General features: G+C 48.7%; 1 pseudogene across 1 annotated transcript; it reads left to right on the forward strand.

The window, feature by feature from the left end:
• The first annotated feature begins 13379 nt into the window (after window positions 1-13379).
• Window positions 13380-34753, forward strand: LOC307181989 (eukaryotic translation initiation factor 4E transporter-like; annotated as a pseudogene). Its single transcript has 5 exons — window positions 13380-13496; window positions 15173-15263; window positions 31702-31804; window positions 31915-32113; window positions 32600-34753. The product of its transcript is annotated as a eukaryotic translation initiation factor 4E transporter-like (transcript).
• The last annotated feature ends 37336 nt before the right edge of the window (window positions 34754-72089 follow it).

Consider the following 72089-nt stretch of genomic DNA (forward strand, 5'->3'; position numbering starts at 1 on the left):
ATCTATACAAGAGTGTACACTTCTGGAAATTAATCACAGAGTGGATAAAGGTAACTCATACACTCGCCTGTTCTGTTCTTTGTTTATTCAACATATATTTCATTGAACATCTACATGTGCCAGGATCTGGGTTCACACAGGGGATACATTGTTGAACAAGCCAGAAACAATTTCTGTCTTCAGGAAACTTATAGTCTAGGATCTAAGAAGACAGACATCAAACAAGTACAGATTTGATTATTTAATGGAAGGGCTCATGTCCCATATGGGGGCAGGAGACAAAGGCAGAAGAGGCTTCTCAGTGGAGATACAAAGATAAGAGTTATCTGGATAGATTGTGAAGAGAGAGAGAGGAAAAAAAATGAGGCAGAAGAACCGGTATGTGCAGAGGCCTGGAGAGGAGACGGGGCCTGGCCCATATGAGGAGCTGTGTGGAGAGCTGGGTGGCTGCAGGGTGGTGACCAAGAGGGATGAGGCCCAGGATGTAGTCAAAAAGGGGCCACTGCCACACAGGGCCACTGCCACACAGGCCACTGCCCAGTCAGGCCCAACATCTCTGGCAATGACATAATCAGTAAACCTGCCACAAAACCCAGACCTCAGAGGCCCCTCACTGTCTCCACACAGACGGGGACTCCAGACACACCAATGAGAGTCACATTTTTCAAAAATCCCAGCAACTAGATCCTGTTCCTGTGACCTGCCATGTAGTAACACACAAGAAACATTCTTAAGAGACTGATAACGTCTAAATTATAAAGGGCAAAGTCACAAGCCCAAGGCTTTCTTAGGACATTATTTTCCCTGCTGGTGTTGGAATATCCCTCTGAGATTTTAATGTCATAGCTGGATCAGGGGGGCGGGGCTCCATCTCTCTGTGCCTCTCACTGGATGATTTATGACCCCACAGGGTAGCAGGATAGAACAGACACCTGTTCACATCTCCCAACACTGAGCACAGACTTCCAGGAAAGCCCAGCCAGTTCTGGGAGAGTTCATTGACAATTCACGCTGATTTTGAAATGCCAGCTTTCCCAAATTGGGTTCAGGGGAACGCAAGTTCCGGGTGGTAGTAACTGATTTCAAGAATGAAGACTTATCATTAGTCTGAGGAATGTTATACACAAAACACATTAGTGCACAAAATGCTAGGAGAGTCCTACAGTGATGGAAAATCCCACAGTTGCAAAGAAAGTTTCAAAGCAGCAGCTAAGATCTACTCTCACAGTCCTTTCATAAAAGAAAGAAAAGTTCAACCGAAAGAATGGCAGTATTTCATCATAAAAAACAAGCCTTTCCAAAACGAATAAATGGCAACAACCTTATACCGACAGACTACTTTGACCTGATTTTTCTCATTTCGCTGAGAGCCTGTGACAATTTCATCCCAGGCTGCCCTGCCATCAGGTTCAGGTCTGTGCACGGGCTCAGTCAGGACTGCAGGGACCCTCAGCCACTGTTCCCTCCAGAACCCAAGTGGCCAGCGTGAGGCTTTTACTCCATGGGCTTAATATCACCCCCTCCACACAGGTCCTGCCCAGACCTGCCCTTCCCTCATCTGTGCCGGGCTTGGGATTCTGGCCCTTCCAGCCCCAGGCCTAGGATCCATGTGGCAAAGGCAGAGCTGAAAGAGCATCAACCACGGGTCAGGAGAGCGGGTCCTGGTCCCTGTTCTATCAGTGACCCTGGGCAGGTCACATCACCACTCAGCCTCAGTTTCCCCAACTGTACCTGGAAGGGTTGGACTGAATCATCTCCTAGCTCCTCCCTACTTTGCTGGCCCAGCAATCGATGACTCTGTGCAGGGAGACCTTGCTCAGATCTTCATGGGAAAATGGCACACGTTCTGGAAAGACAGTCTCTCCACAGGAGGTGAGAAGGGAGAACAGGCGTTGGCCTGCTTATGAACTGAGAACACCAGGACCAGAATCAGAAACACACAGCCTCGTACTGGTCAGCGCTGGCCTGGCTGTGGGGGGCGCTGGTTCCCAGTGTGAGCAGAGCAGGCTGAAACCTGGAGCCAAACACAGGTGCCCTCCTTGGAGATGCGGGTTTTAGGATTAACTAAGCCAGCGAGAAGGAGAGAAGCCCCTCCTGCATGACAGAGCCTTGGGGGAGATGGACCAGCCAGGAGGGGGCTGACCCCTAATGACTGGAGAGAGGACGTGGGAATAGGGAGCAGGGAAGGGGGACTGTCACCACCACCACCACCGCCATCATCATAATCATCATCAGAGTAACAGCTAAGAAATATCGTGAGCCTACTATGTGCCCACCTCCTTCTCAGTGCTCTGTAAGCAGCAAGCCCAGGGCCCAGCGCACAGTGGGCCTCCATGAGGCTGGGTGGATTAATCCATGATTGCCAGTGATGTCTATTTTTGCTCTTGCTGAAACAGCATCTCCTCACATTTCTGCAGTTCACAGCCCAGCTCTTGGCAAACTTCTAAGATGAGATTAAAAGAAAAAGTGGACAGGGCGCCCGCATTCCCCAAGGCAGAAGTATCATTCAGCAAGGCCCCCACTGCTGTGAGCGCAAGGCCCTCCCTTCAGGCCACTGGGGCCAGTTGGCATCTTTATGCCCTGAACCCAGCTATAAGGCAGGAGTCTCTGAAAGGTCTAGAATGAATCCTGCCTGTGCGTTCCTGCCGTTCTCAGGCACTTCTCAGGCCCCAACAGTGACAACAGCTCTGTTTCCATCAAGGTCCAGCTGTTTTAATGGAGACTTTAAATACCCCTCTGCTGCTAATAAATTTATGTCCTGCAGAGACGTGTGTGGCTGGAAACAGACATTTTAGAGAGGTTCAAGGCCCGGTGGCTTTTGGAAAATGAGCACAAAATGCCCTCCCCTTCCCTCCATCCCTTGAGACATCAGTTTCCAGTGACTCAGCAGATGTCACCACAGAGCACCGGGCCGTGTGCAGGCCTCTGGGCGCAGAGAGAAAGCTTGGTCATGTTCTGTGCTTGAGGAGGTCATGGTCAGATGGGAGAGGCTGACCGCCAGCAACACACACCGTCCCACCTACGGAGTGCCAGACTAGAGGGCACAGCAATGGCTGTCACTCCAAGAGCACCTCCTGTCTCCACTTCTTCACGTTAATGCCTAGTATGTGCTGGAGACCAGGCGATTCATAGGTGTTGTCGCCAACCCTCAGAACAACCCTCCCCTGCTACAAGGTTCGTTAATCATTCCCACTTTAGAGATGAGGACACAGGCTCAGAGAGGTTGAGGAACTCACTCAGAGTCACACAGCCAGGGAGGCAGTGTGAGTCAGTGTGTGCTCTGTGGAGAGCCAGCATCACTGCAGCTCTGCTCACCCATGCCCTCTCAGAAGAAGGCCAGGTCTGCTGGGATGGAGCAAAGGCAGGTGAGGTCACCTGACCCAGAGGGTCAGGATCCGGAAGGGGTGCTAGATTGCAGGTGCACTGTCTCCTGATTGAGGAGGTCGCCAAGGTGACCCACATTAGCCCAGGTGAGTTTGTCATCCTAGCCCAGCAGCCAAGCAAGACGCAGGATTTAGTTTCATCCTGTAAATTGAGACTGTTTGCACCTGCTGAGAACCCACCTCCCACTCCCCCTAACCCCCCACCAATGTTCTTCTCATTTTCCTTTGCAAATCATGCTCCTCACCCACCATCCACACGGTCTAGGTGCTTTGGCCAGCACCGAGCCCACCATGGCTCTAAGGGTGAATGCGTGACTCAACACTGGCCAATCCGTGCCTTCAATTCCCCTGGACTTAGTGATTGGCTCAGAGATGGGCACATGACCCAGGTTAATCCAATCAGAGTTTGCCCTTGGACTTTGACTGAAACTAGCATAAATAAGGCTTTCCTTTCCTTTAAGCTTTCTGAGCTTGTCAGATGTAGGGCTAAAGTTGCTGTTGGCTGTCATAAGAAGCCTGTCTAAAAATGAACAAATGAACAAAAATGAACACAGTTGAACACATCTCTGAAAGATGGAGTGAAAGAGGGATGGTCAAGGCAGAGAGAACATGAGCCCCCCGTTTGTCTCCCTGCTGTACACCCAGTGCCAGAACGCTGCCTGCACAGACTGGGTGTGACAGCTGGAGCCCCAAGATCAAGGCAAACCTGAAGCCAGCAGCCCCCCGGATGTTCTAGCTTCAGGAGCCAATGCATTTCTTTTTCTGTCTCAACCAGTTTGTGATATATTTTTATCACCCACAACCCAATGAGACTTAATCCTCTTCTGTAGTCACCACTAGGAAACACAGTGCCTGGTGCATAATAGATGCTAAGTAAATATTTGTAAATGAAAGAAAAAATGAATAAACCTGGCCATCTCTCCTCCTCTGCTTCCCTCAGCCTCACCCCGCTCTCCCCACCCCCAGCTGTAGATTGCCTAACTGGGACCATCCCTCCAAGGACTGAAAAGGAGTTTTGATGAACAGTCAGCTGCTTTCCCCACTGCAGCAGTGTCTGCGCATTGGGCCCTTACGGAGGTGATGTGAGGTAATGTGACCTGCCCAGGGAGTCACAGAAAGTTAGGAAGGGTGACCTCTAGAGCCAGGGCTTTCTGCCTCCCAGGCTAGTTCTCCAGACACTGCATCCTGGGGTCTCAGGGGGAGGGCGACAAGGTACTGTCTGGCATCTCCCAGAGGAGCAGGGACATAGGAACCCTTCGTTCCTTCATGGCTGCCTAACCATGTGTCACCCCAGGATGCCCAGAAGCTTGGCACCCTGCAGAGAACACCGAGGGCAGGTCAGGGAAGGGAGCTGAGTGCCAGAATGTCATCCCTCACATTCCCACTAGACGCTGAGCTTTAACAGAAACTATACCTTAATTTCCATCACCGTAGAATGCATGCGTGCTGGACACATGAATGAATGAATGAAAAATACATCATTTCACATAAAGGAGACGGAGTCCCAGGGAAGTCAAGTAATTTGTCCAAGGTCACAGAGCTTGAATGGCAGAGCATGTCCAAACCCCAGCCTTCTGCCACTGAGGCCCATGCATGTCCTTCCTCCACCCCACCCGGCCCTGCAGAGCATGGGAGAGGAGTTAAGAAAGGAAGACACCATCATAGGCTAGAGGTATCCAGGAGGGCTTCCTCGAAGAGGGGTATCCCTAGCTGGGCCCTGAAGGATAAACTGGAGAAGAACATTCAGGGAGGGAAGAGCAGCCCGCAGTTTGCTGCTTCTAGATCTCTAGGCCTCTGGGTCTGCAATTCTCCATGAGAAGGTTCAAGGTCTTCCCTGAGAAGGTACCTGGAAACCTCTCTCCAGCGCAGGTGGAGCTGCATCCCAGGCAACTTCTGGGAGGTGGCCCCCAGGTAGGGGGTTGTGGGCAGGGCAGAGTCGGAGCTCCCGGGAGCACTGTGTTCACTCAGTTTCTGTCCCAGGTTCTCCTGAATGGGAGCGAGGATGGCAGTGTCCTTGTCTGTCTGCTCTGAGAGGACAGTGGCCTCACAAGCACTCTGATGACGTTATATGCCATCAGCCAAGCAGCTCCACCAGACACACTCCCTGCAAAATGTCTCATCAGTCCAAGAGCTGCACTGCCGACAGGCTTTATGATTTCCCTTGCAAATTCCTCATTGAGCACATCCTGCAAAGGTAAGAATCCCTTCCATTTTGTCCACAATTGGGAAAATTAGTCCACTCCCCTCCCCATTCTGCCTCTGAAGCCCATTTCCCTATAATGAGCCTGCAGAAGTAAAACAACATTACACAGGCATAAAAACATACAACAGTTCAGCTGCCACAGGGTATTCTTGGGACTATTTTGGGAGCCAGATGCCTGTGTTGGTGGGAGATTCATCCATTCTCTGCACAGGTGAGATTTCCAGACATAGGCCTGGGAGCTGAGTCAATGATTCTTTTAAATCTCAAATCCATTTTTTCCTCTTGTCTACACTCTCTGGTTGGCATGAGGCATTTGAGGATAACAGAACACCTCCTTAAATATATAAATACCCGAGGGACTTCCTTGGTGGTGCAGTGGTTAAGAGTCCGCCTGCCAATGCAGGGGACACGGGTTTGAGCCCTGGTCCGGGAAGATCCCACGTGCCGTGGAGCAACTAAGCCCATGCACCACAACTACTGAGCCTGTGCTCTAGAGCCCATGAGCCACAACTACTGAAGCCCACACGCCTAGAGCCCATGCTCCACAACAAGAGAAGCCACCGCAATGAGAAGCCCACGCACCACAACGAAGAGTAGCCCCCACTCGCCACAACTAGAGAAAGCCCGCTCGCAGCAACGAAGACCCAAGGTAGCCAAAAATAAATAAGTAAATAAATAAATTTATATATATATTTAAAAAGCTCCTCTTATTAAATATATATATATATATATACCCTAGACACCTCTCCTGCCTGACCCTCGTACCAGCCCAGTGACTGAGACATATTCCCCACCCATGGGGGTCTCTGAGACCTGCAGTGACAATATTCATTTATTTATTTAACACACTTGTTGAGTACCTACTGTGTGACAGCCACTGTGTTAGGAGAATCAAAGCTAAGCAAATGCATCAGGGACCCTGTCCCGCAGAGCTCACAATCTAGAAAGGGAGACAAAGACTAATCTAGAATTGCACAAAAAATGTGTAAAATTACAGGTGCTCTAAAGGAGAGGCTCACAGTGCTATGAATAGAGAAGTTCAAGATTTTCCCAGAGTAGATGAGCTTCCATCTGTGATCTGAAGAATAAACCAATTATCAGGTGAGCTTGGGGCTGAGAAAGAGTGTTCAGACCAGGCAACAGCATGTGCAAAGGCCCAGTAGCTGGAGGGCTCTTGGCAACCAGGAAGAACTCCAAGACCTGTGTGATTGGAGGGCAGGAAGTGGGTGGGATCCTGGAGAGGGGACAGGAGCAAGATTGTGGAGGGCCTCAAACGCCACTCTCAGGATTTGGGTCTTCATCCCACCAGCAGGGGACCAGTGGAGGGTTGTAAGTATAGGGCAAAGGGCAGGAAGCAGGCTTGATGTGATTAGATCTGTTTCCAAATTAGTCCTCAGGCCACAGGAAGGTGAGTGAGGAGGGAGGGAGGCATCAGGACAGTATGACTTGAAGGCGGAGTACTCACCTAGCTGGCAGGGAGGAGGATAGCCTCCAGAGGAGGAGGAGATGGGAAACGCCAGCAGCCACATCTGCAGGATGTTCCCTCAGTCATTTGACACACATTTATTAAGCACCTACTACGTGCCTAGTCCTGAGGTTGGAGAGGGGTACCAGGATGAATAAGAACAACTAAGTCACTGTCCTCAAGCATCTTACCAGGAAGAGGCAGATGTGTCCCTAAGGTTTCAGAGAAGGCCAGCTTCTGTCAGAAATGCATGGGAAGTTGTGATAATCTGCTGAATCTCTTATCAGAAGAGAAAGAAAAGACCTGCCAGGGCCATTTGGATAAAAACAAAGCAAAAAAACAAAACAAAACAAAACAAAGACCTTGGCCTCAGCTCTGAGATCAGACCCCACCTCTTCCAGGAAGTCCTCTCTAGACCTGAGTAGCTCAAGTGCTTGGTCTGGGAGATGAGTGCTGGCTGTGGGGTCAGACCAGCGGGGTCCAAATCCAGGCTGCTCCCTGTTCTAGATTCTTACTGTTCACAGTGGTCACCAGCAGTGGTGGCATCAGTGGGGAGTTGGTGAAACTTTGGGCCCCACCCCAGACCTGTAATGAGCCTGACTCTGCACTTGAACAAGTGCCCAAGGTGGTGTGTGGGCACATGTAGGTGTGGGATGACCTGGCCCTGTGCAGGGGGAGAGACAAGTGTCAGAGCCCTGCAGGAGGCCTGCCTTTCCCCAGGTGCCTATGACTCTCACAGACACATCTCCTCGTAAGGAAGAGCAAAAATCAAAAAAGACATGTGTCCTGGCTATGTGACTTAGCTCCTTCAATCCACCTCTGGGGCCACAGTCTCTCCCCTGTACAATGGGCAATAGAAATCCCCAGCCCCCTGAAGTTGTTGTGAGGATGGAGTGAAGTAATTTGCATAAAGCTGGTGTCACGTGGCCAGCAACCTGTTCTCTCTGCAAGAAGCTCTTCCAACCCAGCCTCTCTGTTCTCCCTCAGGTACTATCCAACAACCCTGTTAAGGTCACCCCATCCCCACCACCTCCCCAAATCTTTTATTTGATGCCTTATTACCCAATCTGTTGTTGTTGTTGTTATCATTTACTCCTTTTGTTTGGCTATTTCCCAAACTACACTTGAGTTCCCTGAGGGAAGGAGCCTGTGGGTCTTGTTCATGGCTGTGTCTGGTGCTCAGCACAGAGCCTGGCACCCAGAGGAGGCTCATAAGTATCTGCTGGATGAAGGGTTGGATGAGGCATAGGACTGGGTTGTATCAGTCAGTACAGGTGAGGTGCTGTAACAAATAGCCCTCAGATCCCAGTGGCTTCACTCAGGAAGAACTGATTTCTCTCCCACATGAAGTCCACATGAATGTTGCTGGTCTGAGGCTCTCCTCCAGGGAGGCACCTCCTCTGAGCAGTGATTCAGAGATCCAGGCTCCTTCCATCTGTGATGATGTCATCTCTACACGTGGCCTCTGGGATCACCAGGGAAGGGGAGTGAGTGAGGCAAGTTCACCAGGTAATTAACCAGCTCAGCACAGAGGGGTTCACATCATTTCCACCCACATATCATTGGCTAGAATGAATGTGCATCCTGCCCCACTTGGATGCATGGGGGCTGGGAAATGTCGTCTCAGGCTGGGAAGCCACTCCCAGGACCAGCCCTGCACTGTGGAAGGAGATAGTGGTCAACGGCCATCTCTGCCCCTCTGTGGTGGCAATTGATGACTCTTGTCACTTTTATCTTCTTTCTGAGACCCCTGGGCTCCATGTCCTCTTTCTAGGCCTCTGGCTGATTCGATGCCTGGGTCAGGAGGGCACAGAAGAAGGGGCAACCGCCCAGGAAAGGGCTCACAGCACCGCTCCCCACACTTGGTCGCGTGGGGAGAAGTTCTGGCTGTTTTGAGTTGATTGTGTTTGGAACGATCTGTGTCTGCTGAGCTGCTAATTCCGGTGCCATCTGCCTGTGATTCCAGCACCAAAGCCCTGGGATAAACAAGTTTTCTTCTGGAGTTCCTAAAGAAAGTTTTGGCAGGGGGTGGGGAGAGAGAGAGAAAGGAGGGAGGCCTCTGAATGTCTTGTCTCTGAAGAGGAGGTGCTGCCCAGCCGAGGGATGAGGGACATTGAAGGGACGAGGATGTCATGTACATCCTTATCCTGCTGAGGATGTTGTGTGGAGCACACGGTGGCAGAGAGGGCCGAGTGGCCTGGGGGATGGCGTTCCTATGAATTCCTACCTCCCTCCACCAGACTGGGAGCTCCTTAGGGCTGAGTCATCCCATTCCCAATGCCCAGCCCAGGGCCTAGCAGCGAACAGCTGCTGAATGAATGATCGACTAAATGAATATACAGTGATGAAGGGTACGGATGGGGAGAGGTTGAATGTGATGCAATAGGAAGCCAAGTGACTGCTGTGTTACGAGCTTTAATGAGGGGCTTCCCTGGTGGCACAGAGATTAAGAATCCGCCTGCCAGTGCAGAGGACACGGGTTTCGAGTCCTGGTCTGGGAAGATCCCACATTCCACAGAGCAAATAAGCCCGTGTGCCACAACTACTGAGCCTGCGCTCTAGAGCTCACGAGCCACAACTACTGAAGCCCATGTGCCTAGAACCCGTGCTCCACAACAAGAGAAGTCACTGCAATGAGAAGCCCTCGCACCACAATGAAGAGTAGCCCCTGTTCGCGGCAACTAAAGAAAGCCCGTGCACAGCAACAGAAGACCCAACGCAGCCAAAAATATAAATTAATTAAGTAATTAATTAATTAAATCTTTAAAACGAAAAAAGAGCTTTAATGAATTACCCTGCAGTGGGGACACTTCTAGGATGGCCTTATGATCCCTGCTTCCTGGGATGACAGGGTGGGCAGGACCCGTGAGTCATTTCTAACAACTGAATACAGCCAAGGTGATGGGATGTTACTTCTATGACCTAACTACAGAAGACTGTGGCTTCCTTCTTGCTAGTCAACTTTTCCTGTTGCCTTCTTGGCTTGCGTGCTTTGGTGAAGCAAGCTGGTATGGGAGATACCCTCATGGCAAGGAACTGACAGTAGCCTCCAGCCAACAGCCACCAGCAGCCTGGACCTGAGGCCCTCAGTCCATCAGCTTTCAGTGAACAGTCCTGCCAACAGACACATGAGCTTGGGAGCAGCTCCTTCCCCACTTGAGCCTTCAGATAACATCTCAGCCTCAGCCTAAAACTTGATTGCAACCTTGGGTGAGCTGCTGAAGCAGAGGATCTAGCTAAGACATAAACTTCATCTAAAAACCCACAAGGAACAGGAAAATCTAAAACTTGAAAGATTTACTCAAATATAAATCAGACCTTTCTCTCCATTGCCTACAATTCACTCTAAGTTCCACCGGCTCACAATGGGGAGGAGACATGCAGATAATCTAAAAGCAAATCACCTCTGACAGTGACAGTCCTGTCATTTACATGGGGGGTGTCTCGGGCAAGTGCAGTTAAATATACTGTGACTGTGTCAGGTGGGAGTGACCTAGGAAGCCGATGCTGGTAGGTTTTTCCTTTCTCCACTCCCATTTTTAAAGTGAAAGAGACATCAGAATGCCTACAAAGCTATCTCCGAAGAAGGACTTTGCACAGGTAGGCCCTGGGGTGGGTCGAAGGGGAGGTATTTGGTAGAAGGGGCTGGAAGGCCAGGAAAACAATGAAGCTTCAAGGGTGCAGTCACAAGGGTCCCCTGGGAGATCCCTTTCCCTGGTGGCCCTGGAGGGAAGGCAGCTTTGGGTCACTCCCTGCAGAGGGAGGGTAATGCAGGAGGCTTGGCCTGGGAGTTGGGACCCACAGTACTGTGGCTGGCTCACTCTGATCTGGGAGTCACCCTGACTCCTCTGACCCCCAACGTCCCCACCTGCAAATTGCAGGGTAAGCTTTGAGGATTTGTCACTCATGGAATCCAAGCCAGTAAGAACAGACACCCAGTTCCATCCCATTCCCATCTCTCCCTCTAAGCACCATGGAGAATGAGAGACCATCAGAAATCACCCCAGGCCACCCTGGCAGGAGACATGTCCCCATCTCACACCCTGCTTAGCTCGTGCTGACTCTGTAGCAACAATTGCACAGGCTGTCACTGAAATGCACCCAGTCAGCATGGCCTCCTGTGAGCTGGGCCCCAGCTCACCTGCATTCATCCTGCACACTTCCTCTGCCCGCAAGAGCTGCCCAGCGAGGTGCCCGGCCCTGAGCCTGCCACTGTGGCTGTCCTGACGATGAGTTGTAGAGCATGGAGTTAGGGGTGGGTGATCCACGCTCCATGGAATCTCATAATCAAGACCTGGAGAGCCCTTTGTGTCTCCCAGCTGGATCGATACTCTTACAAATCCTAATAGATGGGGGCTGACCCGTGTCAAGTGCCTGTTACACCTCAGGTACCATGTTATACATTTTCTAGGCACTGCCTCATCTCATCTTCACATTGTTATCTTTGTCTGTGACAAGGAAACTGAGGCCCAGGGGTGGGAAGTGCCTTGCCCAGGACGTGGCTGAGCCAGAACTTGAACAAAGAGCCTGTCCCTTAAGCACCCCTGTCACATCCCTTCCATGAGGACCCGCAGGACGGACCCAAGCTCTGCTCCTGTGCATTTCAGGGCAGGAGGCATGCCACCCAGATCATGCAGTGGGGGATCAGGGTTAGGTCAAGCACCCCAGATCCCAGGACCTCCCACCACCTTGGGCCCCCTGGGCTCACAGAGGCCCTTTGCCTGGTGAACTGGAGTGAGCCGGCTGACCATGCCCTGTGATGTTAGAAAGGTGTTCAAGGCGAGGAATATGTGTCTCCAAGAAGCCTGGCCAGGGGGTGGCCAAGGGGCTGCCTCAGGGTGCTTCTGGCCTGGTGAGATTGTCCCTTATTTACTGTTGTTTCAGCTGCCCTCCCCACCCTTTCCACAACCAGAAAGAACAGCTTTGCAAAATCAGTCAATGCTGGATGAAGGAGAACCTAGAAGGTGTTACAGGATTGATCTGGGTGGAGTCCCTGCATCCTGGGGGTAGAAAGATTGGCCTTATCCTGCAGCCTGTATACCAGGAGGGAGAGCAGGTGGGGAATGGAGCCCCCTCTCTGCACTTCACAGAAGATGAGGGAAGCCTGACCCATCAGGCAGCTTCGTGCTGTAGATAGCAGACAAAGAAGTGCTTTTAACACATCAGCCTCTCAGACACTCACTATTTATCTCAGGAAATGTAAGTGTTTTTCTTTCTGTCTTTTTTTTATTGTTATTCTTTTCTCTGCTATAAAATGCTCAGGGAGTAGCACAGAAAGAGATGAAGGGCTGATACACTGGGAAAGCTCATTTTTAGAGGATTTGATTGATCTCTATCCGCTGTGCTCTGGCTGAGCGGAGCATAGTGCGCGTTGGGTTGGGACGGGCAGGTCCAGGCTAGGCAGTGGAGGTGGACACACTCGTGGGTGCTGAGGATGGAGGCTGGGCAGCTCTGGCAAGGGGGCACCCACCGGGATGAGCTTCTTTAGGGCAGGGATTGGGAAAGTGGGAGACAAACATTTCAGGCAGGACTGCCCTTAAACTAGGTCAGGAGAGGTCCCTGTGCTTTAGAGGATCCCCCCCCTTCCTTTACCAAGCTCCATCCACAGGGTGAGGACTCTGCAGGGCCCAGGGAAGGGGGACTGTGTGCCCCTTTCACCTCACTCTGGGACCCCAGAATCCTCTGTCTAAATGACCCTGAGTCCATCTCTAGGAGCCTGCCTGCCCCTCTTGCCCAGGTCTGGGCTGCTGAGGTGACCGGCAGGGTGAACGCCACCCCCAGGGCATAAAGACACTCAGGCCAGAGGGCAGCTGAGGTGTGAGGGATGCTGGGCTGTGAGGGCAGCTTTTGCAGTGGGGGGAGCCACTAAGTCTAGAGTCAAATTAAACTCCCACCCCCAGCAGTGTCATGACATCTCTGCTCAGCGCCCCCAGGCGGGGACCACGCTGCTTGCTTCTCTCTCTTCCCGTGAGCCTAACATGGGCCTGGCTCCAAGTGGGGACCTGGTGAGGGCTTCTCAGGGCTCATCAGGGAGGAGCAATGGCTCCTCAAGTGCACCCAGCGGTGGGATGGACAGAAACCCCTGTGTCCAGGCCTTGGTCAGCTCAGAGCTCTCCAGCCTCAGCTCCGTCCCCCATCAGAGAACCTCCAGGGACCCTCAGGGAGACCCATGGATAATAACTAGTGTGCAATTGTCTCAAATAACATTAGCATTAAGCAGGGCCCCTTCGTCTCCATGGGGCACAGGGGAAGCTGCAGAAGAAACTTTCCAAGAAGGGCGGGAGGCATTGGGCAGCTCCCTGGAATGAGGGGCGGAGCATCCAGCACCATGGGGTTCTGCGAGGTGGGCCCGCCACTGCGTTTCTCAGAAGCCCTGTCTCTCCTGGGAGTTGTAGTGGCCGCCATCTGCCTGCCAGACCTGAGGAACCCGGGGTCTGTCCTCCTGGTGCGCTCCCTGCATCCAGCCGCCAGGGAAGCAGAAAGAGGCTCGGCTTCCAGGTCAGGCCCTGGCTCATCCATGCACTCAGAACCTCCAGCTCTTGCAAGTTCTTTTTCAATTGAAAATACGGAAGCAGCCGTTCACACCATTATGGGCGGTGGTGGTGTCTTAATCAGTGATGTTATTGGACCACTCACCACTGCCGGTAGTCAGAAACATCAGTGGTTCTGCCGGAAGGACTCGGTGGAATGAAGAAGCACAAAGGCTCTGCAGCAGACCAGGCCGGCTCAGCCCTACTGCACCACAGAGAACCCTAGTTTCCGAGAGTCACACTCTCCTCAACTGCAAAATGGAGCTCAGTGTCCCTGTCCACAGGATGAGGGGAGGATGAAATGTGCTGCTGTCCTCCGTGTGCCCCTAGACCCACCCTCACCCACCTCCTCTGCTCTGTGCCCGGGAGACTGACCTGCAGGGGCAGCACCGACAGGGCCCTGCTCCCTCCTGGGGACCCGTTTTCTGTTGGGTCCTGGAGGCCAGGGGCAGGAGGAGAGAGGTCAGGTGTTGGTTCCCCAGGTCCTCCCGCTGACCACGCTTGGCAGTGGCGGCATCTCTCTCCTGTGACCCCAGCTCCATCGGACAGCCCCTCTCCTGTGGCTGCAGCTGTCTCTGGGGTCTGGTAAGTGCCCCCTTCTTTGGTCCCTTCTGGACTGGGATGGCACAGCTCCCCACTGTCACTCACCCCAAGTGCATCAACATCCCCTGTTGGTTTCCTGTATCCCGCCCACACCTTGGTACTTGTCCCTCCATTAAACATTTCAATTACCCCCTCTTGTGTCTGTTCCCCGCTGAGAAACTGACCAATAGAGTTTGGGTTTTTCTTGAATTCCAATGGGAAGAGTGGGCTGGGGGCAAGAGTGGGAGCCAGGAGCTGCTCTGAGTCTTGGGCAAGAGCTGCCTTGAGCAGGAATATCAGGAAACCGAGAAATTCCTGCAATTCTCATTATCCTGCATCTCTACAAGGCACCAAATTAAGGCACTAAACCAGCAGCCATAATCCTCATCTTTTCATCTAATTGTTTCGGCACCCATACACCCCAGTAGTGTGGGGAAGGTCCTGAGGCAGTGCAGTGATGCATACTTCCTCATGAGTAGATCCAGCTGAGGTCCATGGTCATGACCTGTGTGTCCCTCCCTCTAGCCCTGGGGTCAAGAGGTGGGTGGAGTTGGGAAGCACATCCTGGTGTGAAAGCCAGGAAGTTCAGGGGTCTTTTCCCAATTGGCCAGTTTTGCGTTTAGGAGGGTTCAGCTGTGGGGCACTGGGCAAGTTGCTTAACCTCCGTGAACCTTACTCTCTTCATCTGGGAAATGGGTTAAGACCAGCATCACAGGGCTGGTGTGAGCCCTGAGTGAGGTAACCCAGGTGATGTGCCTGGCCCTCAGCAGGGGTTCCACATGGGTGAGCCCCGTCCCACTGTGTAGAGTACTAAGGATGCTCCTAGAATGCAGCCCCTGCCCCATTCTCCCTTTGACATCCTCATGTCTGCCTTCGTCCCATATCTGGACAGTCAAGGCATTGGGTGGATGGTCACCAAAGCCCTTTTCAGCTTGGACAGTATGGGGCCCTTTATTTCCTTACCGAGCAAGAGCCTTGCAGCCCGAGCCCTGAACCACTGCACACCCAGCCTCAGGAGCCTGTCGAGGGCATTCAGGAGACCCTGAAACCTCCCCTGCTGGGCCCCTACAGCTGCAGGGAGGAGAAGACAGCCCCGCTGAGTAAGGACCCGCTGTGTCCGGGTCCTGGGCTCACAGGGAGGCCCTCTTCCCGCTGAGGTCACGTGCCTGTCGGCAGGAGGGAGCAGAAACCACAGGGACAGACCCTGGGCCCCCAGGCACCCCTGGGAGCAGGGCGCTCACCCGGAGACCCGGGAATAGACACGCTGGGTGCCTGCGTGAGTGCTGGGCGCCTGTGTGAGTGCTGGGCAGCTGCGGCAGCTCTGGCCCTGCAGCCTGTCAGCACCGGGAGCAATTAGAATCCTTAAAAAGCCCTCATTATTTCTCCCAGGGCCGAGGCACCCTTTGGAAAAAGGAATGTTTCCTGCCAGATCGTCCCCTGAAAGTGCGTTTGTCACAGGCTATTGTGTAAATCCGTGTTTGCCCCATTTGAAAAGATGTGATTTATCCACTTGACTGGCCTTAACACTCCCTCTCCAACCTCAAAGTGTGGCCGTTATTAGGAGCCCAGAGAGGAGCCATGAAGCATGACAGGGCGAGGTTGGTGAAGTCACCCCCTGGGCTCTGAGCCCCTCTTCTTCGTGCTGCTCAGGAGAACCGGAGGGGAGGGGACGGGATCGCGCTGCTCAGGACCTGGGACACTTCAGGACGCGGGTCGGTCCTCAAGGAGACAACCTGGGATGCCGGATAAAGGTCCAGCGTCAGGTCCGCTCGTGCCAACTGGCTTGTTGAGGTCCTACTATGTGCCGGCCCAGATGGGGGTGAGGGTGCAGCAGCGAACAGACGCGGTCCCTGCCCCCAGGATCTGACGTCTGGAGTGGGGAGGCAGGAAGGAACAGGTAGACCATCATCCACGAGTATCCCAGGTGGGAAGAGGCTGGAAGAAGGTAAACAGGGTGACGTTATAGCATCTGGCTCTGGGGCTGGGGATGGACAGTGACAACCTTGGACTGTGGGGACAAGGAAAGCCTCTCTGAGAAGGGGACCTTTAAGCGGAGACCTGAGGGATGAAGAGGAATGGCCTCTGATGCACATTTCAGAGCAGATGAACCACCAGGTGGGGGCATCCTGGGCCAAGGCTCTGGGGTGTGACAGCCTCTATGGAAGCTCTGGTGACGAAGCAGGTAGCTCCACCTGGTAGGACCAGAGGACACTTCAGCCAGGTGACAGCAAGCTATTCGCTGGTCCATACCGAGCATTTCACGAGGTGGGGAGAGTGAGGGATTTCCAAATGAAAGACAGAGACAGAAAGACCTGGACCCGGGCAGGCACACGTTAGAACAACCAGCCTCCAGCGTAATGGTGGAGGGTTTCCTTGGGAGGCGTCGGTCTCGAGCAGAGCTATGAGGAATGGACTCTCTCTGAAGGCAAGGAAACCCATTGTTTAAGCAGAAATCAAGTCAGCGTCTTCGAAAGTGTTAGGTCCTGCGACTTCTAAGGCCTCTTCCAGCTCTAAACCGCTACAAGCAACAAGACTAGCTTGGGCTGTATTTGAATGAAAGTTCAGACTTGCTGCACTTGGCTGCATTTGGTTTGGGTTTCCCATCCTCACCCCAACCATCCAGAGGCAGGAGGTGTTCGTACCCTGAATTCTCTGCACAAATGCAGAGCTGTGTGCTGACTGGGCCCCCGAGTACTGGGTCCTGGAGGGGGAGTTTTGGGGGAAAGTCACAGAGACCAGGGCTGGTGGGGGAGACCCGAGCCTCAGTAACCAAGGCTCTCTTGCATGGGGACCTCACACAGATGGACACAGCCGAGGGCAGGGACTCCCACCCTCCTACAAACAGCTTCTCCACTCAGCTCTACGGCCCAGAAGCGCCAGCAGCACCTGGACCGCCCACTGCCCCTCACCCAGCACCCTCGGGAGCAGCCCGCAAGGCCTGCCCCCAATAACCGGCCCCGAACCAGGTCAACCTCCCTCCCCTTCTATTTTATTTTATTTTTTTCCCCCTTCTATTTTAGATCAACCCAGTCAGGCTCCCCTTGGGGAGCAGCAGACTCTCATTTCTCTCCCGGGCTCGCTAAATTGGTAAGACCCTGTGCCTGGCCCAGCAGGCAACAGAGGGAAAAGTTTCCCAGAATTTCAGGTCCTTTGATGGAGAAAGTCTGCCTAATAAATAATTGAGAGGTACCTCGGCTTCCCGAGAACTGTTCCGAGCGGTAAAGGCGCCTGTTCCAGTTCCCTCAGCAAAGCAGAACTTCTGAGCACTCCAGCAGAGGTGAGGAAAAGCCCTTACTTACAGATGAGTCAGGAAAGGCAAGAGGGCTGGGGTGGAGAGAGGCTGGAGGCACCAGAAGAGGGTAGGCGCAGGGAGGGGGCTGCTTCAGGGAAGGATGCAATTGTGCCCCATCCTGAGGGCCCTACTCAGTGCCAAGTGCCTATGGTCAGGATCCCATCTCACCCCCAAATGACCCCATGTGGTGAATCCTTTCCCTGCAGACCCATTGGACAGATGAGGAAACTGAGATGCAGGTAAGCTGAGCCCTTACCTGAAGCCTCCACTGGGGAGGCCTGGACCCCGGCCTGTCAGACTCCAGCCCGCACGCTCTTCACGTCTCTGCTCACCTGGAGGCATTCAGAGACCCATAGGATCCTGGAGTCTTCGGTCCTCTGGACCCTTAAGCTGTGCATTGAGAGATGAGTGTCCAGAAGAGCTGAGTTCGATTCCCGCTTATTCACTGCTCTGGAAAAAATGGAGATAATAATCCCAAGGTCATGGTCTTATTGAAAGGGCGGATGTGTGACATGTGGAACACAGGGTCCTGCACAAAATAGATGCTCAGTGAATTCTGAGTATCACCCACAATAACACACGTTGCTCTAAGAAACCAACCCCAGAATGTATAATGGCTCCAATGCAACAGAAGTTTTATGTAAACCCCAAACAGTATCCTTGAAGGGTGGGTGCCACAAGATGGCAGGAGACTGGGTCTGGGATACCTTCTTGGTGGAGGCAGTCTTGCCAGCCTGTGCCCTCTATTGCCTTCTTGGTTTGCACACTTTGATGAAGCAAGCTGCTGTGTTGGAGAGAACCCTATGGGCAGAAAGAGGGGGCAGTTGGTCCTCTGCCTGTATCAGACTGGCAAAAAAAGCTAGGGAGTTCATGGGATGATCTCAAAGGCCTGGAGTGGAAGTCACATATGTCACTGCTGCTCATATTCTATCGTCTGGAAGGCAGTCACGTGGTCCCACTTACCTGCAGAGGAGGCTGGGAGATGTAGCCTTGCCATGTGCCCAGGAAGAAGAAGAAACATATTTGTGGAACAGCTAGACACTCTCTACCACACCTGGCAAGGTGAAACCATGACCCAGGACACCCGGCAGGTCAACAGTGGAGCCCTCCTTAGAGCCCAGGCTCTTCCCTCTACACGTCACATGGAGTGTGGTAGAGTCACAGGACTGGCCACGGGGACCTGAGACAAGGTCCACCTGAGTAGGGAAGGGAGGCTACAGGTGGTCAACATGTTGCCTTTGCTGCCTGCAGGAATTACGGGTTGGGGGCAGAGAGCCACAGCTCCAGGGTTCTTGGCTGTGAACTTGGTCCAGATGCAGAGTTGGCCTCAGGGCCCCCTTGAGATCAGTTTCCTTATCTGTCAATAAGTCTGCAGTGAGAAGACTGGTCACATGCGGTCATCTGAGTGAGATCTTTGATGCACTCATACTTGTTTGTCCCTTTACTCTCTGGGTCCTGCTTCTCTGCTGGGAAGATCTGATATAGTCAAGCTACAATACTTTGGATAATGCTGGTTCAAAGGATACCTCCTTCCTAGGGGTGTTCAGGTACAACAGGAAGCCTGGGAGAGGGAAGACGATCATGCAGGTCATCTCAGCAACAATTCCATAATTCAAAACAATTGTGCAGAAGACGTAAAATGGCATAGGAAGACTTTTATGACATAGTAAACATAAACAGAAGATTACAGAACAGAATGCACAGAATACTCTCCTTTTTTATTTTTATTTTTTTTTTGCAGTATGCGGGCCTCTCACTGTTGTGGCCGCTCCCATTGCGGAGCACAGGCTCCGGACGCGCAGGCTCAGTGGCCATGGCTCACGGGCCCAGCCGCTCTGCGGCATGTGGGATCTTCCCAGACCGGGGCACGAACCCGTGTCCCCTGCATCGGCAGGCGGACTCTCAACCATTGCACCACCAGGGAAGCCCTCTCCTTTTTTTATTTTTAAATAGATCTTTATTGGCATATAATTGCTTCACAATACTGTGTTAGTTTCTGTTGTATAACAAAGTGAATCAGCCATATGCATACATATATCCCCATATCCCCTCCCTCTTGAGCCTCCCTCCCATCCTCCCTGTCCCACCCCTCTAGGTCATCACAAAGCACCGAGCTGATCTCCCTGTGCTATGCTCCCACTAGCTAACTATTTTACATTTGGTAGTGTATATATGTCGATGCTACTCTCACTCTGCCCCAGCTTCCCCCTCTCTCCTTTATTTATGAGAAAAATATAAACATATATAAACACATATGTTTATATAACCAATATTTGACAGAGTGTTTTTTTGGTGGTGGTTATTATGGGTGGTTTTTCTCTTTTTCTTTCTGCCTGTCTGCATTACCTGTAATGAACCTGTATAATATTTATATGAGGAAGAAAATACTCTTAAAATAAAGGTTGACATATTGTTGTCCCTAAGACTGGATGATGTCTCAAGACAAAGAGATTCTGACCTTTTGTGGCTCTAAATCTTAGACACTGATGGGTCTGAAAATGAGCTGAGATCACTGGATCACTGGATCCAGATCACTGGAAGGTCAGGACTTCTTTTGCCTTTGAGATCCTTAAGAATCGGTGGTCAATTTGAAAATGTTTTAGATTTCAGCTTTCTTAGGTTTGTGATCCAGTTATGCCTTCCTAAATAACAAAGACATCATCTTGATTGATCGGAGTACATGTGAAACATTTCAATCACACCGCATCAGTCTGCTATTGCTGTGTAACAAACAACCACAAAAATCTGAGTGACATACAATAATAAGCATGTATTCCTCACACAATTGCAAATTGCTTGGCAGTTCAAAGCTGAGATTTTGAATGCAGGTCTGCTCCATTCTCAAGTCTGTAGGGTGGTGAGTGTGGGGGAAAGGGATGCAAGGGTCAGAGTGGGCAGGGTGGAGAGGGGAGGTCTTGCAGACCATACAGCAGAGGAGGTTAAGTTTTATTCCAAGTGCAATAGGAAGGCCTTGAAGGTAGTAGATGTAGGTGCCATGGATCTGAAAATTTTACCATTTTGAGAATTCTCTTTAAGAAAAAGACATAGAATTTGGAATCAAAATTAGCTAAATAACTAGTTAATAGTTATTTAGAATGAGCAAAGAAATTATAATAAATTGTAGGTATCAAAAAGCAAGCAATTACCAGAAAACATAACAGAATTGAGGAAAATCTCACTCTATTTATTACTTAGCATCTTGACACTCCTTCCCGGCTTTCATTCTCCCCTGAATTGTTTGGGCTGCATTCTCTATATTCACATGTTCTTAAGACAATGATTTTGTAATATCATCTTCCGTGGAGAGAATAGAAAGTTTAATCAGACTTTCCTCCCACAGAGCCTGATTTTCACGGTTTTCTACAGGGGTAAGGTTGAATTTTTTTCACCTTCACAGTTCATTACAGATCATGCCATGTAAATGTTCAGGACTGTTGTCAAATTTGGGAAGCCTCCTGTCAAGTTCCTCTTATATCTGAGCAGTAAGATTTCAGGGCATAGCAAGTTTTCCTTGCAGTTTCTAATCCTAATTAATCTTGGAATTGACAATGTTCATTAATCACATTACATGGGGCCCAACTGGGGCCTTAAGAGGGGCCTGGAGAGTCAGGGTCCCTGAAGCTTAAGCTTCTCTAGCCTCTGGTAAATTTGCCTTTGTCTGGAGGCTCTTATGGGAGAGGGAGATTATCTAAGCAGAGGGGCTGCTGGGCAGAGGACAGCAGACTCTGGAGGCTGTGGGGTGGATGCAGGAAGCAGGGAGTCAGTTAGGGGGCTTAGTTCAGGCTCCAGGCAAGCAGTGGTGGGGCATAAGATTCTGGGATTTTCTGGGATGTGCTAACCTGGAGAAGGAGAAGGGAGGCCTCAGAGTGGTCCAGATCAGATCTGTTACCTGATTTCTCTCTTTCGTCCATGTCTCTGGGGGCTGATCCTAAGCAGACCTCCTCACTCAAGACTACCACCCCTCATGGAGACCTGGAGCCTCAGCCCCTACCAAATTGACTACAGATGGAGGAGCCAACAGGGACATCATTCTGACTTGTGACGTGATGAGGTGCTGAGCAGATGAGTGCAGTTTGGTCTCCTAATGAGCTCACTGGGGACTTGTGGAGGGGTGGGGAGGAGCCAGGCCACAGAGGAGGTGGGAGGAGAGACCACACTCTGTCTGTGAGGGAGGGAAGAGGCTGCTGGGGCACAGGAAACAAGGCTCTCGATGGTAATACCTAGCAGGCCGTCACTGCCCTGCCAGCTGCAGACTGATAGAAGCCAGAGGATTTGGAAATGGATTTGTTGACAGTGGAGAACCTCCACCTCTCACTCCCGAGCCAGGAAATAAAGGCATTAGGCCAATCTGTTACGTTAAGGAAGAGAAAGAGCTCAATAAGTTGCCTGAGTGGAGGGCAGGTGTCACTGCATTGAGGCTGAAGTTAGGGGACATCATTGGCCATGGGTGGCCTCTGATAGCTTTGAAGCCACTGTTATTCCCCACTTGGGTCCCTCAACCAGGGTCACGTAGTACCTAAAGCCCACCCACCTGCAAAGACCATGCAGGTTGGACCGGGCATGGGGATGAAGCCAACGCAGGACCAGAGATGGGAGGGGATTTCAGTGGGGGAGATGGCCCTGAGCGACATGAGTAATGTTTGTTTTAGTCTCAATTAGGGTGGAAATTCACTGAAAACAGTAACAAAAAGGAATGAAATATTGGAGGGAAAAACTCCATCTTCCACAATACGAGTAGAACCAAGGGCTGGGTGGTTGAGGATGCAGGGGGTGGTGCAATTCTGCAGTTTTAAACTGCGAGGAAAGACTATGCCTCATTGAGAAGGTGACTCTTATAAGTTAAATTGTGTCCCCTCCCAAATTCATATTCATGTTGAAGTCCCAATCCTCAGTAACTCAGAATGTGGCCTTTTTAAAAGATACAGTCCTTACAGAGGTAATTAAGTTAAAATAAGTTCATTAGAATGGGCCTTAATCCAGTATGACTGGTGTCCTTCTACAAAGGGAAAATTGTGAGATAGACACACACAGGGAGAATGACACATGAAAATGAAGGCAGAGATTGGGGTGATGCATCTATAAGCCAAAGAACAACGAATATTGCCAGAAAAGCACCAGAAGAGATAGGCATGGAACAAATCCTCCTTCACAGCCCTCAGAAGGAACCAACCCTGCCAACACTTTGATCTAGGACTAATCACCTCCAGAAGTGTGAGACAGCAAAGTTCTGTTGTTTACATCACTCAGTTTGTGGTACTATTATACAGCCCTAGCAAATTGATACAGTGACATTGGATGAAATACTTAAAAGAGATGAGGAAGTTGGCTAGGCAGATTCTGGAGAAGATGTTCCAGGCAAAAGGAACAACTAAGGCAATGGCAGAAAGAACAGGTGGACAGCAAGGGAGGATGACTTCAGGGGTAAGTGGGGGGTGCAGAGCAGGAAGACCTCACAGTCCACTGGACACCTTTGGATTTCACGTTGAGTGAAATGGGGAGACACAGCAGGGTCCAGACCTAACAGTTTCACAGGTCCACTCTGCCCACTGGGTAGAGAAGAGCACAGGAGGGAGGGGGAAGCAAGGGGACCAGGTGGGAAGCTACTGCAATGATGCAGGTGAGAAATGATGGTGGCGCAGGGCAGGTGGTGATGGGGATCAGACTCTGGACCCATTGTTGATGGGAGAGGAGATAACAGGGTTTGCTGGTGAGCTGGGTGTGAGGTATGAGGAGACGGAGGACTGCGAGGCTTCAGGTCCAATCAATTTCAGGATGGAGTTGTTGTTCACTGGGCAGGAAAGATGAAATCTAAGGTGTGCAGTCCTTGAAAGGCAGTGACCTGGTGATTGGAGAGAGGACAGGTGAGTTGATGGACAGGCCACAAGGGACTGAGTTCTCTAACTCAGCATTGCAGGGGTGATGATCTGAGAAGACAGCAAGCTGGCAAACCATTGACATTCTTCACCCTTGGCCCCCTTAGCTCTGACAGCCCAAGGGAAAGAGGCATGAAGGAGGGTGTGGGAGGGACATCTGGGCCACAGCTCATAGAGACTTAATGAGATTTGCCAAGAACACGCCCACCTGCTGACCCTGAAAACTGAGGAAGATCGGTCCCCCAGGGCAAAGGAAATGATGAATTTGCTCTGAAGGTGTTTGAGATGGTGAACCCAAACAGAATGTAAGGACTACCCAGCTCACTGCCCCACCCAGCCCCACACCAAATGGCCATCCCACTGAGATGAGGCATGACCAGCAAGGAGAAACACAAGACCCACACACAGGAAGTGCCTCCTGCTAACAAAAGGAAATGCACACTTGAGCAAAAGATGGAAGAACTTGCCTCCTAAGAGGAATTACCCAAGATCCAGGATCAGGATGACTCAGTACAAAACAAAACAAAAACTCAAAGAAGAGAGTGAGATTCAAAGAAGAATTATCTGTGGAAGTTATAAAATGAGAGAAGAAAAATGAGCTGGTCTACCTCTTAGGAGAGAAATGAAACAAATGAAAACATTGCAGAGATGAATGTCGCATAAAAACCAACCACAAAGACGATATATCATAACTGGAGATTCTATCAGGGAAATAGAAATCGGCTTCAGGAAATCACTCAAGTCAAAGTGGAAGAAAACAAAGTTGTAATAACGAATGCAATGAGGACAAAGGACATGAGAGACAGAACAAGGAGATCTGGTATATTCATAATGTTGCTGAAGAATAGAATACACACACATGCACACATAGTTTCCAAAGAACCCCAATATGTTATACAACATCAGGCTACATTTCCAGGGCACTTGCTTTGTGGCAGGACCGGGGCTAGGAGTTCAGAATCCCAGTTGCCTTTGTGCCAGCTACAGGTAAAGAAAGCAGATGATTTGATGAAAATAAGAGAAACAGGATAAATGCTAAAAAAAATAGGGCTTCCCTTGGTGGCGCAGTGGTTGAGAGTCCGCCTGCCGATGCAGGAGACACGGGTTCGTGCCCCAGTCCGGGAAGATCCCACATGCCGCGGAGCGGCTGGGCCCGTGAGCAATGGCTGCTGAGCCTGCGCGTCCGGAGCCTGTGCTCCGCAACGGGACAGGCCACAACAGTGAGAGGCCCGCGTACCGAAAAAAAAAAACAAAAATAGAAAATTTCCTCTGGAGTGTGGGCTATCATTTATTGAGTCACATGTCAGACACTGTGCATTATTGTATGTGTATGTGTGTATCATCAACAGGTTGGGAATGAGTTGTGTATGAGCAGCATATGATGGAGCCAGAATTCAAGAGCCAGGTGTGTCTGCTTCCCAGTTCATCCTCCTTCTCCTTGAGTGTGCTGCCTTCAGTCTCACATCAGCTGCAAGTCATCCATCATGTCTGTAAGGAAAGCACCAGCGATGGTAAATCCTAGGGGTCTTGTTATTAGGGCTTATTACAAGGGGTCTTGTCCTCCTGGGGCTGGGGAGGAGGACATGACTGATACCCGTGTGAAGAGCACAGGTGTGTAAATAATTTCCATACCCAGGCAGGTGGGGCTTGGAAGAACAGTAAGCAAACTCATCAAGCAAAATTACAATCCAGGGTCAAGTCTCTTTGCAAGATAAACAGTGGAGTATCCATCAAACCGCAGCTGGGGCCCAGGATGAGCTAAGAATTCAGGATCACAGGATAGTGGGAGAGACCAGCCGTTAGAGGGGACACGTGCCAGAGGAAACAGGGTAACAGGTCTACTGAAGAAAGAACATTTGAAGACCATTCTGTGCTGAGCAGAGGAGAAATGCAGGCTGCCTGCCTCTGCTTTTAAGATGGCCTGATGGAGTTCGCTACCCTGCTTGTTTAGCCACAAGCACAGAATATACGATGTAGGAATGATTGCGCTGGAGCTGTGAGTGGACGTGGAACTGTAGCACATAATAGTTCTTTGAGTCCAGGGCTGGGTCCCTTAGTGTTCATCCCAAACTTTCACTTGCTTTTTGGCAGTATTAAGATGCTTCTGATTCCTTATGCCTCCTTTGCCTGGTACCCAGGTTCCTCACTTGGGGTCAGTATCCCAGAATTCCACTCATTAAAAGAGGGAGCTGAGGAGAAAACCTCGAGGATCGCCTTCAGAGTAGACTCAGGGAAAGAGACAGATACCGAGTGGACAGATGGAGAGGTGTGGGCTAGATGAGTCGGGGGCACAGAAGCCAGAGAAGAGGGTTGGAAGGAGGAATCAAGTTCTAGGAGGCTAAGGGCCAAAGTGAGGGTTTGGTGGTGAGAATCGGAACTGAAAAGGCAGTTTTGGCAGCATGGTGGGCTAAGAAGCCAATTTGCAAGAGCTTCAGAAGTAGTGGAGGAGGAATAAGAACATCTTTCCAGGCAGCCCAAGCCCCAGCATTCATTCCTGCATCAACCCTACACCACCAACCCACCCCCACCTGTGTGTCTCAGACTACCTGCTCCAGCGGGATAAACACTTCCCATTGCCTTACTTGCATAACCTTCTTTGCACCTGTGTGTTGACCTTTCATTCTGGAACACCTTCCTCCCCTCTCACCACAAAACCCTGTTTTGGAATCCAGATTCTTAGTATTGGAAGAGACCTTAGAAATCACTCAGTGGTCAACTCTTTCATGCAAAATTTAAAGAAACTGAGACCAAGAGAAGAACATGACATGTAGAAGGTCACACAGCAAGAGAATGGCAGGGTATGTCAGTCATCTATCCCATAATACTGCTGCATGATAAACCAGCCCAAACTTGGTAGCTTCAAACAAAAACCATTTTCACTCATGTCTGTGGCTCGGCAGCTATGGCTCTGCCGACCTTGGTTGGGCTGGGCTAGGCTTGGCTCCAGACCATGGGTTTGGCTCAAGTTCACTCCATGAGTCTCTCATTCGTCTGCTACCAGCAGGCCAGACAGGGCATCCTCTTTTCATGAGGTCAGAAGAAGCACAGAGGGCAAGCTCAGCCACACACATTGAAAACCTTTGCCTGCATCACATCTGCTAACATCCCACTGACCAAAGCAAGGCACATGGCCAAGCCCAAAGCCAAGCGGCTGTTCCCAATGTTATACACAATGTTAAGACACAAAGAACTTATAGGCAACCATATGAACGTGCTCACTACCCAGAGAGGCAATCCACAAAAGAAGATTGAAATGGCCCATAAGCAGAGGAAAAGATGTTTTTCAACTGATCAAAGAAATGCATGTGCAAAGAGAGGTTTGTTTTCCATTCACCAGATAGGTAAAGATTAAGAAAATTGACAAACCCACTTAGCTCATTGGAAAATGGACACCCTCATGCCCCAATGAAAGCAGTGCTAATTGATTTAACCCTTTTGGAAAGGCAGTTTGGCAATATGCGTCAAAATGTAAAATGAGCTAGTCTTTTTTCCTGATCATCTCACTTCCAAGGAGTCTATTGATGGAAGCAATCACGTAAACTCACAAAAAAGAGGTGTGCTGCAGTGGTTCATTGGGGTGTAGTTTATTTCATAAGATCAAATAGCCATAAGGAAGGAATTGATTTGTTAAATTAGTGCAAATCTATAAAATGGAATATAATGCAATGATATAAAATGATGTAATTCTGCAACTATTAAAGTGGAAAGACATTCACAATACCTTGTAGAGGAAAAACAAAAAGTGGGCACAGACCCAGAAGCCCATTTATTGGTATCAAGAAATATAAACAGGATAGTGACCAAAATGTTAGCAATGGTTCTACTTCAGTAGTACAATTTGGGGAAATGTCTACTTCTTTGTATTTTTCCCTAATATTTGAAATGTTTATGATGACACACACCATTTTATAAAACACAAAACTTTAAAAGAAATGAATTCAGTTTAAGCATTTTTGCTCTGAAAAAGACATGAAGAACAGTTATGGTAATAAATCGCACTAAATTTTGAACAGAAAAAAAATCTTTATAATAATTTTCTTTTTTAGTTGGTTTTCTGGTAAGTTAACTGGAAAAATTTTTTAATGTAACTTAATTAGCCCTGCTTTGAGATTCAATAGAAGTATTAATTTTACCATGTGCTTTGAAAGTGCTTTCTTTAGTGCTCTTTACTTTGGAGGGAGGAAGGCGCTGTCTACCAATTACTTATAGGTCAGAAGCTGTCACATGACAGCTGTTTCTGACTGTTTCTGCCTGGGGACCATATTCTAAGCACAGTCACGGAAATGCAAGAACACATATTCAGAATCACAACTCCAAATGTATGCTGACTCCAGTCTGAGCTAACATTTATCAGATATTTACGATGTTCTAAGGACGTGACATCCTTGGTTTCATTCACTTTTCATGCCTACTCTTTGATGGAGGTATATTGATTTATGAGGAAACTGAGAATTGCACCATTTAAGGGACTTAACTAGGATCCTGAGGTTCGTAAGTGACTAAGTTCCAGCAGGAGTCACACCTCACCCCAAAATTCCAGTAAACGATGGAAGGTACCAAGAAATAAATCTAGGAAACTATGTGCAAGACCTTTAAGGAGAAGATTATGGTACTTTATTGAAGGACATAAAGGAAAACCTGAATAAAGCGAGAGATATAACATGCTTATAGATGGGAGGACCAATAGTCTAAAGATGTCAATTACCCTCCAAGCAAATCTATGAATGCAGTGTAATTACAATTATTAAAATTCCAAAAGAGCTTCAGGTAACACTGAGTGGCTGATTCAAAAGATCATATGGGAAATAATTTTGAATAACAAGGACAACACACCCTCCCCAACACCAAGGTTTATGATAAATCTCTCGTTTTTCAGACAGTGTGGTGTTGGTTTAGTTCAAGGTAAAGAGGCCAGTGGAGGGACGAGAAACAGATGGGATGTGTGCAGGGACTCCATATACAATAGAGAGAGCATTGCAAATAAGAGAGGAAAGATAGATGGCACAATAAGTCATGCTAGGAAAGTGACTATATGTAGGGGGAACTCCTTATGTCTTATAGGAAAGGTAACTGTGCAAAGTAAAACTTTACTATGAGAACTATGAAAAATAAAACTTAAACAGTAAGAAAAAATAATTCTCTTTAATGACCTTAAAAGGGAAAGAATTTCTTAAACAAAACATGCAAACGTCCAAACTGTAATGGAAGAGATTGATAGAATTGAATACAATAAACAATAAAATTAAAAACTTGTCTATGATAGAAGAATTAGTCAAAGTTGAAAAAGAAAAAAAAATCACAGCCTGGAAGAAGATATTTGCCATGCATATCACCAATTAAGATTATCATCCAGAATACACAAAAATTTCTTACAAATAATAAGAACATGACAAACTATCCAATAGAAAAATGTATACAGAGAAAATAGAAATGCATGACCGATAATCAAAAGATATTGATTATCTAGTGACTTCCTCACTAGAAGTCAGAGCAATGCAAATTAAAATAATAGGGATATGTCACCTCACACTCTCATGCATGGCAGGTGAAAGTGTACATTGTTGCATACACTGAGACTTGGCAATGTCCTCCAAAGTCAAAGACATTCCTACTCTAAGACTCAGCAATTCCACATCTACGAATAAACCACAGAGAAACTCAGGCACATGTGCACAAGGAGACAGGCAAGGGGGTTCCTGCACCATTGTGTGCCGTAGAGACAACATAACATTCTAAATATCCATCACTAGGAATATGGCTATATAAATTGTAGTGTAATCACAAAAGGGAATACTACAGAGCAGTTAACATTAATGAGTTCTGTTTGCAGATATCAACCTGAGGGAATCTCCTAGACATCTTGGTGAGTAGAAGATGTCTGTGGCAAGAAGACATGTGTGTGTCACTATGGAATAATGACTGTGGAGGCTGGTTCAGCCCCAGCATCAACACTTCTAGCTTTGGTCCTTGTGTAAGTTGTCTTAACCTCTTTGTTCCTTGGCATCCTTGTTGGGGATAACAATGCCAGGGTTGTGGTGAGTAGGGAACGTATTACTGCATGGAAACAACTTAGAATGGAGCTTGGTGCACAGTAAGCACTTGCCAAATATTAGCTATTTTGGAGATATACATATATGATATCTTAGAAATTGTGGTCCCCTCTGTGGATGGAGGGTAGGGAATAGGATTGCATTCAGAGTTCAACTGCACTTGAAATATTTTATTTCTTTAAAAAATAAGGATAGGGGCTTCCCTGGTGGTGCAGTGGTTGAGAGTCCACCTGCCGATGTAGGGGACACGGGTTCGTGCCCCGGTCCAGGAAGATCCCACATGCCGCGGAGCGGCTGGGCCCATGAGCCGTGGCCACTGAGCCTGTGCGTCCGGAGCCTGTGCTCCACAACGGGAGAGGCCACAACAGTGAGAGACCCGCATACCGTGAAAAAAAATAATAAAAAAATAAAAAGTAAGGCTAAACAGATAGCATGAGAAATTTCCTTTATGATGACGTAACAGTTCGGTAATGGCCACATTGGCAATGTATGGATCTGTACTTCCCATAAAACGGCAGAGAACTTCACAAACAGCACACGTACACACAAATGAATACATATAAAAACTGGTGAAATCAGAATAAGGTCTGTATCTAGTTAATAGAATCGTGCCAATGTTTTTTGGTTTTGTTTTCATTTTTTGGTTTTGATGTTATACTATAGCAAAATAAGCTCTTACAGTCAAGGGAAGCTAGGTAGAGGGTACCCAGGAAGCTCAGTGTGAAGAGTGCCTATTAGGAAGCACCCCGAGATCCACAGCTGTGGGAGGGAGGGAAGGAAGCAGGGCTGGTGGGGGAGTTGGGGTCTGATGCAGTCCGGAGGGTGGCCTCAGCTGACCACAGGGAGCATGAGAATGAAATGGCCCAGGGGAGTGGTCAGCCTGGGGCCTTAGTGTTGGTCCTCTGTCCTGCCCCCTCTAGTCCTGGGTGTGTATCTGGGAAGAGCGGGATTGCAACGCTTCTCCAGGAGAGGGAGTTCCTGGAGAGCGGGCATAGGGGCTGAGGGGACACTGCCATGCACCACCCAGACACCCCTATCCCTGAAAGAACTTGCCATCCCACTTCCTAATACAGGCCCTTCATGCTGAACTTCCTCCCAGACCATTCCCAAGGCACCTGCTGGAGGAGGGACACCAGGGTGGAGGCCCAAGGGGTTCCTGGGGGTACATGAGGAGGCCAGATGAGGCCAAACTGCCCTCCAGGCAGGATCAGAGTCCTGTGGCCTTGCAGAGCCTGTGGTGAGAAACTCAGACGCTGCCCCATGAGGGCTGCCCAGGGCCCAAGAGCAGCCGGGGAGAGAGCAGGCGGGGTGGCCATTGGGCCGAGGTCACGGCAGCACTTCCCGTGGCTCATCTCTTACTTTTAGCCCAGGTGCCTCTGTGACAAAATCAAATACCTGAAGCATTTTCACTGCCAACCCCCTGGTTCTGCACTGCAGAACTTTGTCAACAGGGGTGAATCTGGCTTTTTCCCTTCCTGTATCCCTAACTTCTTTCTCAGAAAGTGAGAAACCTGGTGCTCATTAACCTCCCATTTGAAATCAATCTTCCAATGCGGCCTTAGCTGCCCGACTTCACACTCCCCCCTGGTGTGAGCCCACCCCCTCACCCCACTGCTTCCCAGTGTGGACACTCCCTACTCACTGGGGTAATTTATTCCATGCCTGTGGTAAGCACTTAATAATTGTTCATTGGGTGAAAGAATGAATGAACGAATGAATGAATGTTAGTTATCTCCAACCCCTAGCATAGTGCCCATGGCAGTTTATAATACTTATATTATTAATAAATGAACAAATAGATATGAGAAGAACAGTAGAACCCAGGAACTCATAATTTAGCACAAGTCAGGCATGAAGTTTATCCTTCATGCATCTGCAAACAATGTTCTGCTGAACCATTTGAAAGTGTCGGCAAGATTAGGAATGGCATGTCTGTCCTATTAATATTCATAAATTCATTGCCCAGAATTGACTTCAGTGATGATATAAGACCAGGAGGCAAAGACTGATGTGGGGTCCTAGCAGTATGAGAGGAAGGTCAAGGTCAGAAGTGGGCCTCTTGGCTCTGCTGCTCAGGAGGTGCTCTCACACTGCAGGTGGACATAGTAATAACAATAAGAGGGTAATGATAAATGATGGAGATTTGTGTGTGTGTGTGTGGACAGAGCCACCCTAGGAGTTGAGTGCTATGGTCATCTCTATTTCTCAGAGGAGGAAACTGGCTTTGGGGGGTCTGGGGGACGAGAGTGAAGGCCACGCAGAGCAGCCCTCGGACCAGCACGAGGGGCAGAGAGGAACAGCGGCCAAGACACTGAAACTGTAGACCAAGGAGCCACGGACAGAAGTGTGGGTGAAACAGAAAATGGAGATACTTTCCTTGAGCTGAAGAAGCAACTGGCCTCCAAATCCCCCCATCACTATACAAAATATAAGGATTTCAGCTCTGGGATGCCTCACAGAAATCAGTGTCCTCTGTATTGATGTTTCCTTGAGAGGCGAACTCCCCACAGGAATGCTCTTTAGTGTGCTTGCCTAGGGAGGAGCTCTTGAATATTTAAGAACTCCCTCATTCCAAACAGAAGCCTCCGTGCCTCTCTGAGAAATACGACAGTGATGGTGTCTAGGACCCTGAGAAGTGGCATGCCTCCCTTTACCCAGCTTCAGGACGGAGCTCACCAGTGGAAAGTCTGAAGAAAGAGTTGGATACAGATCGGCCTTCCCTGGTGTGCAGGATCGTAGATCCTCGAGAGCATGTGAAAGAAAATGACTTAGATGTTGTTCTCAGCCCACAGAGACGAAGCTTTAGAGGACGCTGCCACGTGACCGCTGCTGTTAGCTCCTGGCACTCAGGAAGCCCACTGGATAAAGACAGTGATGTGCTCTGTCTGCTTGGCGGATGAAGGATTGGCAGTGGGAAGATAATCTCCCCTCGGACCTTTGAGAAGGATTGCTGTCTTAGCCATAAGGACCTGCAAGACTTGAGAGACAGAGACTGAGAGAGGGACTACAAAGACAAGCGTTTCAGGAGGGAGTTTGTGGATAGTAAGCGTGTCTTTGAGCGTAGAAGAGATGATTCCTACACAGAAGAAGAACCAGAATGGTTCTCAGCTGGACCCACAAGTCAGTCTGAAACCACTGAGCTGACTGGCTTTGATGATAAGATACTGGAAGAAGTTCATAAGGGGAGAAAAAGAACAAGGCAACGGACAGCCTCTGTGAAGGAAGGCATAGTCGAGGGCAATGGAGGAGTGGCCAAAGAGGATGAGGTGGAAGTCGTCCTCTAACAGGAGCCTGCTGCTGATCAGGAAGCGCCAAGGGATGTCGTCTTGCCCAAGCAGTCCCCAGGAGAATTTGACTTTAATGAGTCCTTCTTTAACCTTGATAAGGTGCCATGCTTGGCTTCGATGATAAAAGATGTTTTGGGAGAAGGGTCAGTCTCTGCCGGTTGGTTCCCTAACCCGAGCCGATCAGGAAGCCGATCCAGCAGTCTTGGGTCAACAATGCATGAAGAGCTGGAGAGATGTGCAGGTCTGGAACAGGCTATCCTCTCTCCCGGACAGAACACGGGGAATTATTTTGCTCCTATACCATTAGAAGACCATGCTGAAAATAAAGTAGATATTCTAGAAATGCTACAGAAAACCAAAGTGGATTTAAAACCCCTCCTTTCCGGCCTTTCTGCAAATAAAGAAAAGTTTATAGAGAGTTCACATTCAGGGGTTGTGCTTTCAGTGGAAGAGGTAGAAGCAGGGCTCGAGGGCTTGGAGGTGGACCAGCAGGTGAAGAATTCAATGCCCTTTACGGCAGAGCATTTAGAGGAGACCCTGAGCATTGTGAGCAGCAATTCACAGCTCAGAAAAGATGGAGATATGACTGCGTTCAACATGCTAGTGAGCACCATGAAGGCAAGTGGGACTCTGCCTTCTCAGCCCAAAGTCAGCCGAACCCTTGAAAGCCCCTGCTGAGATTCCAGGCCAACCTGTCCCTAAGAACATCTTGCAGGAACTTCTGGGTCCACCTGTTCAGAGACCTGTTTCTTCCAATCTTCTGAGTGGCCTTATGGGGAGCTTGGAGCCTAAGACATCTTTACTGGGCCAAAGAGTACCCTCTCCTCCCTTGTCACAGGTGTTTCAGTCAAGAGCAGGCTCAGCAGACTACCTTGGTCCCAGAATACCGTCACCAATTTGTTTCACACCAGGACCACAGCAGCTTCTCGGAGATCCATTCTAAGGCATGCGCAAGCCCATGAGCCCTGTCACAGCCCAGATGAGCCAGCTAGAATTGCAACATGCAGCTTTGGAGGGGCTGGCCTGCCACATGACCTTGCAGTGCAGGCAACAAACTTCTACCGGCCTGGTTTTGGTAAACCGCAGGTGGACAAAACCAGAGATGGATTCAGAAGCAGGCAACCATGAGTGACCAAGTCTCCAGCACCTGTGCACCCAGGGAATTCCTCTTCCCCTGCCCCAGCCGCCTCCATCACAAGCATGCTTTCTCCTTCCTTCACTCCTACCTCAGTGATTCATAAGATATATGAGAGCAAAGAGAAAAGCAAGGAGGAGCCAGCATCTGGAAATCAGCTCTTGGTGACAGTAAAGAGGACACTCAGAAGCCCAGTGAAGAGAATCTCCTGTCATCCAGGTCTGTGCCCACCACTGATTGAGACTCTTCTCCCACTATAAATCCCAAACTGTCAACCCTACAGTGGTTTTCATCTTCCACCCCGCTATCCCAGACCAAACGTTACACCAAAGAACAAAATTATCGACCTAAAGCAACTGGGAGAAAAACACCCACCTTGGCGTCCCCAGTTCCAGGAACACCTTTTCTCCACCCTGACCACAAAGTCCCCCTTGTACCCCATGTCCACATTGTTCAACCTGCTCTCCAGCTTCACCCAGGGTTGGTCCAAATGATGCTGGCCCAGGGAGTACATCCACAGCATCTTCCAAGTTTTCTCCAACCTGGTGTGCTTCCTCCTGGGGTGGACCTGAATCATTTACAGGGAATATCTGGCCCAATCTTGGGTCAACCTTTTTACCCTTTACCTGCCACTAGTCACGCTCTCCTAAACCCTCATTCTGGGACACCTCTGCATCTGGCATTGATGCAGCAGCAGCGACAGCGCTCAGTTCTTCATCCTCCAGGCTCTGGTTCCCAGGCAGCTGCTGTCAGCATTCAGACGACTCCTCAGAATGTGCCCAGATGGTTAGGCGTGCCCCATGTGCACTCCCAGCTAGAGCGCTGCCCCAGCCATAGGAGCAGCTCCCCCCATGGGCCTTGCCAAATGGTGTGGCTCAGATGTGCAAGAGCAGCCCCTGCCCTCCATGCCTGCCAAAGTCATCAATGTGGATGAATTGGAGTACCGACAGTGAACAGGGCAGCAGGCTTGCCTAAGCGGCTTCTCATGGCACCCTGGTTAGGACTCTGCTTCCTCATCTCATGTTGGTTTATGGGCTTTTACTTTGTAGCACTCTGTGCGAAGCTGCTTAATGGCACCCAGGCACCAGGTGTGGTCTACATTATGGTGGAAGGAACTTAACCAATCCAGTGGAGCCTACATGGTCTGAATACAGGATGCAGTGTTGTCAGTCCCGGAAACAGTCTTTTTTTTTTTTTTTTTTGTAAGATATGTGAATGAAGTGTTGATGTCTTCACCAAGAGGTGGCACCTTAAGAATTCTGAGGAAATAAATGTATAGACCCTTATGTACAGACCTGTGTATAAACAACTTTTGTACATACATATAGGATAGCTTTTTTGAACTTATACAGCTGTATGAAAAAGTAGCTGATATTAGTTAAGCCTATGTCAACAGTTTGGATTTTTTTTTTGCCCTTGTACATCTGGAACTTTTTCTTTTGGTTGATTCAAGTTGCATATGCTAAGTGTGAAAAGAAAAAAAGAAAACTGGGTTTTGTAAACAGGGCGGATTCTAGTTTGCCCCTTCTTCATGTTGGTCAATCTTTTCTCAGATGTTGAAACTCTGGCTCCCATTATGCTTGGTATTTATTCCTATGATCAGAGAGATGGAATCGTTGGTCTACGGTCACTCAGATTCATGGTGAACAGTACGGCATGTGCATCTAGAATGTTGGTTTCATAAGTTCACTTTCAGGAAATGCTCCTGCAGGAATGATCATGGGCCTCAGGATACCATGTGTTTAAACTGAATGGAGGGGCTTCCCTGGTGGCACAGTGGTTAGGAATCTGCCTGCCAATGCAGGGGACATGGGTTTGAGCCCTAGTCTGGGAGGATGCTGCGGAGCAACTAAGCCCATGCACTGCAACTGTTGAGCCTGTGCTCTGGAGCCCACAAGCCAAAACTACTGAGCCTGCATGCCACAACTGCTGAAGTCCACATGCCTGTTGCCCATGCTCTGCAACGGGAGGGCCCACTGCAGTGAGAAGCTCATGCACCGCAACAAAGAGTGCCCCCGCTCACCACAACTAGAGGGAGCCGGCATGCAGCACGAAGACCCAACACAGCTAAAAATAAAATAAATTTTAAAATATAAAAACAATTAAAAATAAAATGAATGGCATGTGTCCTGAGGACAGTCCTCATACATGACAATGAGATCGTAGGCACAGCTTGCTGAATCAGAGGGCTCAAGGCCCCCATCATTCCCCTACTCTCTGGGTAGGGATGAAGACACTGCTCCAGGACCCCAGTCACAAGATCCATAGTTCTGTGCCTCAGGGTGATGGGGACACCGCATCAGACAGGAAGCTGATCAGGCAGCCTCAGCCCTGCTCTGGCTGAGCAGCCCATGGCAGGTACCAAGCACCTTGCTCAGCTCCTGCAGCCATGGCTCAGCCTCACGGCCTGTAACTGCCTCTTCCTGCTTATTGAAGATTGAGACCCCACAGGGAGTACCGGGGAAGGAGAATAGTGCATTATTTAGGCTGAAGGTAGCTGTTTTGCAGGCAGGCCTAGGATGACATGGGAACCAGAAGGCAGCAAAGGCTTAAAAGGCAGTCAAGGCTGCCTGGTAAGGCGAGATGAGATGAAGTGAATTGAGGTGAGGTTAGGATAAGTGATGTGAGTGTGGGAGGTGAGGTGAGGAGATGAGATGAGATGAGGTGAGGGAGGTGAGGTGAGGGAGCCAAGGAGGTGAGGTGAGGGAGGTGAGGAGAGGGAGGTGAGGGAGGGATCGAGGTGAGGTGAGGGACGTGAGGGAGGGAGGGAGGTGAGGTGAGGGAGGTGAGGGAAGGAGGGAGAGAGGTGAGGTAAGGGAGTGAGGTGACGTGAGAGAGGGAGGGAGGTGAGGTGAGGGAGGGAGGGGGTGAGGTGAGGGAGGTGAGGGGGGTGAGGTGAGGGAGGTGAGGGAGGTGAGGAGAGAGAGATGAGGGAGGTGAGGAGAGGGAGGTGAGGGAGGTGAAGTGAGGGAGGTGAGGGAAGTGAGGGAGGGAGGTTAGATGAGGGCGGTGAGGTGAGTGAGGTGAGGAAGGTGAGGTGAGGGAGATGATGGAGGTGAGTTGACGTAGGTGAGGTGAGTTGAGGTAGGTGAAGTGCTGTGTGGGAGGTGAGGGATGTGAGGTGGCGTGAAGTGGATCCTTCTGGGAGCCTCAATCCTTTGGTGATGGGTGCCATCTGGTTTGAGGTCACTCCTGCATGGTTCCCATCAGTTTGGTGATGTGGGCCCTCTGGTAGGTGGTGTATACTCCTGGGTGCCTCATCCTCTTGGTGATGTGGGCCCTCTGGTGTCATGTCAAAACTGCTGTGTTCCTCAATATTTTATGATGTGGGTCCTGTGGTGTGAGGTCACAACTGCTGGGTTCCACAAATTTTTTTGATGTGAGACCTCTAGTTTGAGGTGGATCCTGCTGGTTGCCTCATCCTCTTGGTTATGTCGGACCTCATTTTTGAGATCAAAATTATTGGGTTCCTGACCTTTTAATGATGTGGGCCCGCTGGTGTGAGGTCATTCCTGCCTGCTTCCCAACAACTTGGTGATTTGGGCCCACTGGTGTGCTGGGATCCTTCTTGGTGCCTCATCCACTTGGTGACGTGGGCCCTCTTGTGTAAGGTCCCAACTGCTGGTTTCCTCACATTTTTATGATGTGGGCCCTCCAGTGTGAGGTCACTCCTGCCTTGCTCCCATTCCCTTGGTGTTGTGTGCCCTCTGGTGAGAGACTGATCCTGCTGGGTTCTTCAACTTTTTGTGATGTGGGACCTCTGGTGTTAGATGAAACCTGCTGGGATCCTCATCCCCTTGGTGTTGAGGGACTTCTTTTGTAAAGTCACAACTGCTGGAATCCTCCCCTTTTATGATGTGGGCCGTCTGGTGTGAGGTGACTGCTGCCTGGATCCCATTCCCTTGGCGATGTGGGCCTTCCAGGGTGAGGTATTTCCTACTGCTTTCCTCAAATTTATGATGTCGGCCCTCTGGTGTGAGTTAACTGATGCATGGTTCCCATCCCTTTGGTGATGTGGACCCTCTGGTATTATGTGGATTCTGCTGGGTTCCTCACCTTTTTTTGATGTGGGCCCTCTGGTTTGAGGTCGATCCTGCTGGTAGCCTCATCCTCTTGGTGATGTGGGCCCTCATTTTTGAGGTCACAACTGCTGGCTTCCATACCTTTTAAAGATGTGGGCCGTTAGTGTGTGGTCATTCCTGCCTGGTTCCCATCCCCTTGGTGATGTGGGCCCTCTGGTGTGACGTGGATGCTGTTGGGAGCCTCATCGCCTTGTTGATGTGGGCCCTCTTGTGTAAGATCCCAACTGCTGGTTTCCTAACATTTTTATGATGTGGGGCCTCAGGTGTTGGGTCAGTCCTGCCTGGTTCCCATCCCCTTGGTGATGTGGACCCTCTGGTGAGAGTTTGATCCTACTGGGTTCCTCAACTTTTTGTGATGTGGGCCCTCTGTGTGAGGACCTCCCTTTCTGGTACCCTTCCCCTTGGTAATGTGGGCCGTCTGGTGTGAGGTGGATCCTGATGTGTGCCTCATCCCCTTGGTGATGGGGGTCCTCTGGTTTGAGATGACATGTGCTGGGTTCCTCATATTTTTATGATGTGGGCCCAGTGGTGTGAGGATATTTCTGCCAGGTTCCCATCCCCTTGGTGATGTGGGCCCTCTTGCGTGACGTGGATGCTGATGGGTGCCTCATTCCCTTGGTTATGTGGGCCCCCTTGTGGAAGTTTCCAACTGCTGGTTTCCTCACTTTTTTTTTTTTGTGGTACACAAGCATGTGAGATCTTCCCAGACCAGGGCACGAACCCATGTCCCCTGCATCGGCAGGCAGACTCTCAATCACTGTGCCACCAGGGAAGCCCTTCCTCACATTTTTATGATGTGGGCCCTCTGGTGTGAGGTCACTCATGCCTGGTTCCCATCCCCTTGGTAATGAGGGCTCTCTGGTGAGACTTTGATCCTGCTGGGTTCCTTACCTTTTTGTGATGTTGGCCTTCTAGTGTGAGGTCACTCTTTCCTGATACCCATCCCCTTGGTGATGTGGGCTCTCTGGTGTGAGGTGTATCCTGTTGGGTGCCTCATCCCCTTGGTGATGTCGTCCCTCTGGTGTGATGTCATAACTGCTGTGTTCCTCAATATTTTAGGATGTGGGACCTGTGGTGTGAGGTCACTCCTGCCTAGTTCCCATCCCCTTGGTGATGTGGGCCCTCTGGTCAGAGATTGATCCTGCTGGGTTCCTCAGCTTTTAGTGATGTGGGCCCTCTGGTGTTAGGTGGAAACTTCTCTGAGCCCCATCCCCTAGGTGATGAGGTGTAAGGTGTAAGGTCACTACTGCTGGGTTCCTCACTTTATATGATGTGGGTCCACTGTTGTGAGGACACTCCTGCCAGGTTCCCATCCCCTTGGTGGTGTGGGCCCTATGTTGGGCGGTGTATACTTCTTGGTACCTCATCCCTTTGGTGATGTGTGCTCTCTGGTGTTAGATGGATCCTGCTGGGTTCCTCACCTTTCTTTGAGGTGGACCCTCTGGTTTGAGGTGGATCCTGCTGGTTGCCTCATCCTCTTGGTGATGTTGGCCCTCATTTTTGAGGTCACAACCGCTGGGTTCCTTACATTTTTTTGATGTGCGCCCGCTGGTGTGAGGTCATTCCTGCCTGCTTCCCATCCCCTTCGTGATTTGGGACCGCTGGTGTGCATGGATCCTTCTGGGTGCCTCCTACCCTTGGTGATGTGGGTCCTCAGGTTTGAGGTCACCTCTGCTGGGTTCCTCACATTTTTATGAAGTTGGCCCTCTGGTGTGAGGTCACCCCTGCCTGGTACACATCCCCTTGGTCATGAGGGCCCTCTGGTGAGAGGTGGATCCTGATGGGTGCCGCATCCCCTTGGTGAAGTGGGCCCTCTGGTGTAAGGTCTCAACTGCTGGTTTCCTCACTTTTTATGATGTGGGCTCAACGGTGTGAGGACACTCCTGCCAGGTTCCCATCCACTTAGTGATGTGGGCCCTCTAGTAAGAGATTGATCCTGCTGGGTTCCTCAAATTTTTGTGATGTGGGCCCTCTGGTTTTAGGTGGACCCTGCTGGGAGCCTCATTCCCTTGGTGATGAGGGCCCTCTGGTGTAAGGTCACAACTGCTGGGATCCTCAACTTTTATGAGGTGGGCCGTCAGGTGTGTGATGACTGTTGCCTGGATCCACTTCCCTTGGTGATGTGGGCCTTCCAGTGTGTGAGGTGTTTCCTACTCCTTTCCTCAAATTTATGATGTGGCCCCTCTGGTGTGAGGTAACTGATACCTGGTTCCCATCACCTTGGTGATGTGAACCCTCTGCTGTTAGACAGATCCTCCTGGGTTCCTCACCTTTTATTGATGTGGGCCTTCTGGTGTGAAGTGGATTCTTCTGGGTGCCTCATCCCCTTCCTCATGGGGCGCTCTGATGTGTGGTCCCATCTGACTGGGTTCCTCACCATTTAATGATATGGGCCCTCTGGTGTGAGGTTACTCCTGCCAGGTTCCCATCCCCTTCGTGATGTGGAACCTCCGGTGTAAGGTTAGCACTGTTGGGTTGCTCACCTTATTATGATGTGAGCCATCGGGTGTTAGCTTGCTTCTGCCTGGTTCCCATCCCCTTGTTGATGTGGGCCCTCTGGTGTGAAGTGGATCCTGCTGGGAGCCTCATTCCTTTGGTGACGTGCGCCCTCTGGTAGGAGGTCACTCCTTCATGGTTCCCATCAGTTTGGTGATGTGAGTCCTCTGGTGGGAGGTGTATCCTGCTGGGTGCCTCATCCCCTTGGTGATGTGGGCCCTCTGGTGTGATGTCACAACTGCTGTGTTCCTCAATATTTTATGATGTGGGTGCTGTTGTGTGAGGTAACTGATGCCTAGTTCCCATCCCCTTGGTGATGAGGGACCTGTGGTGTAAGGGCACAACTACTGGGTTCCTCACCTTTTTTTGATGTGGGCCCTCTGATTTTAGGTGGAACCTGCTGGGAGCCTCATTCCTTTGGTGATGAGGGACCTCTGGTGTAAGGTCACAACTGCTGGGATCCTCAACTTTTATGATGTGGGCCGTCAGGTGTGTGGTGACTGCTGCCTGGATCCACTTCCCTTGGTGATGTGGGCCTTCCAGTGTGTGAGGTGTTTCCTACTGCTTTCTTCAAATTTATGATGTGGCCCCTCTGGTTTGAGGTAACTGATACCTGGTTCCCATCCCCTTGGTGATGTGGGCCCTTTGCTGTTAGACAGAACCTGCTCGGTTCCTCACCTTTTATTTTTATTATACCTCCCCTTCCTCATGGGGTGCTCTGATGTGTGGTCTCATCTGACTGGGTTCCTCACCATTTAATGATATGGGCCCTCTGGTGTGAGGTTACTCCTGCCAGGTTCCCATCCCCTTCATGATGTGGGACCCCTGGTGTAAGGTCAGCACTCCTGGGTTACTCACCTTATTATGATATGGGCCATCGGGTGTTAGCTCACTCCTGCCTGGTTCCCATCCCCTTGTTGATGTGGGCCCTCTGGTGTGAAGTGGATCCTCATTCTTGAGGTCACAATTGCTTCCCAACCTCTTGGTGATTTTGGCCCGCTGGTGTGCGTGGATCCTTCTGGGGGCCTCATTCCCTAGGTGATGTGGGCACTCTGGTTTGAGGTCACATCTGCTTGGTTCCTCACAGTTTTATGAAGTGGGCCCTCTGGTGTGAGGTCACTCCTGCCAGGTTCCCATCCCCTTGGTGATGTGGGACCTCTGGTGTGAGGTGGGACTGGCTGGGTGATACATCACCTTGGTGATGTGGGCCCTCTTGTGTGAGTTCACTCCTGCCTGGTTCCCATACCCTTGGTGATGTGGGCCCTCTGGTGTGACGTAGTTCCTGCTGGGTGCCTCAACCCCTTGATGATGGGGCTCTCTGTTGTGAGGTCCCAACTGCTGTATTCCTCTCTTTTTTATTATATGGGCCCTCTGTTGTGAGGTTACTCCTGCCTGGTTCCCATCCACTTGGTGATGTGGGACCTGTGTTGTGAGGTCCCAACTGCTGTGTTCCTCACCTTATTATGATGTGGGCCATCGGGTGTGAGGTCCCTCCTGCCTGGTTCCCATCCCCATGGTGATGTGTGCCCCCTGGTGAGAGTTTGATCCTACTGGGTTCCTCACATTTTTGTGATGTTGGCCCTCTGGTGTGAGGTCACTCCTGCCTGGTACTCATTCCCTTGGTGATGTAGGCGCTCTGCTGTGCGTGGATCCTTCTGGGTGCCTCATCCCCTTGTTGTTGTGGGCTCTCTAGTTTGAGGTCACATGTGCTGAGTTCCTCATCTTTTTATGATGTGGGCCCTCTGGTGTGACCTCACTCCTGCCTGGTACCCATCCCTATGGTGATGTGGGCCCTGTGGTGTGAGGTGGACCCTGATGGGTGCCTCACCCCCTTGGTGATGTGGGCCATCTTGTGTAAGGTCCCAACTGTTGGTTTCCTCACATTTTTATGATGTGGGCCCTCTGGCGTGAGGTCACTCCTGCCTGGTTCTCATACCCTTGGTGATGTGGGGCCTCAGGTGTGAGGTTGTTCCTGCTGTGTGCCCCAACCACTTGGTAATGGGGCTCTCTGGTGTGAGGTTCCAACTGCTGGATTCCTCACCATTTTATTATATGGGCCCTCTGTTGTGAGGTTACTCCTGCCTGGTTCCCATCCCCTTGGTGATGTGGGACCTGTGTTTTGAGGTCCCAACTGCTGGGTTCCTCACCTTATTATGATGTGGTCCTTTGTGTGTAAGGTCACTCCTGCCTGATTCCCATCCCCTTGTTGATGTGGAATCTCTGGTGTGAAATGAATCCTGCTGGGAGCCTCATTCCTTTGGTGATGTATGGCATCTGGTGGGAGGTCACTCCTGCATGGTTCTCATCAGTTTGGTGATGTGGGCCCTCTGGTGGGTGGTGTATACTGCTGGTTGCCTCATCCCCTTGGTGCTGTGGGCCCTCTTGTGTGATGTCAACACTGCTGTGTTCCTCAATATTTTATGATGTGGATCCTGTGGTGTGAGGTCACTCCTGCCTAGTTCCCATCCCCTTGGGGATGTGGAACCTGTGGTGTAAGGTCACAACTGCTGGGTTCCTCAACTTTTTTTGATGTGGGCCCTCTGGTTTCAGGTGGATCCTGCTGGATGCCTCATCCACTTGGTGATGTGGGCCCTCACTTTTGAGATCACAACTGCTGGGTTCCTTACCTTTTTATGATGTGGGCCCATGGTGTGAGGTCATTCCTGCCTACTTCCCAACACCGTGGTGATTTGGGCCCGCTGGTGGGCGTGGATACTTCTGGGTGCCTCATCCCCTTGTTGTTGTGGGCTCTCTAGTTTGAGGTCACATGTGCTGGGTTCTTCAACTTTTTATGATGTGGGCCCTCTGGTGTGAAGTCACCCCTGCCTGGTACCCATCCCCGTGGTGATGTGGGCCCTCTGGTGTGAGGTAGATCCTGATGGGTGCCTCATTCCCTTGGTGATGTGGGCCCTCTTGTGTAAGGTCCCAAATGCTGGTTTCCTCACATTTTTATGATGTTGACCCTCTGGTGTGAGGTCACTACTGCCTTGTTCCCATCCCCTTGGTGATGTGGGACCTCTGGTGAGAGATTGATCCTGCTGGGTTCCTCAACTTTTTGTGATGTGGGCCCTCTGGTGTTAGGTGGAACCTGCTGGGAGCCTCATTCCCTTGGTGATGAGGGCCCTCTGGTGTAAGGTCACTACTGCTGGGATCGTCACATTTTATGATGTGGGCCTTCTGGTGTAAGGTGACTGCTGCCTGGATCCCATTCCCTTGGTGATGTGGGCCTTCCAGAGTGAGGTATTTCCTACTGCTCTCCTCAAATTTATGATGTGGGCCCTCTGTTGTGAGTTAACTGATGCTTGGTTCCCTCCCTTTGGTGATGTGGGCCCTCTGGTGTTAGATGGATCCTGCTGGCTTCCTCACCTTTTTTTGATGTGAGCCCTCTGGTTTGAGGTCGATCCTGCCGGTTGCTGCATCCTCTTGGTGAGGTGGGTCCTCATTTTTGAGGTCACAACTGCTGACTTCCTTACCTTTAAAGATGTGGGCAGCTGGTGTGTGGTCATTCCTGCCTGCTTCCGAACCCCTTGGCGATTCGGGCCTGCTGGTGTGTGTGGATGCTTCTGAGTGCCTCATCCCCTTGGTGATGTGGGCCCTCTGGTATGAGGTCACATGTGTGGGGTTCCACACCTTTTTATGATGTGGGCCCTCTGGTGTGTGGTCACTCCTGCCTGGTACCCATCCTCATGGTGTAGTGGACCCTCTGTTGTGAGGTTGATCCTGCCTGGTTCCCATCCCCTTGGTGATGTGGGCCCTCTGGTGAGAGATTGATCCTGCTGGGTTCCTCAACTTTTTGTGATGTGGGCCCTCTGGTGTTAGGTGGAACCTACTGGCAGCCTCATCCCCTTGGTGTTAAGGGCCCTCTGGTGTAAGATCACAACTGCTGGGTTCCTCAATTTTATGACATGGGCCCACTGGTGTGAGGACACTCCTGCCAGGTTCCCATCCCCTTGGTGATGTTGGCCCTCTGGTGCGACGTGGATCCTGTTGGGTGCCTCATCACCTTGTTTATGTGGGCCCTCTTTTGTAAGATCCCAACTTCTGGTTTCCTAACATTTTTATGATGTGGGCCCTCTGGTGTGGGGTCACTTCTGCCTGGTTCCCATCCCCTTGGTGATGTGGGCCCTCTGGTGTGAGTTTGATCCTGCTGGGTTCCTCACCTTTTTGTGATGTGGGCCCTCTGTTGTGAAGATGTTCCTTCCTGGTTCCCATCTCCTTGCTGATGTGGGCCCTCTGGTGTGAGGTGGATCCTGATGTGTGCCTCATCCCCTTGGTGATGTGGGTCCTCTGGTTTGAGGTCACATATGCTGGGTTCCTCATATTTTTATGATGTGGGCCCTCTGGTGTGAGGATATTTCTGCCAGGTTCCCATCCCCCTAGTGATGTAGTCCCTCTTGTGTGATGTGGATGCTGATGGGTGCCTCATCCTCTTGGTTATGTGGGCCCTCTTTTGTAAGGTACCAATTGCTGTTTTCCTCATATTTTTATGATGTGGACCCTCTGGTGTGATGTGGATCCTCATGGGTGCCGCATCCCCTTGGTGATGTTGGCCCTCTGGTGTGAGGTCACTCCTGCCTGGTTCCCATCCCCTTGGTGATGTGGGCCCTCTTGCGTGACGTGGATGCTGATGGGTTCCTCACCTTTTTGTGATGTTGGCCTTCTAGTGTGAGGTCACTCCTTCCTGATACCCATCCCCTTGGTGATGTGGGCCCTGTGGTGTGAGGTGTATCTTGTTGGGTGCCTCATTCCCTTGATGATGTTGGCTCTCTGGTGTGATGTCACAACTGCTCTGTTCCTCAATATTTTAAGGTATGGGACCTGTGGTGTGAGGTCACTCCTGCCTAGTACCCATCCCCTTGGTGATGTGGGCCCTCTGGTCAGAGATTGATCCTGCTGGGTTCCTCGGCTTTTAGTGATGTGGGCCCTCTGGTGTTAGGTGGAACCTTCTCTGAGCCTCATCTCCTTGGTGATGGGTGCCCTCTGGTGTAAGGTCACTACTGCTGGGTTCCTCACTTTATATGATGTGGGCCCACTGTTGTGAGGACACTCCTCCTAGGGACCCATTCCCTTGGTGGTGTGGGCCATCTGTTGGGTGGTGTATATTGCTTGCTGCCTCATCCCTTTGGTGATGTGGGCTGTCTGGTGTCAGAAGGATCCTGCTGGGTTCCTCACCTTTTTTTGAGGTGGACCCTCTGGTTTGAGGTGGATCCTGCTGGTTGCCTCATTCTCTTGGTGATGTTGGCCCTCATTTTGGAGGTCACAACTGCTGGGTGCCTTAATTTTTCATGATGTGGGCCTGCTGGTGTGAGGTAATTCCTGCCTGCTTCCCATCTCCTTGGTGATTTGGGACCACTGATGTGCATGGATCCTTCTGGGTGACTCCTACCCTTGGTGATGTGGGTCCTCAGGTTTGAGGTCACCTCGGCTGGGTTCCTCACAGTTTTACGAAGTGGGCCCTCTGCTGTGTGGTCACCCCTGCCTGGTACCCATCCCCTTGGTGTGGGCCCTCTGGTGTGAGGTGGATCCTGATGGGTTCCGCATCCCCTTGGTGATGTGGGCCATCTTGTGTAAGGTCTCAACAGCTGGTTTCCTCACTTTTTATGATGTTGGCCCAACGGTTTGAGGACACTCTTTCCACATTCCCATCCCCTTGGTGATGTAGGCCATCTGGTGTGAGGTGGTTTCTGCTGGGTGACTCATCCCCTTGGTGATGTGGGCCCTCTGATGTGAGGTCACAACTGCTAGGTTCCTCACCTTTACATGATGTGGGCCCTCTGGTGTGAGTTCACTCCTGCCTGGTTCCCATACCCTTGGCGATGTGGGGCCTCTGGTGTGAGGTGGTTCCTGCTGGGTGCCTCAACCCCTTTGTGATGGGGTTCTCTGTTTTAAGGTTCCAACTGCAGGATTCCTCACCATTTTATTATATAGGCCCTCTTGTGTGAGGTCATTCCTGCCTGGTACCCAACCCCTTGGTGATGTAGGCCCTCTGCTGTGCGTGGATCCTTCTGGGTGCCTCATCCCCTTGGTGATGTGGGCCCTCTGGTTTGACGTCACATGTGCTGGGTTCCTCATCTTTTTATGATGCGGGCCCTCTGGTGTTAGGTCACTCCTGCCTGGTACCTATCCCAATGGGGATGTGGGTCCTCTGGTGTGAGGTGGATCCAGATGGTTGCCACATCCCCTTGGTGATGTGGGCCCTCTTGTGTTAGGTCCCAACTTCTGGTTTCCTCACATTTTTATGATGTGAGCCCCCTAGTGTGAGGTCATTCCTTCCTCGTTCCCATCCCCTTGGTGATGTGGCCCCTCTGGTGAGAGATTGATCCTGCTGGGTTACTCAACTTTTTGTGACGTGGGCCCTCTGGTGTTAGATTCAACCTGCTGGGAGCCTCATCCCATTGATGATGAAGACCCAAGGATGTAAGGTCACAACTGCTGGGATCCTCACATTTTATTATGTGGGCCATCTGGTGTGAGGTAACTGATGCCTGAGGTGAGGGACATGAGGTGAGGGAGGTGAGGGACATGAGGTGAGGGATGTGAGGTGAGGGAGGCAATGTGAAGGAGGTGAGGGAGATGAGGTAGGGACGTGCAGTGAAGTAGGTGAGGTGAGGTGAGGGATGTGAGGTGAGGTGAGGGAAGACAGGTGAGGTTGATGAGTGAGGTAAGGTGAGGGAGGTGAGGTGAGGTAAGGGAAGTGAGGAGAGGTGTGGGAGGTGAGGGAGGTGAGGTGAGGGAGGTGAGGTGAGGTGAGAGAGGTGAGGTGAGGGAGATGAGGGCCATGAGGTGAGGGACATGACTTGAGAGAGGTGATAGAGGTGAGGGTCGTGAGGTGAGGGTGTTGAGGTGAGGGAGGTGAGGTGATGGAGGTGAGGGTCGTGAGGGTCATGAGGTGAGGTGAGGGAGGTTTGGGAGGTGAGGTGAGGGATGTGAGGTGAGGTGAGGGAGGTGAGGTGAGGTGTGGGAGGTGATATGAGGGATGTGAGCGAGGTGAGGTGAGGGAGGTTAGTGACATGAGGTGAGGGAGATGAGGTGAGGGAGGTGAGGTGAGGGAGGTGAGGTGAAGGAAGTGAGGTGAGGGAGGTGAGAGAGGTGAGTGAAGGGAGGTGAGGGAGGTGAGGTGAGGGAGGTGAGGTGAGGTGAGGGAGGAGAAGTGACGTGAGGGAGGTGAGGTGAGAGAGGTGAAGGAGGTGAGGTGATGTGAGGTAGGTGAGGGAGGTAAGGTGAGGGAGGTGAGTTGAGGTAAGGGAGGTGAGGAGAGGTTTGGAAGGTGAAGTGAGGGAGGTGAGGAAAGGTGAGGGAGGTGAGGTGATGTGAGGGAGTTGAGGTCAGGTGAGGGAGGTGAGGGAGGTGAGGTGACGGTTGTGAGGGAGGTGAGGTGAGAGATGTGAGGGTGGTGAGTTGAGGCAGGTGAGGGAGGTGATGTGAGGTAGGTGAGGTGAGGTGAAGGAGGTGAGGTTAGGTATGGGAGGTGATGTGAGGGATGTCAGAAGAGGGTGGTGAAGGAGGTGAGGTGAGGGATGTGAGGGAGGGAGAGAGGTGAGGTGAGGGAGGGAGATGAGGTGAGGTGAGGAATGTGATGTGAGGGCAGTGAGGGAGGTGAGGTGAGGTGAGGGACATGAGGGATATGAGGAGAGGGAGGTGATGGAGGTGAGGTGAGGGAGGTGATAGAGGTGAGGTGAGGGAGGGTGGGAAGTGAGGTGAGGGAGGTGATGTTAGGGAGTTGAGGTGAGAGAGTTTAGGTGAGGTGAGGTGAGGGAGGTGAGGGTGGTGAGGTGAGGGAGGTGAGGGGAGGAGGATAGGTTATGGGGTTGAGGTTAAGTGAGTGAGATGAGAGAGGTTAGGGTGGGAGCTGAGGGTGGTGAGGTGAGTGAGGTGAGGTGAGGGAGGTGGGCGAGGGAGGGAGGTGAGTTGAGGGATGTGAGGGAGGTGAGGTGAGGTGAGGGAGGTGAGTTGAGGGAGGTGAGGTGAAGTGAGGGAGGTTTGGGAGGTGAGGTGAGGGAGTTGAGGTGAGGGAGGTGGGCGAGGGTGGGAGGTGAGGTGAGGGAGTTTAGGGTGGTGAGGGAGGGAGGTGAGGTGAGGGAAGTGAGGTGAGGTGACCAATGTGAGGGAGGTGAGGGAGGAAGGTGAGGTGAGGGAGGTGTGGTGATGTGAGGGAGGTGAGGTGAGGTGAGGGAGGTGAGGGTGGTGAGGTGAGAGAGGTGAGGGAGGTGAGGTGAGGGTAGTGAGGGAGGTGAGTGGAGGGAAGTGAGGGAGGTGAGGTGAGGTGAGGGAGGTGAGGTGAGGGAGGTGAGGTGAGAGAGATGAGGTGAGTTGAGAGAGGAGAGGTGAGGGGGGTGAGGGAGGGAGGTGAGGTGATGGGGTTGAGGTTAGTTGAGTGAGGTGAGGGAGGTTAGGGTGGGAGCTGAGGGTGGTGAGGTGAGAGGTGAGGTGAGGGAGTTGAGGTGTGGGAGGTGAGGGAGGTGAGGTGAGGGAGGGGAGATGAGGTGAGTGAGGTGAGGTGAGGGAGTTGATGTGAGGGAGGTGGGTGAGGGAGGGAGGTGAGGTTAGGGGTGTGAGGGAGGTGAGGTGAGGGAAGTGAGGTGAGGTGAGGTATGGGAGGTGAGAGATGTGAGGTGAGAGAGGTGAGGTGAGGTAGTTGAGAGAGGCGAGGAGGTGGGTGAGGGAGTTGAGGGTGATGAGGTGAGGGAGGTGAGGTGAGCGAGGTGAGGGAGGTGTGGTGAGGGATGTGAGGGAGGTGAGGTGATGGAGATTAGTTGAGGTGAGGGAGGTGAGGTGAGGTGAGGGATGTGATGTGAGGGAGGTGAAGGAGGTGTAGTGAGGGAGGTGAAGTGAAATGAGGGAGGTTTGGGAGAGGAGGGGAGGGAGGTGAGGTGAGTGAGGGGAGGAAGGTGAGGGAGGTGAGGGAAGTGAGGTGAGTTAGGTGACTTGAGGGAGGTGAGGGAGGTGAAGGAGGTGAGGGAGGGAGGAGTTGAGGTGAGGGAGTTGAGGTGAGGGAGGGGGAGGTTATTTGAGGGAGGTGAGGCAGATGAGGTGATGGAGGGAGGGAGGGAGGTGAAGTGAGGAGGTGAGTTGAGGGAGGTGAGGGAGGTGAAGGAGGTGAGGGAGGGAGGGAGTTGAGGTGAGAGAGATGAGGTGATAGAGGGGGGAGGTTAGCTGAGGGAGATGAGGGAGGTGAGGTGATGGAGGTGAAGTGAGGGAGGTCAGGTGAGGAAGGAAGGGAGATGAGTTGAGGCAGATGAGGTGAGGGAGTTGAGGTGAGGTGAGGGAGGTGATTGAGGTGAGGGAGGTGATGTGAGGTTGGTGTTTTGAGCGAGTTGAGGGTGGTGAGGTGACGGAGGTGAGGGAGGTGAGGTGAGGTGTGGGAGGTGATGTGAGGGCTGTGAGGAGAGGGAGGTGAAGGAGGTGAGATGAGGGATGTGAGGGAGGGAGAGAGGTGAGGTGAGGAAGGGAGGTGAGGTGAGGTGAGGGATGTGAGGTGAGGGTGGTGATGGAGGTGAGGTGGGGGAGGTGAGGTGACGTGAGGGAGTTGAGGTGAGGTGAGGGACCTGAGGTGAGGGAGATGAGGGAGGTGAGGTGAGGGCAGTGAGGTGAGGTGAGGGAGGTGAGGTGATGTGAGGGAGGTGCCGGAGGTGAGGTGAGGGAGATGAGGGAGGTGAGGTGAGGTGTGGGACGTGAGGGAGGAGAGGTGAGGAAGGTGATGGAGGTGAGGTGAGGGAGGGTGGGAGGTGAGGTGAGGGAGGTGTGGTTAGGGAGGTGAGGTGAGGGAGGTGAGGTGAGGTGAGGTGAGGGAGGTGAGGGAGGTGATGTGAGGGAGGGAGGGAGGTGAGGTGTGGGAGGTGAGGTGAGTGAGGAGAGGTGAGGTGAGGGAGGTTCATGTCTCTGCCTATCTGGGGAGACATGTGTGAGGAGGACACAAGGGCCAAGCCCCCCATACCCACCCCGAGAATAGGGACATGTGAGTGTATCCTGAGATACTTCCCACACAATCAAGGCATCTGCTCTCCCTTCACCTCACGTGGTTTCATTTTCAAGACATGAAGGAGGCACATAATGTACATGCTCTCAGATATCTCCATCCTTCAGTTTCCACCGAGTATCATGTGCCTTTCATTCCTACATATTTACACTCACCTAAAGTGTCAAGTAGCTCTTTTCTAGAAGTGCTGAACAAAGATAAAGGGGATTAGAGGATGATTTGATCCCATTTAAAAGTAACCTGCAGCAAATGGGAGTAAACAGACTGCTTGGCATCCACACCTCATCTGCCTTCTCCCTTCAGGCTCCTGCCCTCCTGCCCCCATCCCCACCTCCTCAAAGGTGCCCTGGGAGCTCTGGATATGAGGAAGGTTTACACATCCACTGGGGACATTGCCAAGACCTGCCTTCCAGAAATCCAGTTCCCACATTCATCTGGTATCAGGCAGATTGTCAGGTAAAAGGTTTTGATTGTCTGGAAAAATAAAGAAAATGAGAGCCCTGAAGCCTTGATCTGCAATGCTAGCTGCAGCTGCCTTGTGGCAACATCTGAGAAATCCTCTGTGCTTCCCAGGTCGCAGGCTCTTTGGTGCCACCTGAGAGGACGCCAGGCTATGAACAGGCCAGCAGGGCACAGTTAAAGCAGGGACAGCAGACATGATATCTTCTGATGCAAAAGAGCCACAACCCTTACACATTCAAATTTGGACCTCATCCCTGAAGGGAGCAGTCAGGGCTGGGGCGGGACAGGGCCTCCTGGGATTTTTGTCACCTGGGCTTAGGCTTCTGTAGCATTTATAGGTCAAAAGTAGTCAAATATCAATAATTTCATATTGTAGGACCTAATGCATATTTGTTTCAACTCCACAAGAACACTGTGAGGTAGACATTTTGATCCCTATTTTATGGAAAACAGAGACCCGAGGAAGCTAAGTCATTTATCCAGAGTCACACAGAAAATAGTAGTCAGAATTTGAATGCAGATATTAATCAAGGCCCTTTCTCCTGTGCCTATCATATCTCCTCCCATCTTAAATCTTCTCTGTTCTTTTCCCTGTTCCCCAATTGAGCCATGCTTATTCTTGCCTGCTTCCTCTGCTCAGATGATTCCTCCCTCCTGAACTCCTGTGTCTCTTCCCTCATTTATTCTACAGATATTTATTGACAAACTACTGTGTGTCAGGTTTGTGTGAAAGCTGCGAATAGTTTTATAGTTTAAAAATTGAATAAGATGATGAAGAGCTTAGCAATCAGTGTAGACAAAGGACACTTCTGTGACTTCAGCTATACGTGTTCAATAAGATTTTTAAAAAGGAAAAAATGACTTAAAGAATGAAGGCAGTTTTGCCCAGCACTCTGCATCTCAATGGTATGTGCTAACTTCACCGCCTGGTCCCATGTGAGATGTAATGCTGTCTACTGGCCAGATGGGAAGGCTGAGGGTGTCGCCAGGGTGTGTGGAGGCAGTCTAGAATAGAAGGAACAGCATAAGCAAAGGCACAAAGGTGCATAAGGGGATGGTAAAAAGCTCCATGGAGCTGTAGTATCAAGTAGGGAGCAACCTCATAGGGGTGAGCAGAGTAAAGCGGAGGGCCAGGAGATGAGGTGAGGGGGTCACAGCAGACATGCAGCAAAGGCTCTTGAATACCAGGCTAAAGGGAATAAAGTTTACCTCGTAAGCCAAATGTGTTCACTGGCATGCTTCCCTTGAGATACCTTGGGGGGTCAGGGTAGGGGTGAAGGGAGAGCAGATGTAGGCAGCCTCAGACCCCCTTTTCACTCACTCTGAGAAGCTCTATGGACATCAGTTGTAGATTTGGGGGTTCTATGCCGGATTCAATTTTGAAAAAAATTGACTCAATGATAATGACATAAAAATATACATAAAAACCACAGGGAAATTATGTGAGATTTTTGCTTCTGGCCATGATTAACTAACGGGAATGGAACTTACCCTCCCACATTAAGCAACTAAGAAGTGAACAAAACATGTCAAACAATAGACATTAGATAACTGGTTGCACAGGAGTGTGATCACAGGGAGAAGGGAAACAAGTTAATTGAGCCTTATGACTGTCCTGGCTTACTTCCTGGAGGTGGCTTCCAGACTGCAAAGAATGAAATGAGAATTCCAACAGAGCCCGGCAGTTTTGATGATTTGAGGAGAAAGATACCAGAGTTTTGAGAAGGTCAGTGTGGCCAAAACTGGGAAAACAGACCACTGGAGAAGAGGGAGCTGCACAGAGAGGGACCTCCAAAGACATACAGAAGGATCCCCTCAAGAATTTGTGTGAGTAATGATCTGTGCATGCGTGACAGGAAAGTGCCCAGAGCCAGGGAAAGAACCAGCAGCATAGGGAATACAGAGAAATTCTTGAAGATTCCACAGGCTGGGGAGCACTTTTGTTCTTGTCTGCTAGAGTGGAAAGACCTCAGTACAAATAAAACATGATGTAGAATCCTCAGAAGGCTATTGGATTAGAAGTGGTGTTAATTAGCCCTAAAATAAACTCTGTTCTCTATCTGCTGTAACAAACTTAAAAGCAAGTCTCAAATGTATCCAACTGATTTAAAATAATTTAACTGTTTCCCTGAAGAAAATTCAGTACTATTGATAGAAATATGAAAAATTCTAGTAGCCAAAAACATATAATCACAATGTCCAGCATCTAACAAAAAGTTACAAGACATTCAAAGAATCAGGGAAATATGACTTATAACCACCAAAAACAGACAAACAAACAAGCAAACAAAAGTAGAAAGGAATCCTAAAATGACAGATATATTGGAAATAGTAAATAAGGATGTTAAAACAGCTACTGTAAATATACTCTCTATGTTTAAGAAAGCAAAAGATAATAAAATCAGGCTGTTTAAAAAACCCAAATAAAACATCTATAACTGAAAACCAATAATTTCTGAAATGAAAAAAAAATGTTTTTACAAGTGATGGGATAAACAGCATATTAGATCCTGAAACAGAAAAGATCAGCAAAACTGAAGACATAACAAAGGAAATTATCCAAAATGAGTCAGAGAGAAAAAAAACCTGAAGAATGAATAAAATATCAGTAACCTATGGAACACATCAAATGGCCCAACATACCTATAACTGAAGTTCCAGAAGAAGAGGATATGGGGGAAGGATGGGGACAGGAAAAAATATTTTGAGAAACAATAATCAATGAATCACAGGAAGATGGCAGAGAAAGAAGCACCAGGAATCTGTCTCCCCACCTAGACAGCAAATGCACTGGCAGAATCTCTCTGGTAGCTGTTTTAGAATTCTGGGGTCTGTTTAAGGTTTTCAATTTCCAGGGGAAGTCTTGGATAGTAAATTTTGGTTGAATTAAGCTCTTAGCACAGTGGCAGCACCCATCCCCCATTCCCAACCAGGTGGGAGGAAGTTATGCACATGTTCTTCAAACAATTTGAACACAACTTGCAGGAGTCAAGGTAGGCAAAAAGGACCCTGTGCTCTAAATGTCAGGGATCAGTGCTCTGATCACTGATTGATGCTTCTGATCACAGAGGTGCAAAGAGGTGGGCCGCCATTCTTGTGGAACCTCCACTGATTGTTGCAGGCCCCTCCTCCTCCAGCTGAAGTGATTGCCAGGGGACCTAAAGGGCTGGCACTTTTTCCTCCCATTTTCATTATTCTCATTTTCCCCTTTTGGGAGCCAGATATTAAAGACTAGAACATTCAAAAACAATTACATATATGGGGAAAATTAGAAAGTGACCATGCATGCCCAGGGAGAGATCCAAAAAAGACCCAAGAAGACCTTAAGTTTATACCTCAGGCTGATCCTTAGCACAGAGACAGCTTACAGCAATTAATCACTAAAACAATAAACAGCCAAACAAAACAAAACTAACAAAAACATAATCCCTGGGGGTGTGGGAGAATCTAATTTTCAGAGTTATCACATCATTAGATTTAAATGTCCAGTTTTCAACAAAAATTATGAGGCATAAAAAGAAACAGGAAAGTATACTCTATTCAAAGGAAAAAAATAAACAGAAACCGTCCATGCAAAAAAAAAAAAAAAAAAAAAACCCAAGAAACAAAAAACAGTTAATAATGTTGTAATGATGGTTTGCAACTCCACCTTTTGTTTTCCACATGATTTAAGGAAATAACACATTTTAAAAATTATTAAGCTAAAAGTTTGTATTATTGTAACTTTGGTTTGTAACTCCACATTCTGTTTTCTACATAATTAAAGCCTCTAATGTATTTAAAAGAATTATGAATTTATGTTTTGAGGCATACAATGTATAAAAAAGTAATTTTTGACTTCAGAATCAAAAGAGGTGGGGACAGAGCTATAACAGAGCAGAGTTTTGTAAGTTATTGAAGTTAAACTGATATAAATTCAAATTAGAGGCCTTCCCTGATGGTGCAGTGGTCAGGAACCCTCCTGCCAATGCAGGGGACATGGGTTTGATCCCTGGACTGTAGGATCCCACATGATGCGGAGCAACTAAGCCCATGCGCCACAACTACTGAGCCTGTGCTCTAGAGCCTGTGAGCCACAACAACTGAGCCCTCGTGCCACAACTACTGAAGCCCGCACGCCAAAGCCCGTGCTCAGCAACAAGACAAGCCACCACAATGAGAAGCACATCCACTGCAACAAAGAGCAGCCCCACTCTCCACAACTACAGAAAGCCCACATATGGCAACAAAGACCCAATGCAGCCAAAAATAAATAAATAAATTTATTTTTAAAAATTCAAATTGGAGTGTTATAATTTTAGGATGTTAACTGTAACCTCATTGTAACCATAAAAAATAGCTATAGAATATACACAAAGAAAATGGAAAAGAATTTAAACATTTCATTACCAGAAAATAAACTAAACACTAATATAGGAAATGAGGAACAAAAAAAGTTGTAAGACATATAGAAAACAAATAGCAAAATTACAGAAGTAATTTAAATGAATTAAACTCTCCAATCAAAAGACAGACATCAGCAGAATGGATAAAAATATATAAACCAACTATTTACAAGAGACTCAGTTTAGACCAAAAGACACAAATAAGTTAAAAGTGAGGGAATGATAACTATGAGAGTAGGAGTGGCTGTATTAACATCAGAAAAAATGGATTTAAAATTTTAAGAGTCATAAGAGACAAAGAAGGACATTATACCCTAATTAAAATTTCAATACAGGTGATATATAATTTGCAAATAATTTTCTTCCATTTTGTGGGTTGCCTTTTTACTCTGTTGACATTCTCTTTTGGTGCACAAATTTTAAAATTTTCATGAAGTCCTACTTGTCTATTTATTTCTTTTGTTACCTGTTCCTTTGATGTCATATCCAAGAAATTACTGCCAAATCCAATGTCATGACACTTTTGCCCCATGTTTTATTCTAAGAGTTATATAATTTTAGGGTTTACATTTAGGTTTTGATCCATTTGGGGTTAATTTTTGTATATGGCATTAGATACAACTTCATTCTTTTGTGTGTGGATGTTCAGTTTCTCCAGCATCATTTTTTGAAAAGACTCTCCTTTCTCCATTGAATGATCTTGGCACCCTTGTCAAAAATTATTTGACCATATATGCAAAGATTTATTTCTGGGCTCTCTATTCTGTTATTTCAATCTACATTTCTGTCTTTATGCCAGTACCAATCTGTTTTAATTACTGTAACTTTTTGTAGTAAGTTTTGAAATCAGGAAGTGGGAGTCCTCCAGTTTTGTTCTTCTTTTTCAAAATTGTTTTGGCTATTCAGGTTTCCTTGAGATCCCATATGAATTTTAGGATAGGTTTTTCTATTTCTGCAAAAAAAAATGGGATTGGGATTTTTAAGGATTTCATTGAATCTATAGATTGCTTTGGCATCTTAAAAAATATGAGAAAATGGAAAATCTGAATAGATCCAAAACTAGGAAGAAGATTTGAATCAGCAATCAAAAATCTCCCAGAATCCTTAATGGAAAGAAAGATTAAATTTTAAAATATGAACATAGAATTGTATACCCAGTGGAAATATTTGAAAATGGAGGCAATGAAGATTGTTTCAGAGTAGATGAGAGAATTCAACACCTGCAGACCTGTCCTTCAAAGACTGTTGAAGAAAGTCCTAGGGGCACAAGAAAATGATAGCACATAGTAATTAGGATCTACACAACTGAAGGACAAGAGCTAGAATGGTAAACATGATTTTTTCTCATATTCTACTCTTTAGGATGATTGTTTAAAGTACAAACAATAACAGTGTATTGTGGGCTTTGTAATATATGTAGAAGTAAAAGGTAAGAAAGCAATAGCACAAAGCATGAGGGGGGAAATGTAAGTTTACTGTTATAAAGTTCTTATACTAGTATAGTATTATTTGCAGATAGACTGATAAATTAAAGTTGTACATTATAAATGCTTGAGCAACCAGTAAAAATATAAATAAATGTAAGTAATATAGCTAATAAACCAATGATAGAGATTAAAATGAATTTGTTAAAATTGAATTAATTCAATAGAAGGCAGTATAAGTAGAATAAGGGTAAAATGGACAGATGGAACAAAAAGAAACAAATAGTAATATGGTGGATTTAAATCCAACCATATCTATTATTACCTTAAATGGAATGATCTAAAAATTCTAATTAAAAGGCTAAGATTGTCAAGATACCATTTATAAATGCATTTAAAACATACTATATAACATATACCATTATAGAATGTAACATGAAGAGATAAATCTAGCAAAATATGTGAAATTTTAAAAAACATATTGTTGACAGAAATTAAAGAAAGTCTAAATAAATGAAGAATATCCCATGTTCATGGAACTGAAAACACTATTATGAAGATGTAAATTATCCCAAAATTGACATACAGATACAATGTGATCCCAATAAAAATCTCAACTGACATTTTGTTGAAATGGACAATATGACTGTAAAATTCATATGCATCAAGAATATATAAAGAGGGCTTCCCTGGCGTCACAGTGGTTGAGGGTCCACCTGCCAATGCAGGGGACACGGGTTCATGCCCCGGTCTGGGAGGATCCCACATGCTGCAGAGCGGCTGGGCCCGTGAGCCATGGCTGCTGAGCCTGCGCGTCTGGAGCCTGTGCTCCACAATGGGAGAGGCCACAACAGTGAGAGGCCCGTGTACCACAAAAACAAAACAAAACAAAACAAAACAAGAATATATAAAGAGCACTAACAAGTCAACAATAAAATAGGTAGAAGATTTGAATAGATAATTCAGCAAAGAAAATATATAATGGCATATAAGCATTTGAAAGAGATAATCAACATCATTGTTATTAGGGAAATGCAACTTAAAACCACAATGAGGTAGCACCATACACCCAATAAAATGGTTAAAGTTAAGAAGCCTGACAATACTAATTGTTGACAAGAATGTTGAACCTCTGAAATTCTCATACATTGCTGATGGGAATGCAAAATGGTATAACTTTAGAAGTTAGTTTGACAATTTTTTAAAAGTTAAATATTCACCTACTATATGATTGACTCATTCCACTAATTTACCAAGAGAAAAGAATACAAACATCTACACAAAGACTTGTGTGAGAATGTTTATAGTCCCTTTATTCATACTAGCCAAAAACTGGAAAAAAATGTTCATCATTTCATGAATAGATAAACAAAATGTGGACTACCCATACAATGGACTAGTACTCCAAAAAAAGATATAAACAACTGATAAACGTTATAGATGAATCTTAATGTCGTTCTGCCGAATTTTAAAAAGACTAAATACTGTACAATTTCATTCTCATGAAATTTTAGAAAAGAAAAAACCATAGTGACAGAGCAGATTAGTTGACAAAGGCTATGGGTTATTGGAAGGGATTGACTACAAAAGGACCGGAAGGAATTTGGGGATTAATAGAAATGTGAACACTGTGACTGAGGAGATAGTTAAAAAACTATATACATATGTCAAAATTCATCAAACCGTATAGTTAAAATTGCTGAGTTTTATTACGTCTATATCATCTCAATAAAATTGATTTTTTTGAATATACCTAAAGTATCTTCCAACATAAGTCCAGACTTTGGGGCATGTAAAACGCAGGCTGGAAAGACATATATATCTCCAATATTCAATGCCTAAAGTGCCATCTCTCCCTAAGGAGCTAACTAGAGGGAATGTCCGCTTTCCTCTTTCTGCTCTCAACTTGCTGGCTGACATTGGGACAAGTCAGTTTTTCCTCCTTGTGTCTCAAAGATCCCACTTAAAAGGATGAGGTGACTGGACACTCAGAGGGTCAGGCTTGATGACCCAGTCCTGCCAGGAAAACATGTGCTTCCCACTCTCCCCTTGCAAGCAGCAGACCTTCCCTCCTCCCTTTCCTGGAAATTCCCACCACCTGGGCTCTGGGCTGCAAGACAATGATCAGTTTTGCCTATTCTGCCCATTCCACCCAGGAATGCCTGATGCTCTGTAGGGCTGGTGCTTGCATATTCTGGGACCCCAGGCCCTCTGAGAATCCTGCACACCTGTCACCCCCTTAGCCACTTACCCAGACAGTGCCACAGGACAGAAACACAGAATAAGTTTTGGTTAACTCCCTCATGCAAATAGGTGCTAACTCACTCCAAGAGGCCAAGGGCCCTTAAAACAGGGAGTTTGCATATAATTGAAAATATCTTTAACACCCTATTGATGGCTTTCCCCTATTGCTCTGGACAAAATGAAACAGCAAAAGATATTGATTTTTTTCTGGCAGGAAAAGGAGAAGGAAGGTTGAGTCTTAAAATGAAATTATGGTTATTGTTCTCCTGGTAGCATTTCTTCTGTGCTGCCATGACAGATGGCTTTTTAAGTGAAAACAGATTTGTATTTCATTAGGACACTTTAGTCAAAAGATCAATGATGCTCTGGGAACTGTTCTGCCAGTCGCGGGGGTGGATGAGCCCAGTGAGAAGCCTGCAAAGATCCAGCTAAAATTAGGCAGCTGCCAACAGAGGCTGGATTTGCAGTCATAGCTCATCGATTTCCAAAGCAATGCCAAAACTAGGGGAGTTTTATTGGTCTGCTTGTTCTGTCTTTGTGGGGAAGGGCCTTCTCTAATATGGTGGCTCATCCTGTGGGGAAATGGAGCTCTTTAAAGACAAGATTAATTTTTGGCAGAGTGTGGGGGAGTAGTCAGGGTGTCGTGATTGTATGTCCATCCTTAACTTGTATCATAATTGCCTGGCTGCATTGTTATCGTTATTCTTAGTTACCCTTTGTGAAGTATCCCCTTCCCCAGCCAGCATCTGTGAGCCTGAGAACTGGAGACGGTTTCAAGAAATGTCACATCTGATGGATGGACAGACTGCAAGAGGCCAAAGAGAGGGAGGGACCAACAGGTACCCAGGCAGAGGTGAGAAGGCCCCAGAGGATGGAGAAGCCATGAAAAGATGACCTGGCCTGCCCTTGAACCCCTCTCCAGTGATTGGGGTGCTCACCATCCTTGGAGAAAGCTTTCCCACCATAGGGCTTGTTCTGTAATTATCCCATTCATTCATTCATTTATTATGGATATACCTTTAACAATTAATTTGGGGTTAAGATAGATGTAAAATTATGCTTACAATATGATATCATATCAAAACACTGAATAACACTATATGTTATTTATGGTAAAAGCATAAAAATATGTCTAAAATGGTATAAAAAATTTCATAATAGTGGTATATAACAGCCTAAGGAAGTGTGATTATGACTTCAGAGACAGGAGACTGCAGCCCAGAGAGGTTAAGCAAATGCAGCACCCGTGAGAAGTTGTAGAACAGAGCTTCAAGCCCAAGGTCAGCCTGATGCCAAAGTCCCCATGCGTCTGGGTCCATCCTTCTCTGGTCAGCCCCTCCTCTCTGCTCTCCTCTTCCCCCTCACCTACCTGGCTGTGCTGTTTGTCCATGGTTCCTCCATCTCACCTTCTCACCTCTGCCTGGGCACCTGCCGGCCGTCCCTTCCCTCTGGCCTCCTGGATCCCATCCACCCATCAGGATGTGGCCCCTTCTCAAACCCTCCCCAGTCCTTAGGCTCACAGTGGCCTGTGGCACTTGTCTTCCCCCTCTCCAGCAGCTCACCTAACCTCTCTGCCTTTTTTGGCAGCTTTCCTGGTAGTTTTGAGGAACACCGTAGCTCAGGAAGAGGAGGATCAATCTGCTTTAGAGCCAGATAGACCTGGGTTCAAGTTCTGCCCTGGAATTTTCTAAGCTGGATGACCTCAGTGAGTCACTGAGCTGCGCTGAGTGACAAGCCTATGGAAGGAAAGCGGTACCCGAGAGCAGTGAACTCCAGGTAGGGACGGGGTCAGGCACAGGCTCCTGAGAGGCAATTCTAGCATCAGATGGAAATAGGTGGGATGGACAACACGGGGTGGCGTGTAGAAGCACAGACTTGCCAGGCAGTGGAAGCTTAGTCATTCAGAGTGGGGGGTTTGGAAAACAGACGTCCTGACTTTGAATGCCAGCAAATCCATTTACCTCTGGGTGACTGGGAGTCAGTTACTTTACCTCTCTGAGCTTCAGTTTCATCATCTGTAAATGGAGATGACCATTCGCCATAGTGAATATACAGGCATTTAGAGCAGTAACAGAACTCAACATGTGTTAGCTGCTGGGTGCAATCAGAGTTCCAGGCTCAAATTGAGGCTCTGTCCCTTCATGGCTCTGCATTGTTGGGTAAATAACTCAACCCTCCTGAAACTGTACTTCACAGGGCTGCTGGGGGAGGGGTGAAGTCCCATGTGTGAAGCACCTCACCCAGGGCTCAGTCCAGGTGCGGAACTGAAATAAGACATCAGGACCCACCCAGACAGATCCCACCAGCCTCCCAGGGCCTGAGAAGCAGGCATTTGCTTGCAAGAGAGATGGTTGCTTGTTCCAGAAAGGAGATGGATGAAGGAAAAAGAAATCACAATCCTCCCTCCCAACTTTGTAAACATCATTGATTTGAGGCGGGAGTCACTTCAGGGCTGCAGATGCACTGATTGATTGGGCCTCTCAGTGTGATCTGGGCTGCACGTGCCATCAGTTCTGAATCTGCCCTCCTGGAAGGTCTGAGATGAGAAGCGTGGCTGGCGAGTGAGAGGCGTGAGGATCAAGCTGCAGCATGAAGACTTTAAGCCAGACACCAGCAGGGACATCCTTTCTGCTGCAATTTATCAATTGCTATATTTAAGCACTCCAGGAATCTAGAAACTGTCCTTGTCCTAATAATAACTAGGATTTACTGAGAGCTCATGATGGGCCGGGCCTGGATCTAAGTACCTTCACCCATTGGCTCCTGGGATTCTCGCAATAGCCCTATGAGATAGATGATTTTATTATCATTCCCATTTTACAGATGAGGAAACTACAGCTCAGAGGATAAGACTGGGTCAAGATCACAGCTAAAAACTGACAGAGCCAAGATTTAAACCCAGACCTGGTTCCAGAGGCTCTCTAGGCCTGGCTCTCCTAACCACCATATTGCACTCCCTTTCTTACTCTCCTTATTCATTCATCCATCCATCCATTCATCCATCCATTCATCCATTCATTCATCTTCTACCCATCCACTCATCCATCCATCCATTCATTCATTTATCCATTCATCTATTCATTCCTTGGCCATTACAGACCCCTGCTTGGTGCCAGGCCTTGGCACTCCAGGTGCACAGAGAAGAAGGAGGCCCAGGCCCTGCCATGTGTCTATGGCACCTGGCCAGGTGAGCTACACTTACCATGTGGTACCTGTTGGATGTTTCTCCTCCTCTCTCTCCCCTTGGTCTATGTTCCTGAGGCAACTCAGAGAGGTCTCCCCAGGGCCCATGCCCCTGTCTCCCAAATCTTTCCTCCTTCACCAGTTCCACAACACCCACTGCCATGTACACGGGAGGCTCTCAACCACTCCTGCAGAGGCTGGGGTATGCCTGGGGAACGGTGCACATCCATGCTACAGCCACAGCTTCCAGGGGACAGCAACATCCCCAGCTCACCCACTTTCCAGGGAGGTTTTGAAAATCTAAGGAGACACAAGCCCATGTGAGCACTTTGTAAACTGTGCAGCGTGGGCATCCACCCCTCCGGCCCCTGCCGAGTAAAGTCTTGGAATTTTTTTCTCATCCTTCACTATTCTTAAAGCTGCTCCCAATGGAGGCCAGATCCACAGAAAATCCATTTGGTGCTTCTGCTGCTTAGTTGGTCCCTGTGGAGCAGGGAACGGGAGGAGGGGTGGCCCACAGGGGGATGTCACAGAGAGAGTTACCTCATCACCTCATCATCCAGTTCTCTGAGTCACAAACCTCCTGGCTCTGCAGGGATCATTTGCTTCAAATACAACAGTGGTTGCAAGATCTGTCATACCTGCCCCATAGGGCAACTTCCCAGTGAGACCTCAATTCACAGATCTACCCTCTTGAAATTGGGCTGTGGTTCACTGGGCAGCTCGGGACTTCCCTGTAGAAGGGGAAGGAGGAACTGCGGTACAATGGTTAGCACTGAGTGCTCTGTATACTAATCATAAGTCTAAATCTTGGGACTCACATCTCAACCATGTCTAAGCCTCGTGTGGTAGACTCAGTGAAAGCCCCCCAAAGATGTCCCTGTCCTAATCTCCAGAACCTGTGAACATGTTACCTCACATGGGAAAAGGGACTTTGCAGGAATAATTAAGTTAAGGATCTTGAGATGGGGAGATTATCTTGGATTATCCAAGTGGATCCAGCGTAAGCATGATGGGCCTTGTGAGAAGAAAGCAGGAAGGTCAGAGTAAGGGAACACGATGTAAGCAGGGGTAGAGAAGGACATATGGTGATATAAGCAGAGGACAAGGTCAGTGATTTGAAGAGGCTATGATGCTTGCTTTGAAGATTAAGGAAATGTCGATGAGTCAAGGAGTGTGGGCAGCCTCTAGAAGCAGAAAAGGCAAGGGAATGTATGCTCCCCTAGAGCCTCCAGAAAGAACCAGCCCTGCTGACACCTTGACTTTAGCTCAGAGAGACTGAGTCTGGACTTTTATCTTCCAGAAGTGTAAGAGAAAAAATCTGTACTGTTTTAAACCACCAGATTTGTGATAATTTGTTACAGCAGCAATAGGAAACCAATGCTCTTCATTTTCATCTGTAAAATGGGGGTTATGACATATACTCTAATAACTGTGATCTAACTGTGTGTAAAGGTGTCAAAATGGCAGAGTGAGGAGTTATCCTGAGAACAGCTCTGGAGTCTGACTTCCAGGAGTCATCTGGGCTCTACCTTTTATGAGACACAGGACCTAGGCAAGTTGTGTCACCTTCTACACTGCCTTTAGGAACCACTTGTCTGTTCTAGAGGGGATGAAGCCGTCTCTCACCTCTGCCCTGTGTACCTGGAGCAGCACCCTCGCCTCCACCAACCCCCTCGTTCACTGTCACTCAACCTCCAGGACTCGGCTTGAACATCACCTCCACTGGGAAGCCATCTGGACCCTCCAAGACATGGCCAATTGCCCCTCTGTGCTCTGGAAACAAACATCTGGGAACAAATATCTGGGGCACCCTCTCATAGCTCTTATCAGCTGCAAAATATATCAGTAAAGAATTAGCCAGACCTTGCTCGGGACCAGGCCTGGTGATGGTCTGAATGAAGCAGACACTGACCCTATGGAACACCTGCTCTAGTCTGCTGTAATCGCCTCCCGTCAAGTCCGCTTTCTCTCTAGCCTCTTTTCTTAGCGGCTGGGGGTACGAGGCTGGAGGTCATCAGACTCCTTGGGATATAGCACTGAGCCCAGCACAGAGAAGGAACATCACGGTTAAATGAAGAAAGTTTGGTCTGACCACTTCCTGGGACTTTCACCCTATTGGAACATTCTAAATATAAACAACTTTAGAAATGACCCAAGAGGAATTGAGACCCAGGGAGGGAAAGTGACTTTCCCAAGGCCAGGCAGAACTGGCATTCAGTGAGTAGCCTGGTAGTGGACTGAATAGTGGCCCCCAAAAGACGTGTCTACTTGGAACCTCAGAATAAGAGTCTCTGTAGATGTAATTAAGATAAGGATCTCAAGATGAGATCAGCCTCGATTAAGGTGGGCCTGAAATCCAATGACAAGTATCCTTATAAGAGACAGAAAAGGAAACACACAGAGATGAAGTCCAAGTGAAGACAGAAGCAGAGATGAGAGTGATGCAGCCACAAGCCAAAGGATGACCAGGACGGCCGGCAGCCCCCGAAGCTGGGAGAGAAGCACGGAACGGACTCTCCCTCGGAGTCTCCAGAAGGAACCAACCTTGCCAATGCCTTGATTTCAGAACTTTAGCCTCCGGAACTGTGACAGAATAAGTGTCTGTTGTTTTAAGCCACGTGGTTTGTATAATTTCTTACCCAGCTCAGGGAAATGAATCCAAGCCTCTTCAGACTCCTCCTCACCTCCCTCCTACAGCACCACATCTGAGCCTTAGAACAACTGCAAGTTTGTCAGATCGTGAAGACAATTTATATTCCTCTAAAAGATAATGACTGCAGAAGATACCCTGATGTTTATAAATGTGTTAGAACCATGTTATCAGCACATAAAGTGCAGAAGTGTGAAGACGGGAAGAAGGTTTCAGCCCGTCAGGCAGTGACTGACCCATCCTGCATGTGCCCATGATGGGAAAATGATATGGATTTTGTAAAGGAAAAAGAAATACAATTTGTTGAGATTCTACTGTGTGTCTGACGCAGGGATGGGCAAATTATAAATTCATTTTATTTAATCAAACCATATGGAGCAGGAATTACTCTCCCTAAGCCCAGCTCTGTGCCTGCTCTACAAATACCTGCTACAGAATGAACCCCCATTTCACAGATGAGGAAACTGAGGTTCCGAGTGGTTAGGTGGCTCAACGGAGGCCTATTGTCAAAGCACCTCTGACTCCCAGGTCAGACAGCCAAGGCCTCATCCTGGCTCTGCGCATCACTGCAGAGTGGCCTGGGTAAGTCAGCATATTGTTCTGTGTCTCCATCTCCCCATCTGTATGCAGAGACAATAACATCTGCCTGCAGAGTTGCTTTAGGGTTAAATGCAGTGACATGTGTTGAACTTCCAACACTGTTCTGGCTCAAAGAAGGGCTCCACGGGTGATGGGGAGATTGTTAGTCTCCAGGTAGAGCCATAACTTTTTAAAATTTTTATTGGGGTACAGTTGATTTACAATGTTGTATTAGTTTCAGGTGTACAGCAAAGTGAATCAGTTATACATATATCCACTCTTTTTTAGGTTCTTCTCCCATATAGGCCATTATAGGGAATTGAGTAGAATTCCCCGTGCTATACAGGAGGTCCTTATTAGTTACATATTTTATATATAGTAGTATGTATGTGTCAATCCCAATCTTCCAATTTCTCCCTCCCCCCCTTAACCCCCAGTAACCATAAGTTTATTTTCTACATCTGTAACTCTTTCTGTTTCATAGATAAGTTCATGTGTAGCCTTTTATTAGATTCCACATATAAGCGATATCATATGATATTGTCTTTCTCTGTCTGACTTACTTCACTCAGTACGACAATTTTCACTCAGTATGACAATCTCTATCTTCACTCAGTGTGACAATCTCTAGGGCCAGGACTGTCTGAGGCCGAGCTGGGTCTCTCTAGCACAAATTAGACACATGCATCCAGCCCCAGATGCTTGAGCCACGGCTGCGTCACGGGCACCTGAGGGTTTGCTCTCCCCAGTTGCTTCCTACCTGCCTTAACATTGAGTATCCAACCTTGATACACAGTCCTGCCCCAGGAGGGTCCTTACAGTCATTTCCAAGCTCCTCCACTTGGGCTTTAAGATCCAGGTGAAGTGTCAGAGGCAAATAAGGCTGCTGTAGAGAATGGAGCCTTTGACAATTACCAATAGAAGAATCACAGCACAGACTCTCTAGTCTTTTGGTGCAAAAATCCTTGACTTCTTCTGAAGATAGCTATTCCTTTGTTGAGAAATAGCTTCTTTCTTGTTAGTGGGCCTTGGTAAATACTACAGATGGCCCCTGACTTAATGATGGTCTGACTTCCGATTTTTTGACTTTACAATGGTGCAAAAGTGATATGCATTCAGTAGAAACCATACATCAAATTTTGAATTTTGATCTTTTCCAGGCTAGCGGTATGCTGTAAGATACTCTCTCGTGATGCTGGGCAGTGGCAGCGAGCCGCAGCTCCCAGTCAGCCACACAATCACGAGGGTAAACTGTCGACACAACTATTCTGTACCCATAGAACCACTCTGGTTTTCACTTTCAGTAAAGTATTTAATAAATTGCATGAGATATTCAACACTTCATTCTAAAATAGACTTTGTGTTAGATGATTTTGCCCAGTTAATGTAAATGCAGGCTAACGTCAGTGTTCTGAGCATGTTTAAGGTAGGTTAGGCTAAGCTATGATGTTCAGTAGGTTGGGTGTATTACCTGCATTTGCAACTTATAATATTTTCAACTTATGATGGATTTCTTGGGCCATAACCGCATTGTAAATCAAGGAAGATCTGTAATGTCTAAACATGGTACATCAGGTGACCAAGTGACCTGAGCTTCTCATCATGGACTGGATGTTGCCTGGGCCACCTAGCCAGAACATCAAGTGTGTGCAGCAGCAATTTAATATGTGGGGGAGATGGTATATAATAGACTGGGCGGGTCCAGGTAAGTTGCATGAGCAGGTAGCTCAAACTCCTTGGACATTGCCTCCCTGCCTGTGGCTTCATGGGGAGTTTCTTATGACCCGTTTATTGAAGAAGAGCAAACATCTTGTTGAAGAACAAACTCGAGCCTGGTTTATGGATGAATCTGCCTGTTGCCATCAAACAGTGGATAGCTGTGGATTATAGCCCCACTCAGGAGGGATCTTGAAAGAAAGTGAAGAAAAATCTTCCAGTTTGGTAGAACTCTGAGGGTGACATGTCAGAATTCTGAGGTTGTCCCTGTCTTCCAGGCCTGGAATATGAATCTACACTAATTCATGGGTTTGGCTGGATGATCAGTGAATTAAAAGGAAAAGGATGGAAGATTTGTGACAAGGAAGTCTGAGAACAAGGTTCATGAATTTCTCAGAATCATCACAGACCATGAAGATACTATGTCCTGTGTCATTTAAAGGACACTCACTTCAGAGAAGGCTCTAAATAGTCATCTGAACAAAATGACATGCTTGGTGGATGTCACTCAGCCCCTTTCCCCAGTCACCCTAGCACTTGTTCAATGGGCTAATAAACAGAGTGGCCACAGTGGCAGGGAAGAAGGCTATGCATAGGTTTAATACAAATAGTTTCCTTTTACCAAGGGTGATCTGGCCAGCTTTACTACTAAGGGCCTAGTCTGCCAATAGCAGAGACCAACACTGAGCCCCCAATCTGATCCCATTACCCAGGGGAGACAGCCAAATGCTTGGTGGCATGTTAATTACATTGCAGCACTTCATAATAGAGGGGGCAGGATTCACCGTCACTGGAACAGACACACATTCTAGATATGAACTTGCCTTTCCTGTCCATAACACGGCTACAAGCACTACCATCCTTGGACTCACAAAATGTCTTATCCACCATGGTGGCTCTGCACAACATTGCTCCTGGTCAAGGAACTCATTCCACAGGTCGGAAAGTGCAACAGTGGGCCTGTGCCCATGGAATTAACTGGTGTTCCCACATAACCTACCACCGTGAACCAACTAGCTTGTAACAGAAAGATCAAAGGGCTTAGTGAAGACTTAGTTATGGTTTCAGTTGAGAGAGAACATCTTGGTCCTAGAATTCAAGTATTCTAAAACTCAGATGCCCTTCCCACACCTGGCATCTTTAGGTGTGGATTCTAGCCCTGCCCCTCAGACTGTCCTGGCTCAGGTAGAAGGAGGGGCTGACATGGACTTGACCCTGCCAGGCTTTGAGCTGGACTGAGCTGTTTCCTGAGTGTGACCAGAGCTGGGAGTGGGGAACCTGCTGTTCTAGATGCCACTAGGAGCTTGTAACAAGCACAAACTGGGCCATGGGACCCACTTGTCTGCTGGTTGCCTGCCTGCTGGTGAGCCAGGCATGAAGGGTGGGTGCACTTCATCTCAGAACTTTGGAGAGCATCACGTATTTGGAGAGTTCAGCCAAGCTGAGCCCTTGGAAACTGGCTTCAGTGGCTGCCCCTTCCTCCCCCCTCACTCCAACAGTCTTTCTTTTCCCTCCTCTCCTTCCCGCTTTCTCTTGCTCCTCTCACTATTATTCTTGGTTATTTTTCCTCCCTCTTCCTCTTTTTTATCTTCTCTGCTCCCCTTGCCCCTCTACTGTCTCCTCCGCCCTCTCTCCTCCCATCCCCTCCACCCTCCTCCCCTTCTATCCAGGACACCCTCCCCCTCTTCCATCTTCCCCTCCCCCCTCCTCCAGCCCCTTACGTCTGTTTCCACCTCCTCTTGTCCCTCTTCTCTCCTCCCTTTCCTGCTCACCCCTTCTCTCCCAGTCACTTCTCCTTTTCCTCTGCCACCTCCTTCTTTTCAGTTAACTCTCCTCTTCTCACTGCCCCCTTTCTTCTTTTGCTCCTTCATCCTCCCTTTCCCCTTTCTAGTCTCCCCAGGGATTCCCTCTGGCCACCATGGGGAGGGCCGAGCCCCTCTCTAGTCTGCCAGGCCTCTTTCATTGCACTGAAGTCTCACTGCTAAAGATCCACAACCACTGGCTTGCCGCCAGTAAAAATAACACTCCCTCTCTCCCTTCTATTCAGCTACTGCCTTCAGCTGTTTTGACTGAGCCTGCGCAAATCACTTTGTTTCTCAGCAGAACAACACTACCTAATGACATCCATCAATCAAACAGTGTCTGTCCCAGCAGATACGTGCATCTTTGGCCCTGCATCCCAGCATCTGCTGTATCCTGAAGAAGGAGGGAGCCAGGCACTGGAACACCCACCAAGGCTTCTCCTGCAGGGGACAGGTGTGTCTTAGATCCACAGGGTATTTGATGAGAGGGCACGCTGAGCCTCACACCGCTGGCCCAGCCCCTCTTCCCCACATCATAGGAGATCATGCTGAGGTTCAAGGGGAGGGCACAGGCTGTGAGTCTGCAGATCTAGGTTCAAATTCTTCCTCCATCCTATTTGCTGTGCATCCTTCACTAGTCTCTCTAACCCTCACTTTCCTTGTCTGTAAAATGGGGAAAATACTACCTGACTTGTGGGGCAGTGTGAGGGCAAAATGAGTAGATATAGGAAAATCACTGTGGGTAGTCCTTGTCACTTGGCATATGCTCAATAAATGTTGCTTTTTTTACTCCCCTTCCGCATTGCCTAAGCTCTCAATGCAAACTATATTCAAACCTAACTTTTGACAGAACGTGCTCACCATCATGCATTTTCTGGATTGTATGTCGTGCTCTTCCTCCTATACCTGGAGAACTCTCAGTTATCCTTCAAAACCCACCCTCAAGTGTCACAGCTCCCGTGAAGCCTTCTCTAACCATCCCACCTTCTCTGGTGGAATTAGTCTTTCCTTTCCCACTGTTACCACCCTCGTCAAGACTCTTTGGTGTCCAGAGACTGCTCCAATGAAGGAGTATTTAATAATGTTTGCTGCTGCACCATTGGACCTCACGGGCACCATGCATGGGAAGCCAAAGGGATCAAGACAGCATCTCCCTCCTTCTCCTCTCCAAGCATTCATATATGCCCTTTCTCTACTTCTCCGAACAGATTTTCTATGATGACTTTCTATTTTGCATGCAGGTGAAAATTCAACCTAACTACACATGACCTTTGGGTGTGACTAAGACGAAATATAGCTGTGAAGATGACAAGGGGTCTACCCCTGGGCCAGTCACTTATGATCAAAGGGGAGCCATCATGTAAGCAGTAAACAATGCCACACCTTCAGCAAAGTAAGAGTGCAGAGAGTGTGCAGAAATGTGGCATATGCACATACTGTGCCGCATCCCCCGTACTTCCCAGGGAACTCGGAGCATGCTGCTCTCAGAGCCCTCAGCACGTAGCATGAGGCTCGCATTCTTTGTTTGTCTGCCTTCCCACCACAGAGTGAGATCCTCTTTAAAGCCCCAGCTTGCAAAACAAGCTGGAACAGAGCAGATGTCAAAATAATTTCCATGGAATGGCTGCAGGAACAGAGACAATGGAAAAAAGCAAAGGTTATTGTTGTGATGCTGCCCTTGATTAGAATTTGCTACAAGCCCCTTATTCTTATAATTTGGAGAGGACTGTCACTCTGGACAGTGTCAGGGACAGAGGTGGCAACCTCATTGTCCCCTCCTCCCATCTAAGATTGGATTCATCTAGGTCTCTGTGCACTCAGCCCATCACCAATCCATTCCCTTTCTATTGTCCATCTCAGCCATATTCAAAATTTTTCTCTTATCCATCCCTCTTACCAGCTATGCACCCATTCATCTATCCATCCATTTTATTTCCCGTGCGCTTATTCCTAACAGAATCCAATTCCCCCACAAGGCATCTGCAGCCTCCCTGGAGAACATCTCAGATGCTTCCTGACAGGACAAGTCAGCTTTCCAGATCTAGCCAGTAGAAGTCACCATTTACTTCCAGTTTTCTTACCCATCACTACACACACACACACACACACACACACACACACACACACACATACACACACACACACACACATCTGCAGGGATAACTGCTTCTACTGGGCACTGCAAGTTTGTCAAGCTCCTTCTGAGCACCACAGCTGCCTCTTCTTCATCCCATCGCATCCTGCCCTGTGCTGGAGCCCCTGGGGAGCCAGAGCCACACAGCATTTCATGGCAATGCGGGGTCTCAAATCAATTATGTTTGTGGTTGTGGTTGCAGGTGTTTTGTGGAAACACCTTTGCAGGTAACAAATATTAGGACCAGATGCAGAGATGAGGTGAGGTGAGAAACAAGAATATCCTGAGGGTCTGGGGCATAATACGCACTCAATAAATACCAGCTAAATGAAGGCATGAGTGGGGAGCTTAGGTCCTATGAGACCCCAGAAGTAGCTTTATGTGGGTGCTTCGGGCTGATTCATCCACACTGGTATTTTCTGAAAGGCATTTTCTAGGCAATTGTTCTGTCCTTGCTCTCCCTTGACCTGGGGAGAGATAGGGAGGCAGGGGCATCTATTTTCATACCTCAAAAAGCTGTGTGGGGAACAGGAAAGCAGCCGCAGGCTGCCAGCACCTAGAGTGTCAGGCAGCCTGATTGGGGGTGGTGGGGTGGACGATGGCTGCCACCTCTGTCCCTGACACTGCGCAGAAAATGCCAGTTAGCAGCACCATGGGCAGCATCCTCAGCTATAGTCACTCAACCCCATAGGTCAGAATCCACAGAGGAAACAGCGCAGGGTGAGCCAATGTCAGTTCCAGTGTTATACATATGTACTGCCATATATATGCATATGTAAATATGTATAGGTACACATATACACATACATACTCAGAAACACTTATACATATACATACACATATACATATGTACTGCCATATATATGCATATGTAAATATGTATATGTACACACATACATACTCAGAAACAGATACATACACACAGATACATACACACAGATGAGTATACTTACACATATATATACACACATATACATATGTACTGCTCTATATATGCATATATATACATACGCATACACAGAAACATACATGCAAAAAGATACTATACACATGTAGTTATATATACATATACATACATATATACACATGCACAGAGATACATATAGATACACATATATACATACGCATATATACTGTTGTATAAACATACATG

The sequence above is a fragment of the Stenella coeruleoalba genome (genome assembly GCF_951394435.1).
Source record: "Stenella coeruleoalba genome assembly, chromosome: 1".
Taxonomy (NCBI): domain Eukaryota; kingdom Metazoa; phylum Chordata; class Mammalia; order Artiodactyla; family Delphinidae; genus Stenella; species Stenella coeruleoalba.